This window comes from Phocoena phocoena, chromosome 1, assembly GCF_963924675.1.
Source record: "Phocoena phocoena chromosome 1, mPhoPho1.1, whole genome shotgun sequence".
Lineage (NCBI taxonomy): Eukaryota > Metazoa > Chordata > Mammalia > Artiodactyla > Phocoenidae > Phocoena > Phocoena phocoena.
Window position 1 is genome coordinate 116,239,625 of NC_089219.1, and position 70,045 is coordinate 116,309,669.

Consider the following 70,045-nt stretch of genomic DNA (forward strand, 5'->3'; position numbering starts at 1 on the left):
GATGAAGTCTACAGACATTTCCCACAAATAAATGCGCATCACCCCCCTGCGTGCACACACACGGTTTTGCGTTACAACAAAAGTTATTAGATTCCTGATTGAGAACTTCACTAGGAATGGTACTTCTGTGACATTCCACAACCCCATACACACACACACCACTAATTCCTACCCTTCTCTACCAATGACTCATCCATGCCTCTGCTGCCGGAGATACTGATAAATTGAACGTGGTTCCTCCCTTCTAGAGTTTATTCTGCTGTAGAAAAAAAAGCATGCAAAGCATCCTTAACAATTATAGGCAGTTAAACTCATGAGTCATCAGAAGCTTCCCCCTTTAGAACACTTCCCCGTGACAAACATTTTAAAATTTCCTAGATTACAGTTTATCTCACACAAGTTACATTTTAAATGCTTTCTTTCAACGAGGAGGCACTCTTGGACCCTGGCTGAGAGTAGGAAACAGCCACGTCTTAGCAGCAGCACACTTATCAAGAAGTTCTTAGATGGGTTATTTCCTGGGAAGATTACCACAGTAATTACTCTCATCCATTTTTTTTGTTGCTGTCAATTTCAGAAGGTGACATTTTTGACCTTGTTCCCAGATTCTAGGGATGTTGTCAGTTTGAAACCTGCAGCTTCTTATATAGTGACTCTACCTTCTAATCAGAAGAGAGGTCTGAAAACGTTGGACCTGAAAACGTTGGACTCTACCTTCTAATCAGAAGAGAGGTCTGAAACGTTTCTGGGTTGCCTTCTCCAAGCTAAATTAGAGTCTGCTGAGGAGACGAAAAGTTGGAAAAGAGAAGAAAGATGGAATGAAGAAAGACTGGGTGAATGCAGTAGAGAAAGAACCATAAGATCGGAGGCAGGTCAGGGACTGGGCAGAAGAGTCTTGTTTTCTCATTAGAGCCAGTAGCTCACGATTGGCTTCAAGCCCCTAAGACATCTCTTCAGCCCGGTTAGCCTCCTAGCAGATGCATTTACTTCGTTTGATTATTTGCTTTTCAGTAGAGTCAACGTGGTCTAGAGTGGGGTTTCTCAACCTCGGCTCTGTTGACATTTGGGGCCAGAAAAGTCTTTGCTGTCAACACTGTCCTGTGCATTGTAAGATGTTTAGCAGCATCACTGGCCTGTACCCAGTACAGTACCCAGTACATGCCCAGCACCCAGTAAATGCCAGTAACATCTCCCAGTTGTGGCCACCAAAAATGTCCCCAGAGTGGAGGGCAAAGCTGCCCCTGGCTGAGAATCACTCAATAGAGGACAGTTGCAGAGTCAGATTTAGGTTCCAACTCTAGCTCCATCCCTTACAAGCCTATGACCTTAAAAAAAAAAAAAAAAAAAAACTATTTATTTGAGTCTGTTTTCTTGTCCACAAATAATACTTATATAAAAAAGTTGTTTTGAGGGTTTCCCTGGTGGCACAGTGGTTGGGAGTCCACCTGCCGATGCAGGGGACATGGGTTCGTGCCCCGGTCCGGGAAGATCCCACATGCCGCGGAGCGGCTAGGCCCGTGAGCCATGGCCGCTGAGCCTGCGTGTCCGGAGCCTGTGCTCCGCAACGGGAGAGGCGACAGCAGTGAGAGGCCCGCGTACTGGAAAAAAAAAAAAAAGTTGTTTTGAGAATGGAATGAAATGTGTGAAAACCACACATTATTAAGTTCCCAACAGGTATTCAATAAACATTTGTTCCCTCCCCATTCCAGTTTCATTTATTTAACAAATATTTATTGAAAATTTATGCTGTATACTAAGGATACAAGCACAAAACAATTCTTGTCCTCCACAAGGTAACCAACTCTGAGAGAAGACAGATACGCAAACAACTATACTAGACCAAATGCATTAATAAAGTTTACCAATCTTACAACTCTGGCCCTATTTTTCTTTCTTTTCTTAATAGTTAATGTCTCTCCATAAGCTCACCTTGCATGCCTCCTGGTAGAGGAAGAGGCCTGTGAGTTGGGTCTTAAAAAATGAATGGTAGTTCATCTGAAGAACAGGAGAAGCACACATGGCAGAGAGACAGCATGGGCAAAGGCTCAATAGTGCAGTGATTTCAGGAAACTATGTGTTATCCAACGGGCTAGAGTGAGGCTGAGTAGGAGAAATTGGCACAAGATGGAGGAGGCTACAGAATTTAGACTTTTTCTCGCAGGTCACGCATGGAGTCCTCTGGGCTGCTTTTATCAGGATGCTGACAAGATCAGTCCGCTTTGGAAAGCATACTCTGGCACCAGTGGGGAGGATAAATGAGAGGCGCAGTAAAGGGTGGGAGAGATGGGAAGCATGAGGACCAGTCAGGAGCCAGATGAGAGATGATGAGGGCCTGAACTGTAGAATGGCGAGATGCCTGCAGGCTCCAGGTACATTACAAGGTAGAGCTGACAGGAATCAGTGACTGATTAGATGGGAAGGCAGGTAGCAAGGGAGGAAGAAGTAATAGGAGGTGATTATAAGATCCTAGCTTAGAAAATCAGGTGGATACCGAGGGCATTGAGAAATGACAGACACCCAGAAACTGCTCCCTTTCTTTTTCGCAGCTGCCACCATTGACACTGGGCAAAGAAGCTCACTTTCCCCAGTTCCCACTTGACAGATTCATGTACAACTCAATTCAACAAACCTAGGAAAGTATGTGGCACACCTAACAGCTTGATGACATGGGTTACTCCCATTCATCTTTGCTTGGTTCTGGGAAAGCCCGAGGAAAATAATATCAATGACTAAGAAATAATCACTATCCCTAGGGAACTCACAGTCTAGATAGCTCGGACACACAAATGGGAAATTACTGTGCAATGTTATCCACTCTATATAATAGAGGTACTAAATTAGAGAATGTTTCATTAAGGTAATCATTAAACTGAACAGGAGGGACTTCCCTGGTGGTCCAGTGGTCAAGACTCCACACTCCCAATGCAGGGGGCCCAGGTTCGATCCCTGGTCGGGGAAATAGATCCTGCATGATGCAACGAAGATCCCGCGTGCGGCAATGAAGATCCCGCAAGCCGCAACTGAGAAGAAGAGCAGACAAATAAGTAAATATCTAACAAATATATATAGCTGAATTAGGAGCTGGTAAGAGAGACAAGGGGATGAGAAGGACGTTTTAACCAAAGAAACGGCAGATGCAAAGGCATGAAGAGGTGATGTGATTTGGTATAACTGTAGGGTGGGGTGAGGTAGATGAAGCTGGAGATATAGACCAGAGCCCCAACATGAAAGGTCTTGGGAGCTAAGCTAAAGATGATCAAAAGTATAATCAATCACCTAGTGATTTAAGCAAGGGAGTTTCAAAGAAAGCCCTCAATATTTACTCAGTATACAGGAAAACAGGTAAGGTAACAAACATCTCAGTACGTAGCGTTAAAAGATAAACCAAAGCACATTAAAACTTTTAAGATTATTTGAGCAAAAATTGATTCGAATTGGGCAGCATCAAACTGGAAGTGGTTAGGAGGGCTCCACCGACAGGAGCTAGGGAAGAGACTTTTATAGGGAAGAGGTAGAAGCAAAGCAAAAATTATTTGATTGGCTATAGCCGTTGCATTATTTAGAAAACCTACTTGGTTGTTCATGACTTGTTGTCCCTAGGTTTCGGTTTCTTAACCTTTGAGAGGTTAAGGCTTTTTTAACCTTTACAAGCTTAGGTTTTGGCTTGCTTATGCAGGCTGCTAAGGTATTGGAACCATCTCAGTCTAATGGCCTCCTTGTTTAATTAATTTAACACTAGTATGCACCATGTTGTCTGCTAGCTTTGTCAAATGCATGGATTAGTGAAATGCTCCCAATTACTTTATGTATTTGCTCTAGCCATTGTCACACTGAATTATAATCACTTTTCCATCTGTGTCCTCTATTAGACACTGTGAATTCCTTGAAGCAAGGACTGTTGTCATAAACATCCTCATACCCACAGCCTAGCTGAGTGTCTGGAACAAAGTAAACCCTTAGGAAATGTTTACTAAATGAACGAATGAATGATCTGTTGGAAAACTTTTCCCCAAACTTCCTACCTTCTAGGGTCAGTCTCTAAATGACAAGGGTAGTACAGAGAATGGAGTAGTAAATTTTGCTCCAGAAGATATGGGTTCTGGTCCCGTCTCACGTACTAACTCTGACCTTGGGCAGAGTGTATATATTCTAAGCCTTAGGCTTCTCATCTGTAAAAATGGATTTAAGACAATCCTCAACATCTCAAAGTAACATGTGAATGTACCTTGTAACACTGCTCAACTTAGTTGTTTGTATATATTTCATCTTCCTTACAAATAACATGTGCTCAAACGTCAGGAAAAACAGGTTGAGCTCAAAGTTATTCTATTACAGGCCAATAAAAATACTAATGTTGATTGTATTTCTCAACTAGCATTCATGTTCTACTGGATACGGTAAATTAGATTCTGGGTGATCCTTGCTCACTCCAACCAATTATACTCCCCTTCCTGCTGTTCTTTAAACATGCCAAGCTCTTTCCTATCTCACCTTTGCACTGCCCTCTACTAAGGTATGCTCTTCCCCAGAGAGCTGCATGAATGTCATGTCTTCGTTCTTTCAGGTCTCTGCTCAAATGCCACCTCAAGATGCCGTCCCCAATGGCTTTATCTACAACGGCACCTACACCTCTCCTCACTGCCATCACTACTTCCTTAGCTTACCTTATTTTTCTTTATGGCAATCGTCACAATCATGTGTTTGCTTCTTCTTTGCCTCCCGTGGAAATGTCAGCTCCATGAAGACAGAGTCTTTGCACTCAGAGCTGCATCCGTATTGCCCAGAACAATGTCTGCCACATAGAAGATACTCGGGGCCTTTTGTTAAATGATTGACATTTGGTAAACAAATGAAGCCTTTCACTGTGATCGCCTGCATCATATGGAATTAAGGAGCACTTGCAAAATATAGAATTAGAATCAGAAGACCTACTCTTTTCTAAGAGTAGGCCTACAAGCTGTGTGGCCTTAGAAAGTCACTTGCCTTGAGCCTCGATTTTCTTATCTGTAAAACAAGAATAGTAATACCTTCTACGGCCCCATTTTACAAATCACAGGATTGTGGTGGAACTTAATGAGGTCTCATATGGAATTTTATTATATTAATGCTTCTGTCCTTACTGTCAACTCTTCAAGAGCGTGGACCTTTTCTTACTCATCTATTATAGGACTTGGCATAGGCCTGGATTTATAAATAGTCACCAAAAGAATAGAGAGCAAAGAAGGTTAAAAATTCCCTTTGTGAAATCACTGAGCTTCAAACATTCATGATCCAAATTATCTTTAAATAGTCACTATAAGTGTCATTTCATTTTATATAGCAGACGTAACAATTAGCAAAGTGTCTGAGCAGCTAGAAATATTCCCATTTAGCCTGGTTTTTTTTAGGATAATGAATATGAATGCTGTTTTGACTAAATGAATGGTTCCCCTGGATCAGCGCTGAATAAATGCTTGTGCTATTCTGATGACTCTGATCTAGGCAGAGGACATGTGCTTCCATCAACAGAGAACCAACCCTTGAATGACCCCTCAACACAATGGAAAAAAGAAGTGCTGTGTAACTTAGGGGCAAGAGCCAAACTTCCACTGCATAGAGCCAGCCAATGTATGACAGGAATGCACAAACACAAAATTGTCAAGCCAGAACTAGACATTTAAAAAACCTGTGCATACATTTTCACGTATAACTACTATCTTCTCAGAGAACCAGACCAAAGTTTAGAATAAAGTTTATATTAACAGAAGGAATAAAGTTTATATTAACAGGTAGTTAAAACAATTATTTAGAAGGAATAAAGGAATAAAGTTTAGAAGGAATGAAGTTTATATTGACAGGTAGTTAAGACAATTATTTAGCACAAATGCAGGTTCTTTTCCTAAATCCTAGTAAATTGGGAGGAAAAGGCTTAAGCCTGAATTCCAAAATGAGCTCCTTCCTTAAAGGCTTGTAAACAGATATTAAAGCTGGGGAGGTGATAGGGAACGGCTTGTCCTGGGCCAGCATGAGCACTTTGGGTTTATTAACTCATTTAATTCTTAAAAACAGTTCTATGAGTATTACATTATCATCCTCATTTCACAGATGGGATACTATTTCATCTAGATAAAAGAATTTTGTTCAAGGTTACACGCTGGGATTTGAACCTAAACTATATGAATCTGTGTTCTCTTATGCTAAACTATCAGTATAGGACATGAGTTTTAACTGTATGAATGCACACTGCAGAAGGTACATTGTAGAGCAAGAGAAATTTAACAATAATCATTTGGAAATCATGGTCACATAATTTCCATGGCTTGATTTACAAATAGATGGGCTAACATGTGGTTCAGCAAATCGGCTTCTTAGACCAGGCTATGGAGGGAAAGGGCATTGCAAAGTCAGCAGTAACAAAAAAATTATACAATTTGGTGAGAGGGTTTGGATGTGGGAGGGGGTTATTAAAGGTCTGGAAATATTAAAGAGAAAAGTTCGGGGATGACAGAAACTTGCACAACTGCAAGGGACTGCCCCTCAAGCAAATACCTAAAAGATTAAGGACAAATTGATTGGCAAGACATTTGTTAGAGTGGTGATGAGTTTCATTTATTTTGCCACAATCTTTAATCATTGCAACTGGGCACTTTAGAAAAATCCAAAACCTAATATAGTGGAAAGAGTATGACATTTAGTAAGGCAAAATTTGCTTCAAATTCTAGCCCTGTCACTTATTTGTGCCTTTGAGCCTCTTTGTTCACCTTTGAAATGGAAATACAAATATCAACTCTAAAATGTTGCTGTGAAAACAAACTGAAACCATATGTGGTAGAATAGGTACCCCAACTCATATAGTCATGAAAAGCCAGAACTTATAATCAAGATTTAAAATCAGTTAATCACCTGTTGTTGGAGGAGAGGGGTAGGCGTTAAGAATCTAAACGTGGGACTTCCCTGGTGGCGCAGTGGTTAAGAATCCGCCTGCCAAATCAGGGGACATGGGTTTGAGCCCTGGTCTGGGAAGATCCCACAGGCCACGGAGCAACTAAGCCCGTGTGCCACAACTACTGAGCCTGTGCTCTAGAGCCCGTGAGCCACAACTACTGAGCCCACGTGCCACAACTACTAAAGCCCGTGCACCCAGAGCCCATGCTCCGCAACAGAGAAGCCACAGCAATGAGAAGCCCACGCACCGCAATGAACACCGAAAACAGCCAAAAATAAATAAATAATTTTTTTAAAAAAAGAATCTAAACATGGGGAGTTCCCTGGTGGCCTAGTGGTTAGGATTCCGGGCTTTCACTCTCATGGCCAGGGTTCAATCCTTGGCCGGGAAACTGAGATCCCGCAAGCCGTGCAGTGTAGACAAAAAAAAAAAAAGAATCTAAACATATATAACCTTTTATTTGGAAAACTTATTAGGGATGATTACCACCCTGTATTTTCTTAGGAGGGAGACAGAAAGATGTGCACAAAAAAATTGTTTGTTCAACTTTGATGGAAGGTAAATCCCTTTAGTTCTCACTTTGTTTTAAAGATCAGGGAGGGCTTCCCTGGTGGCCCAGTGGTTGAGAGTCCGCCTGCCGATGCAGGGGACACGAGTTCGTGTCCCAGTCCGGGAAGATCCCATATGCCGCGGAGTGGCTGGGCCCGTGCGCCACAACTACTGAGCCTGCGCGTCCGGAGCCCGTGCTCCGCAACGGTAGAGGCCACAGCATTATACCACAAAAAAAAAAAAAAAAAAAAAAAGATCAGGGAAAGTTCCAAACTTCTTAATCATAGATTATTTATAATCTCTTTCTTTCATGGAATCTTTGAGATCCAAGAATGTCTATTCTTTAAAGTTAAACACAAAATAATTGGAGAGATTTGAAAATGGACAGGATGTTAAAATTATATAACAATATACTAGTTTTGTAAGAAAAGACTTTTTAGGAGATGCATGCTGATGTATTTAGTGCTGAAGTTCAATGTTGTTTGCAACTTTGCATGGTTCAGAAAAAAATTATATATAAATAAATAAATATTATATAAAGCAAACATGGTAAAATGTTAATTGTTGAACTTAGATAGTAGGCATATGGGTAATGTTTAAAATTGTTCATAGTAGAGCACTGGGGGGAAAAGAAACAAACAAGAGGTTGCGTTTAGGGACTGTCCCATGTGAAATTTTCCATTTTTTCCGTTTCCACTCATTGCATAGATGGTTGAGGTAAGGGTGGTTAGAATAGAAAACAGCTGGAGAAATAACAATATATTCAGCCACAAGTCAACTAACTAAAAGACAAGTCTTACAAAACTTTTGAAACAATGTTATGTCACTTACAGAGTCATTCAGCTATATAAGTCAGTAACTGAAACAACATGGTTTTAACAAAGAGATTAGCCTTTCCAATGGACCTAATCTAGGGACTTTATCTAGGGATATGTAGGGACTACATTTTGAAGACATTAAGGCAACTACAGAAGAAAATAAGTAATGCAGTCCCTCTGTTTAGAACACAGACCATCTTGAGAACCATGCTTCATATGCTAATAATTAATGCTTATCTGTAAATGGGTACATCGATCTTAAGAGGTGGCATAAGAACAAAAAGAATCATATAGGAAATAAACCAAAGTGCTATACAATTTTAAAGTGTTATTATAGGATGAATAAAGAAATCAAAGGACTGCAAGTGAAAAGAAGACAAAAAGAGATTTTACAAAACTGGAACACAAAAATAAATGAAAAAAATTAAAAAACCCAAGAGACCAAATGAAATCATTTCTTGAGTTAATTTACTAAATGTCTCACAGCATATAAGCTATAAAACACTACTCTCTGCATCGTTTTTTGTTTTTTGTTTTTTTTTTTGTAGTACGCGGGCCTCTTACTGTTGCGGTCTCTCCCGCTGCGGGGCACAGGCTCCAGACGCGCAGGCTCAGCGGCCATGGCTCACGGGCCCAGCTGCTCCACAGCATGTAGGATCTTTCCGGACCGGGGCACGAACCCGCATCCCCTACATTGGCAGGCGGACTCTCAACCACTGCGCCATCAGGGAAGCCCTCTCTGCATCTTTTAAGAAACACCTGCAGTTCTTTGGTAGAGAATTTCTTGTAAGGCAGGATCTGCAGTTCCCTCCAAATATCCCAACAGAACTCCACCGACTTCTAAGAATGTTAAGGGAGTGATCTAAAACATGCAAAATGTTTAACGTCTTATGATGCATTTACAATGTGAACATCTGTGTGACAGAATATTATTCAGCAATTTCAATGTAAGTAGGAAGAGTAAAACACAACAAAGAATGTTAAAGTAAAAAAATAATAATAATAAGGAAATGAATAAGTAAGTACACTTGTGACTATTAAAAGACTAGTCAGGGGGGCCTCCCTGGTGGCGCAGTGGTTGAGAGTCCGCCTGCCGATGCAGGAGACACGGGTTCGTGCCCCGGTCTGGCAGGATCCCACATGCCGCGGAGTGCCTGCGCCTGTGAGCCATGGCCGCTGAGGCTGCGCGTCCGGAGGCTGTGCTCCGCAACAGCAGAGGCCACAACAGTGAGAGGCCCACGTACTGCAAAAAAAAAAACAAAAAAATTAGTCAGGGATACCAAAAAGACAATTATAATGAGATGTTGGAATTCTATTTCTGTTTCCATTTTCCCACTAGTTCTACCAGAAAAAAAATTTTTTAATTATCATTATAAAGGAATGAAGGGAAAAGAACGGTAAGAATGCCTTGGCTGGAAGGCCACTAATGAACAATCACATACAAAGAGCCCTTAAGATAATACCTAATGTGGGATATGAAAAAAGATGTTATAAGCAAGGTCACCATCCTCAACAATTAATTGTCTCTGCTATTTTCACCCTAACAGCAATCCATGCAAAGCCACCCATTCATCCCTTCTTTCCAATGGTGGGTCCTAAAAGGTATCCATCTAAGAAGTGCTGCCAGTAATAGCATTCTTAATTGTGACCTGCCTACAGACATCTTATTCTCGGAGGCTTTTTAGGCCTGAACTGACATGAAATATACTACTTCTCTGGAGGTTTTTGTTATTCTGTTTAACTGTGAAAGAACAATGTTGTTAAATTACTCATCTTTTAATATCAAAATAATAAACTCAAACTCACTCATTGCTAATGCATTTTAGAGTGTTAGGGAGTCGCCACCTAGATAGGCTTTTTTTTTTTTAATTTTTTTTTAGCTTGTTTGTTTGAAACTCACAAAGCATTTTTTCCTAGAAATATTATAGTAATAAGGTAAATGGATTTGGCCACCAAAGCCTCATTTCCACAATCTCTCCCTCAATTTCCTGGTCTAAAAGACTAATGGCTATTAGAATGCTTCTTATGCTTTCCAGGAGCCTCCCATGCAGGCCTCCACTCCTATCATGGAATTTTCACAAGTAAGGTATTTGTAAGCTGGGAAATGCCTTATTAACAATTTAACATTTTACCACCTAAAACCTACTAATCATTTTTACAACACTGATAACATTTGATTAACTTAAACTCTAAATGAAAAATGTTTTTTAGCAACCAGCAAATTAAAAACAAAGGGGTAAAAGCAAGTTCTAAAATGTCCTTACAGTGTGTGACCTCAAACATATAAAGCAAGATGCTATTTTAAAATATGTTGAAAAGTTTAAAGATGGATGAATTTAAATTTAATCCTTTTTGTAAAAAACCAAACAGCAGTCTATTACCACTGGGACTAAGCACTGAAAAACTAAGTTATAAAACAAGTACATGAAACATGACTACAATTTAAATTCTTCGGATTCTTTATCTTCTAAGCCCCCACTTTTAATACAGAATTAACTTTCCCAACCTAAGCACAGCATCATTATTTAACATTTCATATCTAAAAGCTGTACTTTAGGAACATTTTATGAGTTTTCAGTTATCAAGAAAGCTTCAGAACGAAAAAGTGGGAGTTAAAAGATAAGACAGCTTCAGATAGTACCTCAGTATAAATACTGGAACAAATACTGGCTTAGAATTTTATGTTTTTTGACTTTATGTTTCCTCTATTTTCTACAAAAAACCTTTTAGCATCTGATAATTTCATCAGCCCTTGTTTTTTTTAATTGCTTTTTAATTTAGCCTAATAATTTTTTTTGGCTACATTGGGTCTTTGTTGTTGGGCGCAGGCTTTCTCTAGTTGCGGTGAGCAGGGGCTACTCTTCGTTGTGGTGCACGGGCTTCTCATTGCGGTGGCTCCTCTTGTTGCAGAGCACGGGCTTTAGGCGCATGGGCTTCGATAGTTGTGGTTCACGGGCTCTAGAGCACAGGCTCAGTAGTTGTGGCACACGGACTTAGTTGCTCCGCGGCATGTGGGATCTTCCCAGACCAGGGCTCGAACCTGTGTCGCCTGCATTGGCAGGCGGGTTCTTAACCACTGCGCCACCAGGGAAGCCCCAGCTCTTCTGTATTCAAACTAGTAACCTTTACTTCCCATCATGTCCCAGATAAATGAGTCCTGAGGATTTCCTAAAGGGTGGACCTCAGTTACTGAGTCCCCTTTATAAGGCAAATATTCATTTAAATTTGTTGGAATAGGGTTTTATGCTCTAAACTGAAGTTTCACTAGAGTGCTCAGGATGTTCAAAAAAATTCTTTCCAAAGCTCTCTTTGGTCCATTCATAACAATCAGAATGCAAGTTGCAGAAGAACTGGAGCATCTATCAGTCATATTTGGTTCTGTCTGTCAGGGGTTCCTCCTCGTAATGGGAAATGATTTGAATGAGGATGGAACAGTTGATAAGGAGGAAGAACAAACCAGCTAACCAGATAAACAGAAAGGTGTTCTTTCCTTGAAACTCAAGAACATAAGCAGGAGCCAGCCATAAGGCCTGCCCTATGAACCATAACATCAGGAGAACCACAGCTCTTCTCCAAGGCATTCTCACTAGTGGCATCACAAGAGGCAGGAGGCAGAGGTACCAAAGAAAGTACTGGGAGGTGCAGACTTTGTTAAATGTCACAAAAATAGACGTATGAAGAAAACAACAAAAGGCAAGGTCTCTGTAATAAGCGAAAGACACTGCTGAAAGCAAGATGAATTGCGGCAGGAATGCAGCAATTCCCAGGGAAAAACTCCACTTGCTCTCTGCGGTCAAATACAGCATGTAGAAGTATGGAGAGAAGTTGTGACGGATATCCCGCCTGGTCAGGTGATAAAGGTAGGTGTGCTCCAAAAACTCCCAACCATATTTATAGTAAAAACCGAAGCTCAGGGCAAAAAACGTGAGTCCAGCAATGGCTACGAAGTGTAGCACGGCCCGATTACACAGCCTCTTCAGGAATTCATACAGACGAGCCTGGGAAGAATACCGGGATTGACGGAGGCCTTCGTCACTGTCCCGTTCCGGAAGCAAGTGGAGTGCTATGGGAAGGATATAGGTCACCGGATACATCTTCAAATGCACTGCGAAACCATAGAACACAGCGGCACACGCGACGAGCCTTTTTTCTATTAGGTACAGGGTCATAAGCACCAGGGAGGAGACGATTGAGTCCGCATTGCCTCGGCTGGACACCGCCATAGGTAGGGGGTTAAGAAGCCAAAAGACACAGTAACCGCAAGCCTGGCGGCGACCCAGCCCCTTAAGAAGCAGTAGCCGGTATACGAGGTAGGCGGTGAGGAGGTCGAAGCTGACGAAGAGAAACTTTCCAAAGAGTTCATTGAGATAGATATTGGGAGTGAGGAACCACCCCAGCAGCGGAGTGTAACGGTACGTCGCCCTCAGGTAAGGGGAGCGCCCTTCCGTGACGAAACGCGCGGCGTCGGTGAAGACCTGGTAGTCGATGTCTGTATACCTCACGAGCAGGGTCCGGTCCTGGAAGAGCCCATAGAAAACCAGGGCCACTCGGGCAAGAAAGGCCACACCAAATACCCCGGCGGGGGACACCCACAGGTTCAGGAACCACTCTCCCGAGGGCGTGGTCGGGCTCATGATCTGACTGCACCACAGCAGCTCAGTCCCCAGCTCTAAACTGCCTTGGGAGGTCTAACCTTAGCGGCGGTTCCTTGCTTCAGCTCGCCGGCACTACTCCTGCCAGCTAGACTGGCAACCGAAACAACTGCGGGACGACAACTTCCGGCAGGAAGGCCCGCCCCCGTCCTGTTTCCGGTCGCACGCTAGGCACTGAGTTCTTAGTGGCCCCAGCGGGAGAATTACCTTCCTTCTGGACAGGCTATCTCGCGTCCTCTCCACCTCCGGCGGGGGCGGGGTTTCCGGTCCGGCGACTTCAGTTTGCCCGGAAGGCCGGCGCTGGCAGGTATTTTTACAGAGCCGGGCGCGTGTTATTTGTGGGTGACCCTCTACTTCCCCCGCCTCAACTCCAGTTGATGGAGACTGACCCCTGAACCGGAACGAGCTTCGAGCTTCATCCCTCAGGCCTGGGCTGGTGACCCGAGAGTGAAAAAAAATAGGAGTGAAGGAAAAATAAACCTGTGATGGTTTCTCATGCTTTACCTCGTCAGCTCGTGGGTAATACCGGGGGGGGGTTTGTGGGCTCCGGGGGCGGGGCGAGCTAGGATGAATTGAAGGGGGCCCAGAGTGTGTGCGATATTTGGGACATACTTGTATTTTGAAATTATTCGTTGTTTATCTAAATTTGAATTTAACTGGGCATCCTGTATTTTATCCCGCAAACCTTGATGGAGGGATGGGAAGGGAGAACAGGAAGCTTCGTAGGGTTCCTAAACTATATCACGCCCTCATGCCTCAGTGTCATTGTACTTGCAATTCTTTCTGTCAACGTTACCTTTCCCTCCGCAGTCACTACGTAACCCTTCAGGCCTCGGCTCAAGTGTTAACTCCTAAAAGTATATCCTGGCTCTCAGCACACTTTTTCATCATGTACTGCGATATAGATGCCTTTCCGCTAACTGAGGGTAAACGAACAGAGGCCGAAGGGCTCTAAGCTCTAGAAAATCACTCACACAGAAGCCCCTGCCTTTCTATGTAAATATAGAGTCCTGTCCATTGACTGCCCTCCCATTGCTCCAAAATTCCCTTTTGGAATGACCATCCCTATATTTGTCAGTGATAACTTTTTTGTTTCATTTTCCTAGTTTTCTGTCAGGGCATTTTGAGTTTTTTGAGAACAGAGATTATCTTGTTTTCTGTACCTCAGTATATAACACATTACCAGACACAGGAGGCATTCTGTACAAGTTGAATTGATTTTTGAGGTTCCTCTTACCAGGATACCTCTGGAGTGGCATCTTTGGGGTGCTCCCAACTCCCAGTCCTTTCCTCTTTCAAATATCCTTTATCTATTTCAAGTTCTTCCCCCTTCACCCATCCCACTCCAACCTTACTCCCATGAATTTCTCACCAAGGACTCTAACCCATTAGCTCTTTCCCTTCTGTGGTCACTTATTGAACTTACAGTCTGCAATTCAGAATTTCATAATTTATTTTAGATTGTATTCATAACCCTTTCAATGAGATTGTAGGGTTTTAGAGGTTAGGGGTTATATCTTATCCTTAATTTTTAAAAATTACTCATAATTTATTGCAGTCTTAGGCACATGGTACGTGTTCAGTAACTACTGACTGACTTGATTTTACAGATTGATCCTGCTTCCTAGGGGACGTCTTTTAAACTAGCATCTACTAGAGTAGATGGCTCCATCCAGTCTGAACATGCAGCTCCCAGGACTACCCTCCATTCATCCATCATACAATTTACATTCATCCCTTGTATGAACCAAGTTAATCTCACACATTCCATATTCATATTCTGATATCTCTTTGTCTTTATCTGTACCTTGGTATAAGTATATGCCTTATGTTGATAATTACTTTTAACCATTTTTTTTGCAGTACAGTAGCCATATATACAGTGGCAGCACATCATCATTCAAATAATGATGATGATGATTTCTTTTTTTTTAAATGCTATTCTCACATTTAGAAATCAAATCTTAAAGATTTATGAAAGCTATAGTTTTTTTTTTTTAATTTACTTATTTTATTTATTTATTTATGGCTGTGTTGCGTCTTTGTTGCGCACAGGCTTTCTCTAGTTGTGGCGAGCGGGGGCTACTCTTCATTGTGGTGCGCGGGCTTCTCACTGCGGTGGCTTCTCTTGTTGCAAAGCAGGGGCTCTAGGCACGAGGGCTTCAGTAGTTGTGACTCGCGGGCTCTAGAGCGCAGGCTCAGTAGTTGTGGCGCACGGGCTTAGTTGCTCCATGGCATGTGGGATCTTCCTGGACCAGGGCTCGAACCCAGGTCCCCTCCGTTAGCAGGCGGATTCGTAACCACTGCGCCACCAGGGAAGTCCATGATGATGATTTCTAATAGACAGCTTTGTTGAGAACTTATTTGCAGTGTGTCAGTCACTGTGCTAAATACTTAACCATGTAAGGTAGATATTCCCACCTTCACAAATGAAATCAAGGCTTATGGAGATTAAGTAATTTTCTGAAGTCATACAGTCAACTAGTGGCAGAGCTGGAACTCAAAAGCAGGTCTCTCTGGCCCAGAGTATTCTTAACTACTATGTGGCTAACCTGCAAATAAAATGTTGTTGATGAATTCTAATTTCCCTCTCTGCCTCCTCTCATTGATCTCTTGTTTGAATCTTTCTGATATTTTCTGTCACTGTGATTCTATATATTTATTCTTTTTTTCTGCCAGTGATAGATAAGTGAGGGTTAGTCCCAGAAGGTAGAGAATATGGGAGGTAGATGTCAAGAGGATTAATTAAGTGAGGGTTCCTCTGGTTGGGTTGGTTTAGGTAGTATGACAGAAAGGCCTCAGCTAATTTGTCCCTATAGAGCCTACCTAGTAAATTGGTGAGAGGCACCAAATTTGGGCAAATAAGGAAACAGTAAGCAACTCATCAAAAGAAATGAAGCTTGGATCAAAATGAGATGTAGATAGTGTTTGTGGGACTGAAGAGGGGACGGGAGTCCAGTAAAATTAACTGGACGTGGTGTGCCAACTACTGTTACTATTTCTAGGCGAGACAGAAGTATCATGGGGTCTGAGAACGCCATATTGAGCTTTTTGCATTGGGTGTAGGGGTTCTGTTTTCTCACTTCTCCCTGAAAGGGCTGCATTTTTTCAAATGCTCAACTGTTCATTACCTCTTGAATTATTACAGCCCTTCCTCATTCTCCCTTTCACTGTCTGTCTCTAGGTTTCCATTCTTTTAGAGCCAGTGGCTAGGGAAGGCACACACATGCATACCTCATCCCTAGCATCCTTAGCCAGGACCTTGGCCTTGGTCACTATGCCGTATATGCTGTCATTACCTTTTTAGATCCATTCACCATCTCTTCTGCCCTGTTCTGTGCGTCATCACGCAGTCTCCCTTGCCCTCTGGCTTCTCATTAGAACGAGCCAGTGGCAGGCACTAGCAGATCTTCGGCAGTGGCTGAGTTCCTCTACCTAAGGCCAAGGCTCCTGCTAAAGCTGTAGCCCTCTCCCTTCAGAAACTCTCACCAGGTTTCAATGATGGTCCCTTCAGCTTTAATACCGGTAAAGGCTTCCTACTGTTGCAAGTCCCAGGGTGCTTCACAAGCCCTTGTTGGTTTATTGACCCTGCCCACACCTTTGTAAATACTCCCTTCATTAAGTCCTGTCCAATTAGCCCTTTGAGTGTACCATCTGCTTCCTGCTGGCACTGTAATTCAGTCACCTTCTTTTTTCTTTTTCTAGATCTTGCTTATATTTCCTGCTTTGTAACTTCTTTTGAATCTATCCCTAATTCTTTTTGGGCTCAGCGTCCTGCACCTTAGTCCAGACTTCAGCAACTCAATTTGATAACAGTATTAACACCTGTACTCAACTAGGATCTGTGGCAATTACCTTTCCCCTAAGGTTTTGCAAGTCTCTTAACTGGTTTAGTGTCTCCTGTCTCTCAGTTCTACTGCCGGATTGTTATTCATAAACAGTACTATAATTAGATGCTTTCCTTTCTCAAACATCTTCAATAGCTCCCAAGCCTGTGGAAAAAAATAATAATTTAGACTGACATTTAATCCCTCCATGACCCTGCCTTTTCAGCCTGTTCACCTAGAAAGCCCTCTGTTCTAGGTTTTTTCAATTTAATTTTTATTTTATATTGGGGTATAGTTGATTTACAATGTTGTGTTAGTTTCAGATGTACAGCAAAGTAGTTCAGTTATACATATACATGGATCCATTCTTTTTCAGATTCTTGTCCCATATAGGTTATTACAGAATATTGAGAGAGTTCCCTGTGCTATACAGTAGGTCCTTGTTGATTATATTCTAATATAATGGTTAGATGGTTAATCTCTTAAATATGCCTTTTGCTTTCTTACTGTGGTACTTTTGCCTGTGCTGTCCCACCTACAAAGAATCCTATTTCTCATCACTTATTTGTATACTATTTGTCTCTCAATGCTAGGCTCAAACCTGAACTCTCTGGACTCTTCCTAAATCTTAACTAGTGGAAATGATCTCTCCCCAAAAACGTTGGTGTTTATTGTCTGTTCTATTTTTTTAAACAGTTAATTTTGTCATGCCTTATGAAATATGTTGTCTAAATCTTTTACGGTTATTTAACCAATATACCACCTCCACTGCATACTAGCTGTGTGAACTGTAGGCAAATTCCTTCCCTCCCTCTTTTCTTCCTTTCCTTCCTTCTACATATATTGAGCATCATACATGCAGGTGCTGTGCTAAGTGCCCAGCTGTACTGGTGACCCAACACTGACAGGAATCCCAGTTACAGCTACATGGCACTTAAACTCTAGTGAGTGAGGCAGACATTAGTCAGATAAATTCACAAGTAATATAAAATTGCATCGGTGACAAGTGTAATGAAAGAGGGGTACATGATGCAATCACAGCTTTTAACAGGGTTTGGTCTAAGATGGGCATACTGAGAGTTAACTTGGGAGTTGGCAGGCAGTACAGAGAGTTCCCCAGAAGGAATAGCAGGTATAAAGCCAAAAAAAACCTGTACGTACCTTGCTGGCATGTGTCATGTCTTCTGTGTCTTTGTCACTTGAATGGTACATTTCATGTAACTCCGTTGATTTTTCTTGAATCCTGTGTCAAATGTGTTCTAACCAGACCTCTTAGATTGATACCATCCCTTGCCTAGTGCCTATCCCTGGGGAATGTTTTCCACAGAGATCTCACTGTTTAGAACATGTTGTTAATGGCATATCTGGCCCTAATGTATGCTACTTGTTATTTTATCTTATTTTCTTCACAAGTTGGCAAGTTTCTTCATATGTTATGGGACTGTATATTTCACATATCTTATATATCTCTCATGTCTTATGACTCATCCCTAAAAAACAGTGTTTCCCAAATGTTGTAGATAAGTATTCACTGATGATGGTAAGAGACCCAGTTTTCTCCCTCTGTCCTTCCATTTCTGGGGAACAAGAGTCAGTGACCATAGGGGTCTGTTACTTCAATTCAGGGCTGGATATTGATAGCCAGGCCTTTTTCAGGCTATTGATAGATAAGAATAGAAGAGAAACCCACTTCTTTGAGAACTGGGCCAGGAAATGCCCAGTGATTAAATGAATAGGCATATAGAGCCTTGAGGATATATAAGGGACGACCTGCACTGTAGTGTGGCAGGGAAGTTGGGTGCATGATCACTGGCTGAAAGGGACAGTGCCTGGGTTCCAAAGCAACTTGACTTTCCTGGATTAACCTGAGCCAATTTTCAGATGTCTAGGTCTTAACTTTTTTTGTAATCCTTTAAAAACTGAGTTTAAAAGGTATTTGCTACAGGACCCTGAAGTTAATGAGGGGAGGTGTGGGAAGGGAGTTGGGGGAATGCATGATAGCACCAAAGGGGAAAGGCCTGGCTGTGTGGTCAGAAGCTCTTCCAGCACAGCTCAGTTCCACCCTCCTTTCCCAAAGGTAGGTCAGTGAGTTCAGGCCTTAGTAACAGGATTAGTTTTGTTTTGTTTTGTTTTGAACTTTTTTTTTTTATTATTATTTTTCTTTGGCTGTGTTGGATCTTCGTTGCTGCGCGAGGGCCTCCTCTAGTTGCGGCAGGCGGGGGCTGCTCTTCATAGCGGTGCGCGGGCTTCTCATTGCAGTGGCTTCTCGTTGCAGAGCACGGGCTCTAGGCACGCGGGCTTCAGTAGTTTGGGCACATGGGCTCAGTAGTTGTGGCTCACGGGCTCTAGAGAGCAGGCTCAGTAGTTGTGGTGCACGGGTTTAGCTGCTCCTTGGCATGTGGGATCTTCCTAGACCAGGGATCGAACCCGTGTCCCCCGCATTCGCAGGCGGATTCTCAACCACTGCGCTACCAGGGAAGTCCCCAGGATTAGTTTTCATTTCTAAAAGAAGCTAGAGTGAAGAACAGAGATTCAGCCATTTTATTTAGTAACTTGTTCTGAACAGACAAGAATAAAATAAACCAAAATAACTCACATGTCTTTTTTCCTAGGTACATTTGACCTTGTTTAGTCTTTAATGCAATGAATGGAAAAATCATCCCTAGATATTTCTCCTTCAGTAGAGTTGGCCATTACTGAGCCGGAGCCCAGGCTAACTTTACAGCAAAGGTAGTGTGTTATTTTACAAATAAGCTAGGTTAACTAGCAAGGGTAAAGGACCAGGGTAGCAGCCTTGGGAGGGGGCAGTGTCCCTGGCTTGTAGCAATAGTATAACTGGCTTCCTTTCTCTTCTCAGGCCTCAGAGAGAAATCCCTGGATGGTCTTATTAGCTGACAGGCTGGGGTAGGAGGTTGGGCAGGTAATGAGGTGAAGCACAGAGTAGGGATTTCAGAAGCCTCTCCCCATCCCCTAGGGCAGCTGGTACCCACACTCCTCATTTTCATACAGAGATACAAAGCTAAAGCACCACGCCCTCCCCCATGCTCAGATGCCAGGATTGGGACTCTCCTAGCATAGAGGGCATTCTCTTTGGGCTGCTTGCAACCATACAGAAATCTGATCCTCTGCCTTGGGAGTATCTTGGGCCCAACAGCTCTTTAGTCCTGGCATTTAGACTCTAGAGTTGAGGCTTCCCTTTCGTGCCTCCCGCACACTGAAGTGTTCAGCTTCTTAGTTGAATAGCCATCACCTCCCGGGGCTGGAGCTGCAGTTGCCCCACCCCTGTGGAAGAAGGGGAAATACAGTGTACCTTAAGAGAGGGAAACAGGATTTTATTTTTTAAGTGCTACAGTCACAGGACACTGCTGGGGATGGGAGCGCACAGCCTAAGTAGTAGATTCTCCTAGATTTCCTCAGATGGAGTGTCTCCCTCCTCATGTTCCTCTTATCTCCCCTCTTCCTGGTCCTGTCAGCAGCACAGGGTTTGTCAGAAACCTCATTGGAAGCCTCTTTATTTCTGAAGAGCAGCTTCCACCCCTCCCTTTCCCGTCATCAAACCTGAAAGCCTTAGTCAGGTATCTCACTTCCATGTTGAAACCAGGATCACTGGCTGTAAGTCTGGGAATCTGGGGAGTCCTACCTCCAAACCAGAGCAAGATATCTGCCCCCATGCTAAGCTCTCTGAATACTTTCTTTCTGTACATTCAGTATATTTGGTCCTATATACATCTATATACATCTCTCTACATATATATATATATATATATATATATATAAAATCTGTTTCTCTTTCTTAGATAAACCTTTCATTTATATATCATAGCTTAATTCCCTGAGCCTCCACCTACCTCTTACCTGCTAGCCCAAGTAACACTCAAGGGTTTCATTGATTTCACCAGATCCCGTAGCACCACCCTTCCTCATCTTCATACCCTGAGTATCCTCCCCCATCAGTTGTGTTGCCCGTCCTCTGAAATCTCCTCCCTTAAGATCTGTGCCCAGTGCTCTCCTGACATTCCAAGTCCATGGTTGGTGTGGTCAGGGATCCCATTTCTCATCAGACCTGGCTGCTTCTAAAGCTTGCCTGATAGCCTGAAAGATGATTTCAGCTCAGAGGAGAGGGGGGCTGTAGTCTAAAGAACCACTTAGAGTTGAGGGAGAGGGGCATTGCTCTCTGATGGGGCTTATGGGAGAATAAGCCAGGTTGTATTAAGAGGAGAGTATGATTTAAAGTGCAATTTAAAGGAAAGTGTGGAATCGTGCAGGAGAGTCAAAAAAGTTAAGTCAGAAAGTGTTCTCATTTTGTTATCCAAGAATCTGAGGATTCTGGAGGCTTGGAATAGACAGCAGGGGAATGGGAAGAGAGTGTTTCCCTCAGGAGGGAAGCAGCTCTGTGCAGAAGAAACTTGATGGAAGATAACTTGCTAATGGATAAGAAGATACACACACACACACACACGTTGAAAGAAATCAAGTGAGTCTAACATTTGAATAAAGTTGAGAGCCCAGAAGCTGGCTCTTTGCCTTCTGTTCTCTGTCTCAGATTTTCAAGTTGTTCCGGTTCTTGTTTTCTTGAGAGCTAGGTAGTGATGGTGGGGTTTACAGTAAGTAGGGAATGAAGGGTCTTCATCTTCAAGATATAGTTAGTTGAGTTCAAGGAGAGATCAATATAAGAGGATCTTGTGCAGTTGTAGTAAATGGTGACCATGGGCCCAGCCTCCAAATTTCGTGGGTTTCTCTGTGAGGCTCTGCACACAGATGCAGGTACTCATTCTGGATAAATGTGTAGCTTATAACAACTGGCTGGTCCACCTTAAATAAACTGCCACTTGATTCATACAGGGACTCTGTGCCAAATCATTTGGGGTGGGGGAGAGTGTCCCTTGGTACCTAAATGAGAATAGGAAGCACTCTTGGGATTTGGAGCTTTAGAGAAAGTTCTGGTGCCCATACACCCTTCCTGACCCCATACCACAGTCCCCATCAGGGAACAAGGAGTGGCCTGAGTCTGATCTCGTAAAGTATGCCTTTTAACTTGCCTGAAACTGGCTTCATAGCAGAGGAGAGGAGAGATGAGACTGATATTCATTTTATACTGTCTCAGGAATGGCTGAGGGAGACCATGGTTATTTGATCAGGAGGTATAATTTCCTTCCCTCCCAGCACTGCCTAACAAAATAGCTGGCACTTTTCAGAAGGGCACTGGGAGGGGTAACAGGGTGAATAGTATCTGCCAGCCACAGAGTCCTGCCTCTGCCCAAACCTTAACAAAGCATTGCCAATTCCCAGAAGCTCTATACAGCAGTCTGGAAATCGGAGAATGTACTCATCCCATTTGGTTGGTTTAACTTTCCTGGGGACTCTGTGCCCTGTGAGTCTAGTTTTAGTGGTAAGAGAGGAAGGCCCTTGCATTTTCTCCCCCTTCCTCCAAAGTTGGGTTTAGGTGAGAGTGGGCTGGGCAAGAAAGAATCAGAGAAGCCAGGGACAGTGTAATCTGGAACACCATTTCCAGACCTTTCTGTGGGGCCTGGGCGTTGGATTTTTTCCAGGGGAACATATTGGGGAAGGTCATTACTTTCATGGGACACAGGGAAACAGATCCCCCCAGGGCTGCCTGGAGGCCAGGTTCAAGGTTTTAGACAATAGCTCTGCATTAGTCACCCCACAATGAAGAGTTCAGTATTCAGGTCAGGAGCAGGTGTGGTGGCTGTGCCTGTGTGCTTTATATCTCCCGGGTCAACTTCAGTTCTCTGGGAGCAGAGGCATCTATGTGGGAACTGGGTATCCTAAGAAAGTGTCCACTTGAGAAACTAGAAAGAGGAGAACAATGGGGACCAAGGTCCCAGGTTATAGTCAGGAGTTGCCAACAGAAATTAACTACACCATGAAAAACCCTGGCTTCTTTCAACAGGTTTTGGTAGAGACTTCAGAATAAAATGATTCTGGACTCCTATATTTCTGAGGGCACAAACCCCAAAGGGACCATCAGAGAGAGAGTCTTGCCTTAGGGAACTTGCTAAGTGGAAAGATAGGGAGGGGACTCCAGCCTCAAAGCACCAAACTTTCTGGTGGTGGTGGTGAGAGGTGGCGGGGTGGGGGGAGCCTATCCATCCAACTGCATGGTCCTCCTAATGTGAGTCTCCAGGCATGGCTGAGGCCTTCTAAGCCACTTCAGCCTAATCTTCCCTCTCCTTCCCCCATCCTGGCTTAAGGGACGTGTGCATCTTGGGGTGGAAGTGCGGTGAGGTGAAGGGAACAACAGGAGGAAGTCCAGTTGGCCTAGACTACTACAGGCCAACTGGGTTAAAGAAGAGGGAGTGGAGAAGGGTGCTTCTGGGGCTGTCCAGTAAGCCTGGGTAATATCCCTCACCCAGGATGCCAAAAGAGGAAAAGAGACCAGAAGTACGGGGAGGTGGGGAACCAAGGCATCAGACATTGCTGATGCGTACACTAATGGCACTGCCCTCCTTCTCATCCTGCTCCCTTAATGACTCCTCCAACTTGAGCTTTTCAGGGTCTCTGTAGCGTACACTGGTGTCACGGAGGCCACTCGGAGAGGCTACTTTCACGACTTGGTCAAAAAGGCTAAAGTCTGCTATGTATTTGCCACTGGCTGACAGCGAGATGGCGGGTGTGAACTCGTAGCCCCAAAGGATCTCCTCCGGCAGATAGGAAGTGCGCACCTGGCAGGTGGCGCTGGTGGATTCCACTGTCCCACTTAGGATCAGCACCAGCTCGAAGTCACCCTCACCACTGCGGAGGGGCAGGTCTTTCAAGGGACTGGTCTCATCCACCACATGGTAGAAGGTAAGGGGCAGGATGAGGAAGGGGCTGTCAGAAGCCGTGTCCACTTGGAAAGTCACATTGACCTGGTTGAGCCGGATGTTCTCACCCTCCTTCGTCTGGTGGGTCTGAAGCAGTTTGCCTGTCACCTGGCAGCCAATGAGGAGGCTCTTACGCATGTTGGCGACTCGGATCATAAGACAGGGCTTTCCATTGTGTGCAGCTACAACCGCATGCTGGCTGAAACGGATGGTCTCCGCCCGCTTCTTGGGCCGGGCAATCTTTGCCAGGAAGGTACCCGTGATGAAGATCTCCAGGATGGTGGTGAGCACCAGCTGGGCAATAAGAAGCACGATGGCCAGTGGGCACTCCTCACTGATGTAGCGGAAGCCATAGCCAATGGTGGTCTGGGACTCAAGGGAGAAGAGGAAGGCCCCGGTGAGCGTGTGCACCTGTACCACACAGGGGGTATGGTTGGCTGGGGGTCCCAGCTCCAGCAGGTCCCCATGGGCTACAGCTACCAGATACCACACCACACCAAAGAGGAACCAGGTGCCTGCAAAGGTTGCAGAGAAAAGCAGAAGCTTGTAGCGCCACTGCATGTCAATGAAGGTTGTCCACAGGTCCTTGAGGTAGAGGAAGCGCTTGTCAGCAATGTGCTCCATTCTCACATTGCTGCGGCCATCTTTTGTCAGGACTCTCCTCCGTCGTATCCCTGGGCCCATTAGGGGCCGGCTTTCTGTCTGAGTGGTTTGGCTGTAATACACCTTGGCAACCGACGTCATCTGCAGAGAGCAAGACAGCATAATGAGCGGTATTGCAAAAATCCAGCAACTCCCAGCCACCATCCAATGGGAAGGAAGAAGAAACATTCATTTTAGTGCCACTGATTTGTCCTCTTATTAGCAAATGTTTACTGAGCACTTGCTATATGCCAGGCACTGTAGTGCAAGATGCTGGAAGGTCAAAGATGAATCTGACAGCATCGTTGCTCGCCAAGAACTCACAGCATAGTGAGAAAGATTCATGTTCTGTAAGCAAACAATTGCAGTACAGTCTGACATTTGTAATTCTTAGGAGAAGCAGAGAAGAAAGAGTAATAAGCTCACAGTTCCTTGAAGGTGGGAGTGAGACTAAAGAGGGCTCTACTGGTCTCCATTCACCACAAAACCAGTTCCGTGAAGATCTCTCATTCTGAAATAGGATCCCTCCCCACCCTCAAGAATGGCAGCAGCAAGAAAGACTATCCTGTTGAACTCCTTCCAAGCCAGTCCCCCTTAACACACACATGCCTTTAATTTCTCCATTCTCTCCCCTACCTCCACATCAGTACTCACTGGTGATACAAAGATATTTGCCTGGCTCAGAAGATAGCAGAAACTACCCATTCTTCTACCCCTTAGGATGTTCTCTAAGCACCCTGCCCATTTCGCTCTTATTATGATCATTGTCATTCTCATTATTATTGTCATCATCTATTTGCATCTTCTGGGGAAATTAGGTCCGGGTTAGGCTCTGGGGTGGTGTTGGGAAGAGCACAGACAGAACTGAGCAAAAATAAACGAGTGATGGTGGGGGGCTTCCCTGGTGGCGCAGTGGTTAAGAACCTGCCAATGCAGGGGACACGCGTTCGAGCCCTGGTCCAGGAAGATCCCACATGCCGCAGAGCAACTAAGCCCGTGCGCCACAACTACTGAAGCCCGCGCGCCTAGAGCCCGTGCTCAGCAACAAGAGAAGCCACTGCAATGAGAAGCCCGCGCACCACAGTGAAGAGTAGTCCCTGCTCTCCGCAACTAGAGAAAGCCCGTGCGCAGCAATGAAGACCCAATGCAGCCAAAAATAAATAAATAAATTTATTAAATAAATAAATAAACAAGCGATGGTGGAGGAAAAACATCAAACTGAAGCCTCCTGGCAGCATAGGAACATTTTCCCAAGGACTGGGAGAAATGCCAGGTTGTAGGTGGCAAAATTGTCTTGACTGAGTGAAGTAGAAGAGTTAGGAGTGTATGTTAGTTTGTGGCTATGTCTGCACAAGTTCAAATTCAGGATTGCTATTTACTCTGATAGTAGAAAGTGGGACAAGGCTCTGAAATAGGAGACAACTCACTTAATACAAAGTGCCTGGCACCCCTGCCCAAGGAATAACTTGTACTTTTCCATCAGAGAAAGAATTGCAATCACTTGAGCCCTTGGACTCTGGATCTGATGGCCAGACCTTCTGGGAAGGAGCAGGTGACCTCTGGGGAATTTTAGTTCTTCTTGGAGAACACAGAGTGGCTCATCACGTTCTCCATTCCGAGAAGTCTATACCACTGCATTTTATCATTCTCCTTCACCCTGCCCTTATTCTATATTCCCATAGCCTTACCCCTGGGAAACTCTAAATTATTCGCGTCTATTCATATATCCACCCAAGCAGACACTAAATTGGAAATCACCAACAGACGAGAATCCCAGAATATTCAGAGGCAACCTGAAGCCCATTTTACACCACCCACTTGGAACTTCCATACACATGAGACTCCTTGGCCAGAACTGGATGCCATCCACTTCCCAATATCCTTGGCTACTTTGGAGCAAGAGGGAGGCTTTGTAATTCTGAAGTTTGAAGAATTCTTATTTAGAGCCCAAGTGAAGCCCCATTCAGTACTCAATAGTAGTAATATTAATAAAAGAAACAACCACCACAAAGCTTGCATCTATGTACCATTCAAAGTTTACACATTAGCATGCCTTCTCATTTGACCCTCAAACTCGCGAAAAGATGTGAAACCTCTACAGGAGATTTTGAGGAACAGGGGAATCTAAAACAGATTCGAGAGAACAAAGGAAGTGCTGGAAAGTTGTGGATAAGTGAGCGTAATTTTAATTTTCAAAAAGAAAAATGAGGTACATTTCACAAACTACAGACAAACAGATAAGGTATCAACCACAGGCAAGATTCTAGAATGGAACATTAAGATAGTGAATTCTTGGGCAGAGTGGGGGAAAGGTAGTTATCAGTAGGACCCAGCCTGGGGTTACTAAGAACAGGTAACATCACATCATGCTAACTTAATTTCCTTCTATGACAAGGTTACTAAATTGGCAGATCAGAGAAAGTGCATCTAAGCAAGATTTTAACAAGATCTCAAGTTAGGTCCTTGGGGATACGACAGAGAAAAATGAACAGAATGCTTCTCTAATTAGGTGACTTAAAAAATCAGGGCTTCCCTGGTGGCGCAGTGGTTGAGAGTCCGCCTAGCGATGCAGGGGACACGGGTTCGTGCCCCGGTCCGGGAGGATCCCACAGGCCGTGGAGCGGCTGGGCCCGTGAGCCATGGCCGCTGAGCCTGCGCGTCCGGAGCCTGTGCTCCGCAACGGGAGAGGCCGCAACGGTGAGAGGCCCGCGTACCGCAAAAAAATAAATAAATAAAAATTTAAAAATCAGTGTTACTGGTGAGTGGATCATGATAGCCTGGAATCAGTTTTCTAGCGATGTACCACAGAGCATTATCTCTGGCCTTGCCCTAGTCGATGGTCTTAACACTAATTTTATTCAAAAATGTGGAACACATGGCCATCAGTTATGCAGATGACACAGAGCTGGGACGGACTGCAAATGAAAGGTCTGAGGCAGAATTAGGATCCAAAAGGGGCCAGAGGAGTGGGCCAAATCGAGCAAAAAGGATAAACGTTGGATTACATTTGGGTCCAAAAATTACCTGAGCAAGTTCTGCGTTGGAAAGATGTGATCTCGTAAGCAGAACCATGAAAATGAAATTAGGCATTTTAGCAGAAAGTAATCCAGTGTGAGTTATCTACATGTTTTGGTTGCCAAAAAAAGCAATGCAATCTTAAGCTGCTTTAGTTGAATTAAAGTATCTAGAATAAAATAAGGATTCAGTTGATTCTGCTCTGTTGATCCCACATCTGCAGTATTGAGTCTCAAGGAGCAATCAGGACATGAGAGGATTCAGAACCAAATCATATGAGACGTGTTTGAAGGAAACGGGGAACTTTACTTGGGAGGAGAGACGATCTGAGGGATATGAAGGCTATGTGAGAATATTTGGTTTGAAGGGCTGCCATGTGAACAAAGGTTTGGATTTGTTCTTTGAGCTCCAAGGGGAACAACCAGGACCAGTGAGTTCAAACCACTGAGAAAAAGATTCCAGACTGATATGAAGAACATTGTAACAAATGTAGAAAGAGCATCTCAAAAGGTAGAGAGTACCCTGCCCCCCGTGGTGTTCAAGGACAGGTTGGACGAGCGCTTTGCAGAGATTCTAGAGAGGAGATTAAAGTTTTGGGTGGGAAGGTTAAAGATTGTTTTTAAGTTTCCAACTACATTCATAGAGGATCAAGATGCCTGCCTCCTCCCCATCTCTACCCTGCCCCTTCTACCATGACATCCAGAGATCCCACATCAAAGCCCTAGCTTTGTTTGTGCCGAAGAGAGACTCTGTATATCTGGGGAAATGGAAGCTCTTGGGGCCCAAGGAAAGTCTTGCTTATCGTTCCCAAGATAATAGTCTATGATTATATATCATTTTACAGTTTATGAAACATGTAATTTGACCCCCACACCATGAGGTAAGTAGGAGAGGCATCATTAGAAACTAAGGTTCAGAGAGATTTGCTACAAGTAGTTTTGGAACCAGAACCCAGGTCTTCTGGCTTCTGATCCAGAGCTTTTAAATTGTAGCAACTGTTTCTGTGCATCCCAGGTTCATTCTCACAGTCTCTCGTTTTCAGGAGGTGCCTTTGTGGTCCCCTGTATAGAGGATCACAGCTGAGACAGAGAAGACAGAGCCCGGAGCTTCCAGAGCCCAGCGTTAAGGCTACAGATTCGGGGCACTGGAGATTTTGGTACTGGCTAGACCTCTTTGTTGTGATTGCCACCTCCAGCTGTGTGCCTGCTGTTGCCAGCCTTTGTATCTGCCTCCTCCAGCTATTATCTGCTGCTCCCAGCTGCTGTGCCACCTCCCAGAGCCAGGCAGCTTTGTTCTCCCCGGTAGTGAGAGTCAGCAGCAGATAAACAATCAGTCACACTCCACCCCCCCGGGCCCCTGGGAAGGGAGCAGGCCAGAGTTCTGGAAATGGTTTGTTGCTGCCCCACCTGAAACACACAAACTCTCTCCTCTAGAGGGTGCTGTTTCCCCCAAAACAGTCCCAGCCAGATACCAGGGACAGTAGCTGAAGAATTCTGAAAAAAAAGCAGCCTCTGAGTGGTCAGAAGAGAAACAGACACAATCACCTTCCTTCTCCTCTAAAAATTAAACTAACGAGTCCCTAAAACAAAAGCCAGTCACACCTACAGTGATGTCCAGCAGGTTCCCTCAGCAAATAACTCTCCCTCCTTCTGCTTCCTGCCTGCAGACTGACCTAGAGCTTTCTTTCTTTACCTGAGTCATTTGTTCTCCAGAATGAATGGATTTATCAGAGCCCTTCTTGAGTACAGGACTGCTCTGCAGTACAGACACTCCTCTTGTGAGTAAAACTGATCCCCGGCTCCCCACTGCTCTGAGCGTGGCACTCAAGGCCCTTCATGATTTGGTCTCTGCCTCCTTCTTGGCTTTGGTCTTGCCACTCTTCCACACGTATCGTAGACTCCAGCTCCACAAAGCACCTCGCTGTTCATCCCTTCTACCCTTGGACCCACTTTTGCACTGGACCCGCTCCGTGCCCACCTGATGACCTCCAGCTTATCTTTCAAAACTCACTCAAGTGTTAGTTGCCCCTTTGGAAGCCTCCCTGACCCTCGAAGAAATAGCTCATCTTCTCTACCTCCCCGCCCCCAGCATGGGTTTACTAAGCATGGTTTGTACACATTCCTATTTTCAAACATCATCGTGCTTTGCAATGGTTTGTTTACCACTGTTTGCCATCTGTGAGTTCTCAATTTAAGCCCACAGACTGTGAACGTCACCTATTTCCCCAGTACCAAGTGCAGTTTGTTAAGAAAGTCTGAGTAAAGGGATGACTGGAAGCCTGATTTAGAGAGACAGAGGTCCGAGTCAGAGCTGCAGCCTTGGTCTGCCTCACGGACTCTGCTCACGTGCAAATGTTGGCGATTTCTTTTTTCTAAGGATGGGAGAGAGCAAGCCCCGAGGCACTGGTCCCAGCTCCCTCTGGGTTCGCTGTCCCCTTTGCTGGAAGATGAAGGAGGAAAACAAGCCTTGTTTGGGAATAGCTGTGGGCATAGGGGCAGACTCTGTCAAATTGAGTGACCAGAAAGGAGGCTTCAGCCCCTCCGCGGGGCAGTGGTGGAGGGGGCAGGTTAGAGCTGTGCACCTTCTCCTGAAACCTGTCAGGCTGGGGTAGGGAGGGGTGGTGGGCAGGGAAGCAGCCCTGAGCAAAGAGCTTTATCTGTTCTCTCTGTGGCAAGAGCAACCTGAATGAAGAAGCTTTGGGGCACGAATCCTGAATGCATCCACCTCCACGTGTGAATGAATCCTTTCTTCTCTACCCCTGCCTCTCTTTGGTTTCCTAAATAGTTAACGGTGCCATCATCCTTTGAAAATCTGGGGATTATCTCCAACTCCCCTCCTTCCTCATCTCATCTCAATATTCATTGGATGCCACGAGCTGTGGATTTGTTACTTGTGTCTCTTCCCCTTCATTTCATTGTCTTACGTTAGGTCCTTCACACCTTTTTGCTGAATCCTCAGCCTCCTACACATCTCCTGTCTCTATTCTTTCTCTCCCCAAATCCTTCCTACGCTACTACTGGATCACTCTTCCTCAGTTACACCTCTGATCACAAATCAGTGCACATGTATCCACCACTTCACAAAGCACTTTCACATTTTATTCTCATGGAATTCCTATAAGGTATTAAGATTACAATCCTTAGTTTATGAATGAAGAAACTGAAGCTCCGAGAGACGATGTGACTTGGTAAATCGAGATCTTCGGCCTCCCAAACCTCTCTGCCTCCATACTCCACTTGTCGTTATACTGTAACTATCTCAAATCCTTCCCCAACTCAATCCCTTCTACCTTTGGGTTTAGGTTTGACAGATAATGTGTCCACTAGCTATCAAAGAGAAGCCAAACTCAGTCTGACACAGTTGCATGGTCTGCTTCTACACCTCATTCCAGCCTTATTTCCTGCCTCATCTCTCCTATGGCAAACTTCAGACAAACCAACTGTCCCCTGCGCCCTGTCGTATACACCCATGCTTTCCTGCCTTCACGTGATTGTTCACGCTCGTCTCTCTTCCCGACCTCCCTTTCTCCTTGTCTCTACATAGCCATGACATCTTTCAGAGCCCAGTTCAAATGACTCCTCTTCCAGGAAGCCTTCTCTGATCCCCACAGCCTTAAGTAAGGCCTCTCTTTTCTGAATATATGTATTATATATATATCTCCATCTATATCTCTTATGGCACATCTACTTGGTATAGCATGTGTCTTCTACTACAAAGAAGCTTACTAAAATAAGGATTTAGCCATAATATGTTTTGATGAGTCTGATATATGATTCACACAACGTATGACACATAGTAGGTGCTCAAGAAGTAGTTTATGAGTGAATAAATGAGCAGAAGGGGGATCCCAAATCACTCCAGGTGTAGGGGCCAATCTAAGAGCACTGGGAACAGACTCCATCCTCCAGGAGGACTAAGGATATGTGGAAGCTCTTGGCCTGGGTACAACAGATGGAACTTCACTCTGGTCCAGGGCCTCTCTCCCTCTGGGGCCTTCTCACTCCCCCTTCTTGTTTGTGTCTTCTCTTGATTTTTCTTATGATGCTTTCTCTTTTTCCTTGTATCCACAGAAACCCCAATAACTAATTATAGACACTAACAGATATACAAACAAACCAAATGTCCTCATCTGCAATGATGCTGCCCACCACACAGGAAGATCCATGCAGTCTCAGTTGTATTTTCATGCATTTATACAATAAACATTTACAGGGTGCCAGATTCTAAACAAGACACTTGAATTATGGAGGTGAATTAGGTGTGGATTCTGGCCTTGAGGACCTTACAGTCTATTAAGGGAGACAACCACATAACAGGCAAGAAGTGATAAGTGCCATGGAATAGGGACCCATGAAGTGCTGAGGGACTTTGCAAAGGGAAAGGTGACATCTAGCTCAAGGGGGTGGGGCTGAGAAGGTAATGAAGTGTACTGATTGAGAACCTGTTAGGTGCTAGGCACTGGGCTAAGTTGTTGGGGATATTTTAATGTTAGCTCATATAATTCCTCAAACAACCCTGTAGGAATGTTATTATCCCCACTTGTTACTAGGTTGTTGTGAGTAAGTAACAACCAGGAGTTGAGTTTTTTCCTCCATACCTGACTGTCTCACTCAGGGGAGATTATATAGAGGAAGGTGGTATTGGGACTGGGCCTGAAGGATAGGCAAGATTTGGACCCTTGGAGACTGGAGTTTGGGGGTGTCAAAGAGCAGGCACCTCCAGGGAAGGGAGCAGTACAAGCAAAAGGTATAGCATTGAGTAGATTCAGGGCCAGCAGGGGATAGGAGCCAATCATTTTGGTTGAAGTGTTGGGAGCACATGAAAGACTTAACAGGACAAATTGGGAAAACAATGATGGGCTCTGATCCCACAACACCCTCCTGCCTTGTGGCCACTAGAATGAAGGGTGAGAGCCACACGGCGTGGGTGTGGAGCCCCATGCCTCCCACAGGGATCAGATGCAGGGACTTGGCCTCCTCTTCATGGTGCTCTAGCTGCATACCCTTTCACAGAGCCACTGGGTGAGTTTTCTCTTTTGACCATGGAGTACTTCTTCCTGATGTTTTGTTCAAGGAAATGGAAGAAGAGAGAAGGAGAGCAACTATCATTTACTGAATGCCTAGTTTAGACCAGCACTTCACATTTCATCTTTGCAACAACTCTGGGGAACAGAGTTTTTATCTTCACAGTTACTTATGAAACTGGGGTTCAGAGAGCCCAGGCAATGCAACATACAAGGAGCAGAGCTGAGATTAGTACCTAGTTCTGGCTGCATTACAAAGTCCTTTCCACTATAGCTTCAGGTTAATACTATATACTGAATTTGCCTTTGATGAGCAAATTCCACACTCCACAAGCAGAGAAGATGGACACCTAGCGCATGATAGGGGTCTAGCAGGAACCAGCCAGGTGTGACGAATTCACCAGCAATGACACCCAGGGCGCATCTGATGGTTAGTGGTGATACTCTTTTGTTATGATTGTTCCATCTCAGTGCTCCTCTCCTAGGTTTGCATGGCAGGTCTTTATCCTCCCCATTTCCTTCTCTTGGGCTCTGCTCCCAAGTCTCTTCTCATCTCTTCTATCATCTACACTGCCTTGCTCGTATTTCATGCTGGCCGTTACCAAAATGTGTCTCCCTGATTCTATCCTCCTTTTCACTGTCCTCTTTGTCTTTTCACTCCCTGCACATCTGTCTGGATCATCCCTTCTTCCCCTAAGAGTTTCTTCAGCCTCCTAGAAATCTGATTTTGGAAGATGGTGATACGGAAGAATACTATGCTATCCATCAAATCGCAGCTCTGACCCTCAAATTCTGCGTCACGCTGTTTCTCCACCCATAACCCGAAGCCTAGGTGCCCACATTAGTAAAGGCATTCTAAGCCCTACAACCTTCTATTCTCCCTGCTTCTTCCCTCCAGAAAAGAGCTTCTTCATTTAGGGGTTTGGAAACAGGATCAGAAAGGGAGGCAGTTTCTAGGAAGACAGGAGGTGTTCCCACTATAGCTATGAACTAATCCGATTATTTTAGGTTTGAAGGTACAGGAATACCTGAACCAGTCACTGGGGGGTAGAGATAGAAATAGAAAGTGGTAGTACCAGCTCATTCTCTGTCCCAGTAACTTCCCGTCATGCTCAAGTGCTACGTTTTGAGAGAGCCCTGCGCACAGAGGGGTTGTGGGCACGACCAGCCCCCGGGCCTGAGGCTGGGCTGGTCTCTGAGCCCACACTCATCTTAGACAGCTGAGCTAAGTACATGTCCAAGCCTAGCATCCTGGAGATAGAACTAAGAAGGCAGCATTACCTGGTGGAAAGTGGGCTCGACTGGGAAGCAAGAGACTTAGGTGCCAGCCTCAACTCTGCCTCTGACTAAAAGTGACCTTGGGTAGGTGTCTAAACCTCTTCAGCCATTATATCTTTAATTGTGGGAAAAGGGCATTGGATTAGCTCCATACTTCTCAAAGTAGTGTGCCAGGAAGTGCTCAGAACCACAGGATTAAATTTAATGTATTTTCCTGAGCTATCAGTTTTACTCAAGGGTTTTGAGGGAAAATCTTATTTTAATATTAATCAAATGATGTCTGATAGAGTAGAATGAAAAATTTACATAATTTAAAAGACAAAACAGATTTCAAGGATGTCCAGTGTGTGGGAGCTTATGGCCCATCCCTGTGTCTTCTGGGGTAAAATTCCCTCTGCCCTTCACAACCTGTTTCTGGGTCAGGTTGGGAGGCTCTGTGCTTGAGGGTTTTCAAGGTCATTTCCTGTTTTAAATGTCCACATGCAGCCTGTGTCCCTCCCAATACAGATTCGTCTCATCCCTCCCACTGGCCTTGGTGGAGACAGGAGACTGCTACTCAGCCCCCTCTCACCAACCATATTATCTCTGTTTTGGATACCAACTCCAACTTGAATAGTGGCCTTGGAGGCCTCCAGGAGGAGATCAGCTGCACTGGGGACTGAAAAGGAGCATTTCTGGGCTTTCAAGTGTTCTTAATGAGAGAGGGGGGAAAAGAGGAGAAAGGAGACGGGTGTCAAGGAAGGCCTGGAAGAAAAGCACTGCGGGATTATGTAAGCCCTCAAGGTTGGGAGAAGAATGGAGTCGGGTTTGGGGTTCTTTTTAAACTTGATGGCTTTGTTCATTAATCTCCCTTCTGTCCTGCCCCAAAGAAAACAAACAAATAGAAACAGAGCCAGATGCACACAAATCTTGAGGTGGGGAAAAAAAGGGCCGTGTGTGTGTCGGGGGGCCCTGCCTTGCCAGCTGAGTCACTGCTGCCTCTGCCTCTCACCCTCCAGTCTCCTTCCCCTTCCCTCCCATCCTCTAGCCTCGGCCTGACACAAGGCCCTGGCCCAAGGAAGAATAGGCTTTTCTTCCCTTGTGTCAACGTTTGGAAAGTTCTCATAGACTGATCAAAAGAAAGGATAAAAGCCTTCAAAGCGTTTCCTGGGAGCCTGTGACCTCCATCTGGCCCTTCTGACCCCCCTGTGTGTTTTCCGGTCAAGAGAGGGAAGAACACAGAGATGGGGCCATGTCAGATGTTTGCCTCTGTCCGGACACCACCCGTCCTGTCAGTGTGGGCTGATTGGGACCACTGCCCCTTCTTCCGCCCCAATCCCCAGGCAGTGCCTCTGTGCCCTATGAGAAGGGAACAGTGTTCCTGCAGAGAACTGCCCAGAGTGGGGTACCTCAGGGACCCCCCGTTCCCCAGCTGGAGAGGGAGGATGACTTCCTGGCACACGCAGCCTATGGGGACTGCCTCTTTGATACACCTGCCTCCTCACCCTCCAGCCCCCCCACACCCCCAACACGCTCCCTCTCTGAGTCACCACAGCGGCCACAGCGCCTGCGCCTACCCATTGTGTAGGGCTGCAAGGCTGCACATCCTGGTCCTGTCTGAGAAGCTTGGCACTGTGCAGAGTTCAGCTGAGGACAAAGGATGCACCACTGCCTCCTCAGCCCCAGCTCCAGCCATCCCAAGAGCCCGCAGGCCTGGCCCCATCTGGGTCCTCACCCCAGAGGAACATCTCAGAGACATTAACCCATCCCTCCTCACCTTGACCGAAGAGCCAGAAAAATCAGTCCAGGTGCTAAGACACGGCTGGAAGTGATGGCATTAGTACAAATAACTTCTGTTGTCATTGTTATTCTACTGTTATCAGTAAGACCTGCGACACTGAAAGGGTTCCCAAGCATACTGGGGGAGATTTCAGAGGGGCTGGGCTGGCGATGACCAAGGGGTCTGTTGAAGACCTCTTATTCGTGTGTCAGCCTGCTCTGACTATTTAATCAGTCACCACCTGGCCTAGGCTCCTGGATTCTCCATAGGGGAGAACCCAACTGATCCCCAAAGATACTGGTTGAGAGGATCACCCTAGTTGAGACGTTAGAAGTATTCTTCCAGACAGAGCCCCCTAGGGAGAGTTCACCCCCATGCCCAGCTGGACTTAGTGGAGAGGGCGCTGGCAAGACTACAGATGGCTGGAGGGGAGCGGAGGAGATGAGAGGGACTCCTGCAAACTTCAAGCCTCACCCATCCTCAGCCTGGTGCTGAAGATTACCTCCCCGCCACCAGGGGGCAGGGCTCCCCAGCCCCATGGGACTGCCCTTGCCCTGGCGGCTTGCCTTCTTCCTGTCCTCTCCTGCCCACCGACCCCAGCCCACCCCCTCTTACTGTTAGGTTGAACCATATGAAATTACCAGTTTTAAAGAATGGGTCCCATGTCAGCAATATCAAGTGGTCCAATTTACCAATATTTGATACCAATAAAAATAACAGCATCAGCCTCCTTCAGACTACCAGGCTCTGCGTGATATGAAGCACATTAGATGCAATTCCGCTTGATCCGCACAGCCAGCTGGTGGCAGTTAGAGCCGCAAGAATCGCTCTCCAAGGTCACAGCTAACCTTCCAATCATCAAAGCCAAGGGCGTTTTCTCAGTCCTCGACCCCAGCAGTCTCTCTGCGTCATGTGAGACTGATGGCCAGCCTGTCCGTTCTGGACACTCTGTCCTTCGGTTCTTATTGAGATGTGGTGGGGATCCACTGATTTTGGAGACCTTGATTAGCTCATTAGTGGCCCTGCCACTTCTAGGCTTTGGGATTTGGAGCAAATCACTTAAACTCTTTTGAGTTTCCTTTTCCTTTACCTGCAAAAAAAGAAGGGGCCTAATGATATCTACCTCACCAGAGTGTTGGGAGAATTAGATAAGTGCACAGACGTACCAAGAGCACTCGGTGGGGTCAGCACTAACAGGGTACAGAGTCTCAGCATCACTCGCTGGCATGGTCCTCCAGGCTCTCTCCTCCCGGTCTCTTTAGGTTTGGTCCATCTCTCTTGCTGTGGTCTCTCGCGGGCCCTGAATTGTTGGCGTTTCTCAGGGATCCCCCTTGGCATCTCTAACCACTCTGCTCTCCCTTCCTCGGCTGTTTCAACCACTCCCACAGATTCCCCTCACCTCTGCCCTGTACAACCAACACTTACTGGCTCCCTCTAACTGGAGAGTCTAGTTTTAACGTGTTCAGACTGATATCCTCTCTACTCAGAAGGGAGTCTCTCCTGTGCTTCCCCTCTTGTTCCCAGCATCACCATCCATTCAGTGCCCAGGCTGGAAACCTTAGAGTCGCCCTCGGTTTCTCTCTTGCCGCTCATCCAGCGGGTCACTGGGTCTTATCAATTCTGCCTTTGTGGGCTTCTCTCCAACTCCTTTGAGGCTGCCCTAGTTCTCTTTCACCTGAAGTGCTGCAATGATCTCCTGTCTTCCCACCCCCAGCCTCGCCTCCCTCACCTCCACCCCCTCAGCTGCCACAGTGCCTTTCAACAACACAGTTACATCCCATCGCTCTGGCTTTCAATCCTTCAAGGAGTTCCACAGCTTCTGTAGTAAAACCCAAACTTCTAGACATGGCATTCAGAACCCTTCACCATCTGATGCCACCTTGATTTCCAAAGCCTCTCCTTTTGGTACTTTTCCCTATGGACCCCATCTTCTAGCCATATAGAATTGCCACTGGCTCTTCAAACGCAGTCTGCACCCCACTTGCACGGCCCCATGCTTTTACCAAGCAGGTCTCTCTGCCTAAAATGCCCTCATTACTCTCTCTACGTTCCTGGGACATTTTGCCGCATTATCGATATAGCACGCCTCTGTCCTTGAGAGATGGTGAGCTCCTTGAAGGCAGAGACTACACCTTAGTTCTCTTTTCAAGCTGGTGCCTTTGAATTTAACCTAATTGATTAGTATAGAGGAAAGACTTAGACATGAAATCCCTGGTCTGATTCCAGGCTAGAGATGCCAACCAACTGCGTCTGGGCCGTCATTTACCCCACCTCCTGCCCTTAACAGATATCACTAATTCATCACAGTACTTTTTTCCTCACTGAACCTCAGAATCTTTCCCAGCATGGTGATACAGAGAGCCATTTTCAATCCAATGCAGTTAGCCTTACAAATGAAACCTATTTGTTATCCTGGCAGGTCTGGGTCACAGCCAAAGTTCCCTATCTATCCTTCTTTCCCACTATTTGCCATCCAGATCTGTGCCATCTACTTGCTATGGGAACTTCAGTCAATCTCTTCATCTCTCTAGGGCTCAGTTTCCTCACCTAAGGAGGCAATAAAACCTTCCATTGTTTGGTTGGGATTACAGGAGATAAAAGTATGTGAAATCTGTAAGGCCTGTATGCAAATATAAGATATTATTATTAGCCTACTTTGCAGATGAAAGAAAAATATCTAGCAAATTAGAGAAACTAAGGCTCCGAGAGGTAAAGTAACTTGCTGATGTTTATTTAATGGCAAAGCCGGACCCTCTGTCTCCAAGTCCCGTGGACCTTCACTCATGCTGCCTCTCCACACCCACGTGGGCTTGGTGATGCTCCAGCTACCTCCTGCCTTATTTGTCCTTTCTCCAGGGTAACAGCGATTCATGCGGTAGGACTTACTACAGCCCTGGAATTGGAGGAGGCTTCCAGCCCACCTCCTTCATCCTACCTCCCTATAATTCCATCATAATTCCCAAGGTAAAGCTCCCTCCAAAACCCATTCAACCTGCCAAGAGGTAGGAAAGGTGTTTAGTGAGGGATGACACATAGAACTCAGTTCCTACATCATGCTTTTTGGTCCCCTGCCCTCCTGCTTCCCCTTGGTGGCTCCAGCCAGCTGGCAGGCTGCTCAAAGCCCAGGATGAGGGGTAAAACACGGAGAGGTTTGGGATCGTAACTCTGAAAAGAGAGGGCATTGGAGTTCAGTCAAGTTCCTTCTTCCCCTGAAATTGTTTCGCTCTCATAGGGGGCAAATGAAAGTACCAGGCTCTACTAAAATCTGTAAGGACTGCAAAGTGTGGCCAGGGGGAAGTCAGGCTTGGGACTGGAGAGAAACAAGAACTGAGTGTTCTCCTGGTGTGCAGCCTGCAGATGTGCAGGAAGTTGTCGAGAAAGGCGTGCTGACCCTTGTTATTGGCCAGGGGATGAGTGAGGCCTCGAAGGTACCCTCATCACCTGTGGAGTACCTCAGGAAACAAGGCATTGATGTGCGGATCCTCCAGACAGAGCAGGCACTGAAGGAGGATAATGCTTTGGTTACCCAAGGCATCAGGGGGGGAGGGGTCTTCCACTCCACCTGCTGATGGAGCCTTAAGAGAATAACTCACTAAGAAATGATAAAAAAAAAAATTTTTTTTTTAATTTTTTAAGGAGCCCAGGATGGCCAGGCCCCAGAAGATAAGGTTTTTGGGGTGGAGGCCAGGGAGCCACTGAGCTGTCACCAGATCTGCCACCAGAATCTGAGAAACCAGAGAGAGGCCAACCTGATGGGACCGGTTCCTTAGGGTCCTGGAACCAGTAGGGCTCCCCACCTGAGAGAAGAGAGGGAGGCTGACCTACCTCCCGGCTGAAGCACCCTTCTCTATACCTTTTCTCGTCTGTGATCTTAGAAGCTGTGTGGCTGTGATGAGCAAGGCCTTGGACCTAGTCGGTGGAGGGTCCGAGAGGCAGTGTAGGCGGCGGGGAGGCAGGAGAGTTACCCCCTCCTGTCAATGATTCTCCTGTCAATCAGGAGAATCACTTCTGAACTGCTTCCTAGCCTGTGTTTTGTTCATCTTTGTGACCTCCTCAGTGCCTAGTATAGAGCTTTGTCTAAGTATTTCTTGGCTTAAAAGAGCCCATAGTATTGATATTGTACATTTCTTTACCCTCCCTCAGGCTCCCTTTTTGGTATTTGACCTGCTTCATCCTTGGGAAGTCCTTCCTCCGAGCTTCCCATTAAAGCGTCAACCTTCAGACAGCTGCGCGCAGTGACTCGGTCTCTCCATCCGCCTTTACTCCAGGCTGAAGAGCTGTCTTCTCTCTAGTTTCCCTCAGTTCTCACTCCACACTGCCCTCAGCCCACTGCCATCAACACTCTCGTGTCTCTCTCTCATGAGGGGCCAGGTGGGGGAGGGCCCACAGTGGGTACTCAGTGCTTAGCACAGAGCCTCAATGCCAGAAACCCAGAGCCTTCTGCAGGGGGCAGATCCCTCTTTCATCGTGGGAAAGGAGAGAGGCGGAAAACTCCAGACCTGGACCCCAAACTGGTCCAGAGTCGGGCAACTATGGATAGAGCTTCTCCTTCTCCCTGGACCGACCAGGTCCTCCTGGGAAGCCCAGTGCTTCCTGGTGCCCACGTGACCAAAGACAAGAGGACTGAGCTTGGGAGAAAGAAAAGTAGGAAAAGAAAGATGGAGGGCAAGTGGAAGGATCCCAACTCGCAAGCCCCTAGAATGACAGGTGGGACAGAGTATGTAATAAGCTGGCCTCTCCAGCATCAGCATTCTTGGCCCTCCACCCACCCCTCACACACAGCCTCTGCCCGCCAGCTTCTCCCAGTGCTTGAACGGGCCATGCCTTCTCTTACCAACAGTTCTTGGCAAACAATGGGGCCTCTTCCGTGAAGCACTCTTCCCCTCCCCACTCCACTTGGTCGATCTCTACCCTTCCTTCAAGCCTCGCCTTAGATGTCACTTTCTCTGAGAAGCCCTTCCAGACGCCCACAGCCCCAGTGTGAGCTGCTGCCCCTCTGTGTCCCCACGTGCTACGGACTTCCCCACCTCAGCCCTTGTGCTGGGTTTCCGCGTACCGCGTCATCCTATCCTCCCTGAGAGGTGGGTAATGCCATTGCCTTCATGTGAATGTGTGGAAACCAGACTCAGAAAGGTTAGCTGACTTGTCCAGAAGGACCACTAGTAAGGAAGAGGTGACTGCAAGTCGAACCCAGGCCCACTTAAACTGCACTTTTCATCTGGCCACCATATCATCATGGCATGTCGGCGCTGGGAGGCCCGCATGGTCATCCTGTTCAACCCCTTCATTTCACTGAAGAGGAAGCCAAGGTTTAGAAAAGTTGAGTAACTTTTCCACAATCACACAGCCGGCTAATAGCACCAGAATCAGAGCAATAATCCTGACTTTCTTCTTCATCCCAAAGCTCTCTCTTCCTACCAGATCTTTTCTTAACCCTGGGGTCCTGAAGGGCCAACCTGGGAGCATTATCCACTGAGCTCTTCCCCTCCAACCAAAGCCCCAGCCTAGGGGTGTCCAGTGTGCACCTCCCATCAGCAGGCCTCAGGAATCTCCTTGCCCCACAGCAGCTGGCCCAGAAATATGACAACAAGAAGAGCTAGAAGAAACAGCAGATAGCGGGCCCACTGGGAAGGGGCAGATTCAATGATGTTCTCTGCTAGGGGCTGTGGAAATGATCAAGGGAGTTATCTGAGACAGCTGGAAGTCCATGGCCCACAGGGACCCTGAGCCCCTTTGGAAATGTCTCCTAGGCCACCCAACCTCTGTTCAGTAGGCGGCTAAGCTGGGCCTCTCTTTCTCATCAGGGGGAGTGAGTCTTCTACCTCTTCCCATCCTTCCCCTTTGCCTGCTAATCCCTTATACCCAGGAAATGCTTCCTGCTAAGTCAAAATTTACTTGCTGCTGCCTAAGGAATCTGTTCTTATTTTCACCCTTGGTGGAGATGGAGCCCCATAGGCACCCTGTGCTTCTGATACATATTCAGGGAATTGAACCTTCCCCGACAGGGGTCCTCGCCACTCCCTTTCCTTCTCAGGTTCCACATTTGAAGAGCAACCTCTGACCCTCACACAGAGAAGCCTGGCGTGGGGGGGTGGGGGGTCTACTGTCACCCTGGGAGGGAATCTCTCTGCCCTTCCCCAACTTGCCACTTATTCCTTATCCACATTTCTCCTTTGACTAGAAGGATGGGGGCAGGGGTGGCCCAACGACACTGACTAGATGCAGAACTAGATTCAGAGGTGGCTGTCTCACTGTCCCCCCCAGCCCCCCACCCCGAGCCTGAGTGCAGCTGGAGGGGCTGAAACTGTCCTTTGGCCAGGGCTTCTTCTCCAACAGGGGACATTTGGAAGGGCACTTGGAGTCAGAAGAATACACCAGAGAATAAGGGCTGGGAGAGGAGTATTCCTGCATGGAGGAAGACAGATGGGTAACGCTTCAGCAGAATCTGGCAGCCAGCGGGGGAGCACGCTAGGTGAGCAGTGGGGTTAAGGCATAGAAGGGCCCTGCAGGGGTCTTTGCAATTCTGATGTAAGGGAAACGTCGTGGAGATGGGCATTCGATAACATTTGCAGATGAGCAAACCAATATCAGCTTAGTTCTCCATCTAATGGGGTTTCTGCAACTGTGACCCCATCAACCGTCCCAGGTCCCAGCACACCATCATGCAAGCAGCCCTCAAATCCTCGGGGTCCTGGTCCTGGTAAGCCCTCCATCTCTTCCCTTTTTTTTTTTTAAATCTTTTATTATTATCCCTTCCCTTTTTAGGGTACCTGCTCCAGGCTTCCAGAAGATGCCCCAGACCAGAATAGTAGGAGAGGCATAGACATGCCCTATAGATCCTTATACAGACATAGGATATTAACAGGGAAGGTCAGAGCCAGGTGTCGTGAAGGACTTATAATCAACAGAGATCTCAAACTCCAAACCCTGGCCAAGAAGGCCAGGGGGCTCCTCTCTCCAGTGATCCATCAGCAGTGGGAATGGGGCCCATGGGAATGTAGGAAATGAAAGGAGGTAGGCTCACCCTGCCTAGAGGCAGTCAAGGGTCAAGGTGAACTTTTGAGTTTCTTTCTGGACGCAGAATCCTGTTTAAGGTCCCTGTACCCATTGTTCTCCCCCACTCCAACCCCAACATGCCCCCACTCTTCCCAAAGAAGGTGGGCAAAAGATAACTCTGTGAAAATTCCACATGGGTTGGGTCATCTGAGTGAAGCCAAGAGGCATAGTGACCCCTCCCCCGCAAAATACAACCCAGAAAAACACCCAGCAGCAAGAGACTTCCATTCGAGAATGGAGTCCCAGTCTTGCCACCTGGATATGTCATGTCACCTGTCAGAGCCCTACTATAAAACGGGGAAATGATAACGAGGCCATCTACCTCACAGGGTGGTGAGAGGCCGTGACCCTGAGTGCACTGGGCAGATGCAAGGGCTGGTGGCCCTGGGCCGGTGCTGGGGCAGGCTGGGGTTGGTCATTCCCGCATCACTCCATTCAGTGTGTTTGGCTCCGCTCTGGGGCGGGGGTCCTGGCTCACCAAACCTCTCTGTGTTCTGTGGGATGGGGGGGGAGGGGCGGGCGTGCTCACGGTTCAGCAGAGACCGTGTCCGTGGTTAACGTATAAGCAAGTGCGGTCTGGAGCAGCGGGACATTCCCCGCCCCAGGGCCACATTCTTGAGGTCACAACAAGTGCAAACTTGTTATAACCTGTGTTGGAGCAGCAGGGGGCAGCGAGGGCACGGGGTGGGGGGTGGTCGGGGGCTGGGGCGCTGGTGCTGAGCCGCTCGAGGCTGGAGGCTGGCGGAAGGGGTGCAAAGGGGATGGAGGGCGGGTGTGCTGGTGCATATGCGAGTGGCCGGTGCGGGTCTGTGTACCTGAGTCGGCCTGCTGGGTCTGGGCACATCCGCTCCGGCGTGCGTCCGGGAGCCGTGTGTGGGGCCTCATGCATGAGCGTGTGCCTGTGTGTCTCTGCATATATGAGCCTCGTGGTGGGAGGAGGAGGAGAGGCGGGAAGGCACGGGCCGCGGCGGCCGGGCATGTGGAACCGAGGAGTGGGCAGGCTGAGTGCCCCTTCCCCTTGGCCGGCCTCGCGGAACCTGCATTCCAAGTCCATCCACAGACTGCCCCATCCCCGCCCCCTGTAAGTCGGGGCCTCTCCCGGCCTTGGGCCCATCTCCCCAGCCTGCCCGGGGAGGAAGGGGGGGAGGGGTCGCCTCCTGCCCATCCCCCCTGGCTCTGGCCCCACTCCCCCAAGCTCGCTGGGCCCTCCGGACACTGGGGCGGGTGGGGGTGGGAGCGGGGGGAGGCTCTGAAAGCAGGTGACTGTTTGGGGGAACTCGGGGACAGAGCCCCCATTGTGCCCGCCCCGGAGGCGCCTCAATGGAGCTCTGGGGCACAAAGGGGCTTTGACAATGGGCAGGACATTAGTATGCAGAGCCAGCCCCTCGGCCCTCTCCCTGTCCCACAGCCCAGGGGCGGGGGCTGGGGGGGATGCTGGCCTCGCGGGTGGAGGCAGGGGGTGGGGCAAGGCTGAGACTGAAGAGATCTCAGCCCCCGGGGGCTCCCCTGGGGACACTGCCCAGGAGACAGGGGAGGGAGACTAGACCAGGGCCCCCAAACCTGCCACGAGCCAAAAAGGGCTTTCCAAATGGAAAAAACCAGGGGGACTGGGAGGGATGGGGGAGGAGGGGCTGTGGGAGGCCAGGCCCCTTCCTCCCAACTGGACTCTGGAAAGAAGCACGTGCGCAGCCTGACCCCACCCACTTTGGGCCTCAGTTTTCCCATCTATTCTAGGGAACTGTGTGGGTGGCAGAGGAAAAACTGAGCAATAGACAGCAAGGTCTCAAACCTAAGCCCGCCCCGACTCCTCAGGCTCGACTCCTCAGGCTCGGGGGCTGTTGGTGGGATCTGACCCTCCAGAATGCTTCTGCTCAGGGTGTGTGCTTGGGGTTTGGGGTATTTAGGCTTCTGACAAGGTGGTGCCTGCAGCCCAGCTCAGGGGGGTTTGGCTGACAGGCCAAAGAGCCAGGGCTGGCTCCTCCCACCCTTGCCCCTGGTGTGTTCGTCTGTCTCCCCATCTGCCTCATCCCCACCCCCACTGGCACCCTTCCCAAGGTGCATGCACTGCCCGTGGCACCACAGCACAAAGGGCAGGGTCAGGAGCCACCGGGAAAGGGACCCAGAGCCTGGAGTGCTGGGAGACTGAGAGGAGGGAATGATCCAGGAGGGGGCTGCAGGCAGTGAGCAGGAAAGAGACACCCCAGGAGAAGCAGTGTTGCCCGATCACAGATCACAGACTTCCTCTGCCCTGGGCCAGGAACCCTTAGGAGAGAGGGCTGGGGCCACTTTACAGAACTGCTCCCCACAAGGCAAGATGGAAAAACCTTCTGGGCTTAGGAATGCCTTCTCCTGACTTGCTTTCTCCTTTTTCAGTTGCCGTTGAGGTCAGGAAGTCCCTCCCTGCTACCCGCCCTCAACTCAAGGCTTCCTGCTCTACTGCTATTGGCCCTGGATGGCACACTTGGGATTGCTGGGGGAAAGGTAAGTTCTGCTCCCCTCCTCTCAGGACCTTGGGTTTTTTTCCCCCACTGAAAAAGTCTGGTGGGGAAAGTGTAGGGCTAAGAGTTAGAACTCCTGGGTTCAGGGCCCAACAACCCTGTTAACTTTTCCTGGGACCTCACACAAGTCACTTTTCCTCTCTGGTTCAAGAAGCCCACACCTGCAATTTGGGAAAGGTCACTTCTGCATCCCACTGCCTCCTGGGCCCATGGGCAGTGGATTCAGGGGCAAGGCTCTGGTATTTAATAAGAGCTCATATTATTTAGCACTATGCTAGGCCCTTTTCTAGCGTTACATCATCTAATTCTCAACAATTCTAAAAAGTAGGCACTTTTTAAGAGCTCCATTTTATAGATGAGACAACTGAAGCACAGAGATGTTAATAATCTGCCCAAAGTCACACAGCTAGTGAGTGGTAGAACTGAGATTCAGGCTCCAGTAGGTAGTCTGTCCCCAGGACCCACATGATTAACCACTACCCCATACTGCCTCCCTAGTGAAAACATTCAAAAGACCATGGGCAGCTAAGGGAGATCAACCAGGATGTTCAAATCACCTGGGGCTTTTCCAAACTGTTTTCTGACGTTCCTCTGGACTAGTAATTCTCAAAGTGTGGTCCAGGGACCCTGGGGGGGTCCTGAGACCCTTTCAGAGGCTCTATGAGGTCAAGCCTATCTTCATAATAATACTAATATGTTATTTGCTTCTTTTCACTTTCATTCTCTCATGAGTGTTCAATGGAGTTTTCCAGAAGCTACATTGCAATATGATGTTATAACATATTGAATGCAGAAGCAGATATGAAACACCAACTGTCTTCTATTAAGCCAGATATTGAAAAGATTTGTGAAAATGTGAGACAATGCCACTTACTAGACTTTTGTTTGTCTGTTTCTAAATATAGCTATTTTTTCATTAAAGATATGTCATCTAGGGCTTCCCTGGTGGCGCAGTGGTTGAGAGTCCGCCTGCTGGTGCAGGGGACACGGGCTCGTGCCCCGGTCCGGGAGGATCCCACATGCTGCAGAGCGGCTGGGCCCGTGAGCCATGGCCGCTGAGCCTGCACGTCCAGAGCCTGTGCTCCACAACAGGAGAGGCCACAACAGTGAGAGGCCCGCATACCACAAAAAAAAAAAAAGTCATCTAAATTGACATGCAAAAGGGGTTTATTGCTGTTATTTTTAAATGAATGAATGCATATTTTAAGTTTCCTCTCATTTCTAACCTATCAATGTAATCCACATGAACAAAAGCGCTTTGCAGTCTTCAATAATTTTTAAGATGTGAAGGGGTCCTGAGACTAAAATGTTTGAGAACCACTGCCCTAGACTCAGACATCCTCACCCTTTCCTCTTGCCATTGCCCATGTCTTTTTTACAGAGGGTCAACCAGGGAGATTTAGATGTGGGGAGAAGGTGTGTGCCCGGGTCTTGTGGTTGGGAAAAGGATGGGGGTGGAGCTGAGGATATATCGCTAAAAGGTCAGGCCTAACCCGACTTGAGAGCTATGCCCACATGTCTCCCAGCTTGCAGGCTCCCACCCAGAGGTATGCTGCAGACAACGGGGCTGTCCCAGACTGGACTCTGGCCTCTGCCCCTTTCCCACTCCAGACGCCCACTGACAAGTCCAGCATCAGGCAGGAGCAGACCTCCCTGGCGAGGAGAGAAAGGTTCTGTGGATACCCACGTGGATTTTTGTGTTTGGGCCAGCAGCGTTTAATCTGCCGCTTATAATCTGAGGGTAAAACTGTCTCCACAGGATGGGGAGTTTAGTAGGAGAGGAGTTTCTCTGGAGGTTCCCTAGAGAGTTGGATAATAGAGTCTTACATATACCCTAGTCTAGGACACTCCTAAACCTCTGAAGTCAGGGTCCTCCCCCAGAATTAGCAACCAGAAAGGTTTCCTACCTAGAGTCAAGCTGGTCAGTAGACAGTCTGTGCCCTGGGGGCAGAGGGGCCCAGGGAGGGAAGAGATGCCTTTGCTTCAGGGAGTCGACAATCTGACAGGGGTGTAGGCCCCACCCTAGAGGAGCTCCTGTTATGGTAGGAGACAGGATGTCCCCTCCAACATTACCACTGTCCAGGTCATCCTGGGCAAATTCATAGACACGAAGGACAAGGAACAGGCAGGATGCTGAGGAGAAGGGGTACAAGATGACAGAGCAGATAGGGAAACAGAAGGATGGAGATTTGTAGGAGGGGCAGGACTTGGAGGGGTAGGCCTGTGTGAGGGCCCAGGGTGGAAGGGGTGTGGCTCAGGGATTGCCATGGGATATGCTCCCCCAAGACAAGGTCTGAATTGATGGGGGTCCCAAAAGATAGGGGAACTGGAGGGGATGGGAGAAAGGTTGATATAAAGTATCTTGAAGACTGTGAGTGGGAGTTTTCATCTGAAAACCCACAGAGACGTCTGAGTAGCAAAGGGGCAAGATAAAACTGATGCTTCATGACAGTTCCAGGGATAATTCTGTGTGGAGTAAAGAGGGAATCAAGGAGAAAGAAAGGTGGAAGTTAGGAAGATCATTAAGGAGGCCGCTTTGGGCACCCAGGCTCACAGGACGAACAGGCTGATCAGGGGGCAGAGAAGAGATGGACTCACACACCTGAGGGGAGTTGTGGGGGAAATGCGGGCAGGGAGGAAAGAGGCAGGGCCATGGAGGGACAGGGGTGAGATGTCGGGGTAGAGAGAAGCTGGCGTCTTTGGCTGGAAGACGTAAGTCACCCAGACGGGGAAAGAGACTATTTTAGGGAAGCCCAGCAGCTCGGTTACATTTATCGAATCCAAGTTGGAGACAGCACATCTGCTTGGTGAAAACTCATGGAAAGAAGGGCCCAGGGGCGTGGAGACCCAGGCGACGCCCACCTTGTTGGAATGAAGACAGGAACCTCATCTTAAACGACTTGATAATTCTCCCACCTTCCCAAACTCTAGAAGGGCAGAGAGACAGAGACCTAGGACAGACCTCAGAAAAGCCACAGAGAAGGGCTGCAGCAGGCCCAGGAGCCAGGCAAGATGAGGGAGTAGAAAGAGTCACAGAGGTGGGAGAACCATAGCAGCCAACAACTGCACTTTTTATTTTTAACATGTTGAGCACCACTCCAAACCCTTTACAAATATCGAGTCTTTTAATACTCAACTATAATTAGCCCCATTGTAAGGCTGAGGAGACATTTGTAGCTACTAAGCAGTGAAAGCAGGATTTTAAACCCAGGAAGTCTGACTCCAAGGCTGTGCTCTTAACCACTACGCCTCTGCCTCTCAGACAACAGAAAGGAGCCCTGAGACAGACAGCACTGTGGGGTCGCACTTTCCCTCCAGAAGAAGCCTCTTGACAACTGTTGCAATAATCCGTGCGCTTCTCCGAGCTTCACCGCTCCCCCTCACAAGCCTTAAGGATGGGCTTTTTTTTTTTTTTTTTTGCGGTACGCGGGCCTCTCACTGTTGTGGCCTCTCCTGTTGCAGAGCACAGGCTCCGGACGCGCAGGCTCAACGGCCATGGCTCACGGGCCCAGCCACTCCGCGGCATGTGGAATCTTCCCGGACCGGGGCACGAACCCATGTCCCCTGCATCGGCAGGCAGACTCTCAACCACTGCGCCACCAGGGAAGCCCCCAATGATGGGCTTTTTTTGTTGGGGGTGTGTTTGTTTTAGTTTGGGTCCAGAAGGTGGTCTGCCTCTCTTTCCCAAACTCCATTTCGGATCTCTTTCCTTTTATGGACCCGCTTCCTGAAATCTAGCCTAAGTCCTTCAAGCTGCAGCCCCAATCCTTTCCCCGGGCCTTCTGCCATTGGAAGGGGAGCAGAATGGCCATATCCACTCCTTCTATGCTACACCTTTTTAGGGGCCTGAAGTGCTAATTCAGTCCTCTGAAGCCCATGCTTCTCCAGCCGCTTTCTCCAGGCCACCCAGTTCAGTTTTCGCTTCTCTCCTGCATTCCAGAGCCAGCCCCTCCCTTCTCCCCCACCTCAAATCCAGCTCCCAGCTGGCAGACACCCACGGGAGACTTTTTCCCATAATCCCTTTCTCTGTGCCCTTTCAAGCTTCTGATGTGGGGAGGGGACGAAGAGGGGCCACTCAGATGCACTGTCTCCATGAAAATGGTGGCAACGCGTATATTAAACTTGGATGAAGGGAGAAAAGCATTGAACGCAGCCTGTGGAAGAGACAGGGTGATGTGGTAAACTCAGAAAGCTCTGATTCCCAAGAGCCGCCCCTGCCAACCAGCCTTCACTGGGTGCTAAAACACTTGGATTCCAGATCTCCCATCTCTAATCTTTCTGCAGTTTCATCTTAGCAGTGTGCCTTGGACTGTCCCTTCTCTCTGCCCCTTCCAGGGCCTCACCACCATCCTGGACAGTTTGGCATTAACCCGGACAGTAGCACTGACCAGTCAGGCAAGAGAAGAATCTAGGCCGGGGAGGGGAGGGAGACTGGAGCTTTTTTCCTTCCGTCCTAAATAACCCTTGGCAGGAAAGTTGAGGGGCTCCATTGCCCAACATCTCTTTCCCTCCCCACTGATGCCAGGAGGTTCGGCCTATCTTCCATCTTGTGTGCAGAAACCAAGCATTTTGCTAAAAGATGCAGGGGGTCTTTTCTCCTTTGTAGAAGTGGGTCTTTCTGCATGACTCACCCCCCCGCCGCCCAGAGCCCTAAACCCCTTATTCCATCAATTCGGGCATGACCCCAGAGGACTTGATCTAAGCCCACCCAGATCCAAGTGTCCCAGCCTCTCTGGTCCCTAAGGAGGACCAGGGAAGGAAGCCCCTGGGTCTTCTGCCACGCCCTTCCCTTCTAGCCCAAGCCAACCAGGCTGGAATTATAGACGAGCTCGTGCACAGAGGTGCAGGTGTGGGGATGGGGCGCTGTTCCGTGGGGCACAGGGAGGAGGTGAGGGATGCCAGGAGTTGGACCACTAACCCTCCCACACAAACGTATGTGTCCACGGACCGCATGTAGGGCAGATGTTGGGCAGACAGATTTTTTTCCCTCAGGGTAGGGGGCAGCAGTGGGATTCTGCATTAGAACCTCAGGATTGGGACCCTAACCCTGCCCCCGCCAGCCCTCTCCACTCAGTGGAGTCGTTGCCATTTGATATCCACTGAGACAAGTTGGCTGCTCAGCTCGGGTGGGGGGCGGGGGGATGGCTCAGAAAACAGCAGCTTCTTTCAGGACCCAGGTTGGCAAGGGCTTTGGGAGGCTGGACTGGCCCAGATCACCCCCCAACACCCCCTCTCTCCCTCCCTCGCCACCACCACCAAAGGACTGGAGGGCGGGGAAGAGGAGTTGGCACTGCCTGGGCCATGCCTGTTGCCTCTGCAGACCAGCCCTGGCCCCTCTCCCTGGCATGATGCCTTCCCTCCCCCTCCTCCCTCGTTTCCTCCTCCCTGAAGAACTAGCTATAAGCCAGGACACTTGGCTGCTTCTACACTTGGTCCCCCGTACCAAGCCTATACCATGAGGAATTAACAAGCCCTGCACAGGATGGTACCCACCATCATGCCAGGAACACGTAACAGAACAGAAATCCTTGGAGATTAGCAACAGCGTTTCAAGATGAAACTGAATGGAATGCAGAGTAGCTTCTGGTCCCTTCTCAGACTGGTTTCCTGATACCCACTCCAGGCCCTCGTCACGCCTAAACAAGTGTCCCTCCTCACAGAAGCGCACCAAGTCTCCCAACATCATCTCCCTCCCATCCAGAAATGCCTAAAGCAGTCCTGGTGGGGAAAAAAATTTCAAGCACCATGGCCAAGGCAGATGGGCCAGAAATCTTTAGCCAGAATACGTATCAATAAGCAACGGAATCAGGCTTTAAGCCTAGGCCTCCTTTGGGGTCCAAATCTGTACTGGCTTCTTCCGCACCCCCACTTCCCCATCTGCCTCACTGTGCCTGGGGCCCTTCATTAACAAGCATGAGATCTCAAGATACAAGAGGTCCTACTCGCACTCGTCCCCAGTTTTGTCCTTCCATGCATCCTGGAGCTCAACTCTTCTCCCTCAAATCAGGAAGTTCCAACCTGTCTCTTTCCTAACGCAGGTGCCCTTGGTTAGTTCCTGATAGGGAGAAGGGATGGGATGGGGAAGGGGCATCTCACCTGGAGGGTGGATGTTATGGAACCCAATCTGCCCTTCTTACTCTAGCAGAGGTGACCCTGCTGCTCTCCTCCAGGTGATCTCAGTGTGAAACAGCTGCGGCGAGGAGAGGAGGGTTGTAATGGGGAGAGGTGTCTTGAAGTGGGAGGCAAGTTGGAATGAAGGGAAGAAACTGGGCGGGCAGGGGTCCCAGTCACACCAGGCTACTACATCTCCCTAACCTGAGCTGTAGGTGTTTTCTTCCCCTGTGTGAACTAGTGATCAGTGGGTGTCGCTATGTGAATGTCACATCATGGGGAGGGGGAAGAGGGGCTGGGCATGGGAGTGGGAGTAACCTGATGATCCCGGGAAGAGGGGGCGCTGTCTGCAGTGCCTGTGAGGATGCACGGTTATATGTGGTGGTCACTGTATTTAGCTGGAGGGCTGTGATGCAACTGAAGGTCTGCCCAGTAGGAAGGAGCATTAGGAAAGCCCCTTTCTTAGCTGAAAGTGCTGAGGTGACCAGTTTGGGAAAGTTTCCTTCTTGGTGAGCCCTTCCTATAAGGCTCCGTTTGGGGCCGCCCCGGTGGGAGGCTGGGGAATAGGACGGTACCACTGAGGCAAGTCAGGGTAGGGACCTAGGGGCTGGGGGCCCCGGTATCTCTGGAGAGTGAGGTGGACAGGACCCCGGCTGCGGCGGCAGCACTCCTTCATCAGGGCCAGGGTCTTACCTTGGGTCCAGGGTGGAGTGGCCCCTCGGATGGGCAGCGGGACAGACGGACAGACGGGGCGGGCAGGCGTGAGGAACGGAGCTGTGCGACGGGCAGGGCCAGGACTCTTAAACCCGGAGCCGGGATCAGATAAGGGCTGGTCCTGGGGCCGGGGCCGGGGTCGGGCCGGCCGGGGGCAGAGCTGGGCCGGGCCGGGCCGCCCCCTCCCTCCGCAGCGCAGAGCCAAACTTTGCGTGAACTGAGGGACCTGGAGGGGCCGGGCGGGCGGGGGCGGGGGGCTCCGGACAGGCCAATGGGAATGTGGAGCGCCAGGCCCGAGCTGCCGGGATTGGAGGGGACTGGGCAGGGGGTGGGGCGTAGGGGCAACGAAGCAGAGCCCCAGACAGCTGGAGGAGCAGGACGGAGAGCAATACCCAAAGACAGAGACCCAGACAGACTCAGGGAGAAATAGACGATAGGCGAAGCGATAGAAGCCGAGCTGGCAAGATGACAGGGGAAGAGAGAAGGAAGAAAAAGGAGGCTGTCGTGTCAGGGATGGGGAACAGAGAGCGGGAGCAGGCGGGGGCGGACCTGGGGCCGAGTTAATGAGGTGGAAATGAATTCAGGACCGGCCCAGTGGCCCGACAGGCAGCGCCGAAGGGGCGGGCTCGGGACTACGGGGTTATATCCTTCAGCACCATTTCCATGCTGTTTGCCATTTTCTAAGTGCTGGGTGAGGTCCTGGATGCGAAATGCGCAGACACCATTCCCGCTTGCAGTGGCTTGGTCTGAGAGAGGGCAGAACACGCAGCCCAAGTGCCCAGGAGGTGCTGGAGGCAGCAGAAAGGGAAAGATCACTCTACTTAGGGGGTCCTGCAGATGTGGGAGGACAGACGTGACATCCATCCGATAAGGCCCCTAAAGAATGCAGAGGATTCAGGTACGGGGAGACGGCGGGGAGGGCATTTAAGGCAGAGGTGACTGCATTCACAAAGTCCTGGGAGGACAGGAAAAATACAAGTCTGCTTGGGAAACAGCAGCAAAGTGGTCCACTGGACCAGAATACGGAGTGGTGGTTCTCAACCTTTTCATCACGAAGGACTTCTTTCATTATCGGAATCCATGTTTTGAGAGGTTTTTATCCACAATCTCCCACTCTTGGCATGTATTAAGGAAGAAAACATTTATTTCCCCATTTTTGCTCATCGTAGATATTTAACTACTAATCAGTAACCAGTATTACCATATTGAGTTGATATACATAGTGGGGGGAAAAGAGGAAAGGCACTTGACATTTTAGTTCAGTTCAGCCTCTAGACGCCCTATGACGGGTCAATGTCCATTTCAAATAGCCCCCATGGCGGGGGTGGGGGGCCACTGGGCTGAAGGTAAGCGTAGCGTTTGTGGTGGGGGAAGACCTCTAGTAAATATAGAGCTGTGCCCATTCATGGTCAGCTCTGAAGGCAATGGAGAGTAAATGAAGTTTTCTCGAGCAGAGGGGAGACAAAGGTAGAGCAGAATTTTAGGATCACTAATCAGCAGGTGAACAAAGTGGTTTGACTCAAGAGGAAACATGGCAGCAATCCTAGACTTCATTCTTCCTCACCCCATCTCCCTTATCTAATCAACGCATCTACCTTCTAAATCACATAAATCCCACTCCCTTCCTCTCCATCTCATCATCATGCCAGTGGTCCAGGACCCCATCACCTCTCACCAGGATTACTACAGCAGCCTTCTAATGCCTACCTCTAGTCTTTCTCCACTCTAATAATCTGTCAGATCATGAAATCCTTCATTTAAGAAGAAACACCAATCTCTCTGAAACACCAATCTGACGGTGTCACTTCCCGATTTAAGCTTTCCATAGACTGCCCATTGTCTATAAGTAAAGTCCAAATTCCTAACCGTGGAACAGAAGGCCTCTTATGACCTGGACCTGGTGCCATTCCAGCCTCATCTTCTTCCACTGCCCCTACGCACCCCGACCTACAGCTGTTTCCTCCTCCAATACCCAAGGTTCAGTCTTACGTTCTCTTTCCGTGTCCTGCTCCTGGACCCTTCGTCACTTACATGGCTCCAACTATCGTTCCTGAGTTACACCCAAATCTCTACCTTCAGCCTTAGGCTCTCTTTAGAGCATTACCTCCACAGTTCCAGTGGCTGGCAGGGGATTTCCACTCCCACCTGGACAGGCTCCAAACTGAACTCATCCTCTTCCTCCTCAAGGCTGGGAGTTCTCATGACTTCCTTCCTTACTTCTGTGTTCCTCCCAGTTGATCAGATTAAAAAACTAAAAATCATCTTCACTCTTCACCCTTACCCTATGTTCCATCCATTGACATGTCAACAAAACCACCAAATTCTGTCAAGTCTCCCTTTGTTCTATGTCTCTAGGATATCCTTTCTCATTTCACGGCTACTGTCAGGATCAGGAAGGTCACTAGCAGCCCAGGACCTTGACCCACCCTTCACCCTTCTCTCTAGTCTCAAAGGAAGAGGTAACCTGTATTCACAATGTCAGTCCCTGTGCCCTTGGATCAAAACCCCAAACTGGTGGCCCTTGCTTGCAGGTCGCAGTCCAAACTCCTCAGCTCGACATTTGGAGTACTCCTCTGAGAGAGGAGGGAAGAAAGAATCAAAGGGCAGGAGCAGAAAGAGATACCTGGTGGTCAAGGAGTCTCTGCAGAAGTTCCTTCCAAATGGTTTTCACTCTTCTGTAGTTCAAAAAAGCCATTTACTGAAACTCAGGGTGGCGGTGGGACTGAGCAATTAGAAAGCATTTAGAAGTTCCATAACAGCAGGTGTGCAGAGGTTGTGGAAAAAGACACAGATAGCTTGAACGGCGCTGTAAGTTTCTAATTTTACAAGAGTGATTTAAATCGAGCTTTTGTTCTTAAATTACGTTTTATAGCATATACACAGATATCCATCATGTATACATTCCTCTGTACGTATCAAATGTCAGTTTTTAATTTCGAAGTCTTTTTACAAAAGAAAGAAGTCCTAGAACAGTCACTAGGAGCCCAATAGGAAATCAATAATAAACGGCATAGGGCATTCATATTTGTGAGTGTTTACTACGCAAGATATACATGTTACTTGAGATGGAAAAACTGTGGTTCAGAGAGTTTCAGCAGCTCGCCTATGGTAACATAGCTAGAAAGCGTTCGATTTGGAATTTGAATCCACGCACGTTGAACTCCAAAGCTTGTCTCGAGGTAATCCTAGAGTGATTTTGCATAGTTGAAACATAAACGTGTCCATATGAGCACACATCGGTATGAAAAATTTGCCAGGGTTGCAATGTCCAGTGTTCCCACACAAAATGGCAGTTAGGGGAACCATCTCTTTTTAAGGACACCCCTCTGTTTCCTCACTTCAGCAAGTTCTGTCTTTCTTATTCTCACTTGCTCCTTTCTAACTCCCTCCTCCCAACTTTGGCCTCATCTCTTCTTTTACCTCATTTGTCATAGGGCAGGGGCTCCTTCAGAGCACAGAGGACAGTAAGGGGTGAGTAACTTGTTTGGGAAGAAGAATCCACAAGTGGGCAGCAGTATGAGGGGCTTCTGCTGGGAAAAGCCAGTGCGGACGGAAGGGATGAGGGAAGCTTTGGGTCAGGAGGCATGAGGAGGCTCAGAACAGGCAACATTTCACAGTCAGAGGGATCGGCTGGAAATGGAGATACTGACAACGCCCCCCACAGGATTCCGAGGGGCATTTTAGTGTTCGGGCCCCACAAGGCTGAGCAATTTCCATTAGTAGTGGGGCACCTAATAGCTGGATAATCCTGACCACAGAGGAGAAATCCAAGAGAGGGCCTGAGCTACACCCCCTACCAAGGCATGAATGGATCATTATTTAGGTATACCACCTCCTTTCAGTAAATGCAATTTACAAGAACTCGCATTTATAAGACATAAGTTAGGGGATGCTTAATCACATTACCAAAGGGTTCTATCCAGAATTTCTTTAACTAGGTGGTTTCTCTAGTACCTTTCTAATTGGGTCCAATGGACAGAAATTCTATTAAAACACCCAATATACTGTGGTAGGAGGGAGGCGACAGGGAATAAAGAAACAACCAGGGACCAGGAGCCAGGAGGCCTGGGTCTTAGTTCTGTCTATGCTCTTGGGGCCCATCCCTTACCTGTAAATTACTTGGGACCCATCCTTGTCTGTAAATTGCCTGGGACCCATCCCTTACCTGTAAAGTGAGGATTAATTCTGGACTACCTCTAACGTCCGTGACTTTTAAATCCTGGTCTACTTCCTCCAGTCCTATAAAGCAAGATAGACCTGTGTATGAGAAGGTTCTGATCCTTTTGCTCTCCTGAACTCAGCCAGAAGACCAGCAAAGCCCTCAGCCTCAGAAGCCCAGTGGGGCTCCATGTGTCCTGGGTCTGTGCTCTGCTTCTCCCAATTTCACTCTAATATCCAGCCACATTTCACTCCTGCAAACCTACGCTCCCTCTGCTCTGAGTTTTCTAGGGCCCCATCTCCCTTGAATTTATAGAAATTGTTATAATCTATCTGATTGGCCGCCCTGCTCCATTAAGTTCATATCCTCAGCCATCTCCTGTATTCCCCATCATGCTTCCTCTCCCACCTCCAACCTTTTACCTAAGAAGTCTCATGATACTGCTCAAGGAAATCTTCCCAGATTGGTTGATCCCAAGGCTGCCACATACAGTTGTACGGGTTGTGCACTGCATTAAGGCACCCACTGAGGGGGCAAACTGAGGACTGAACCACGTTCAGTTTGCCATTCCTTGCATCATGGCTTGGAGCCGTGTCTACTGGAGGGATTCCCCTTTTTATTTTTTTTTTATGCCGAAGTACCACCTGCTACATGCCATAAGGAGTGCATATGCCCAGAGGGGGGTTCCTTTTTTCTACTTTGTACCAAGGTTCTTTATAGACCAGCAGTGTGGCCCCAGCTGTGCCCCTCCCGCCCTCAGCATTCTCCAGTTCCAAACCCAATCTCCCATCGTCACAACTGTACTGACATATTTCATTGACTCCTCGTAAAGTTGCTTTCTTTACTTCATAATACCTGAAAGCTAGGATCCTGCTTATTTTTCTGTATCCTGGTACCTAAGAAAACATTTTTTTTTTCCCTCACTCTGTTCAAGTTCAATGATAAACAAAGAATTGAGGTTAGATACCAGGCAAAGTCCAGGACCTGCCAGATCCATAAAGCAGCGGAGGGGGTGGTGTTCTCCTTTGTCAGGAAGGCCGCGCTCAAGGCAGCCTGCACTGAGGCAGGGGGCTGGCTGATACATCTTCCGGAGGACGCTGCCAGCCCTGTGATTTCCCCCTCCAGGAAATGGGGCCAGTTCTATGCAAATACGTTCTTGCCCAGGAGTTTGGTTTCTTCTCTCTGAGCTCCTGGCACAGTGGAACCAACGTGAGCAGCTGCTTGGCAGGACAGAGAAGGGCAGGCTAGCAGTCCCAAGGCTCAGGTGACAGGGCCAGGCCCAGGAGACGGGGATGTTGACTGGGGCTTTAACAGCCCTCCTGATGCCAATCTCGGGCTGAAAACTCGATATTTCCACTTGGAACAAGAAACACAGGCGAGAGGGCTGGGAGAGGAGGGCGGTGTACCAGGAGTGCCCCCTGCAGGTCTCACTGGGTGGCACCAGCACAGAAGAAGGCGGCACAGGGTAGGTGGAGATTTCAGGAGATGCCTGGGATGAAGACGACGAGGAGGAGAAGAAGGAAGACCATAGCTAGCATCTACTGAGTACTTACAGTGTGCCCCCACTGCCTCATATAATCCTCATGACAATCCCCCAGAGATGGATAATACAGCTGTTCTCAGTTCTTAGATGAAGAAACTGGTCAGAGAGGTTAAGTAACTTGCTCAAAGTCACCCAGCCAATAGGGGACAGAGTTGGCGGTTGAATCCAGGACACTGCCTCCTGAGACTATATTACTCAACACCACCTTTTCCACCTTGCCAGGCCATTCCAGGGACTTTTTACCTGCTGGTATCCATTTCTATATCGTCCTGCTTCTCTAGCTCACATCTTCCTGTTCCAACTTTAAGGCAGCTGGAGAACTGATCAATATCTCGGGTATAATAATGCTGATACTAGCAACGCCTGGCATTTGTCTACCACTCTCTGCTTTTAATTATTTCCCTGGGGAAAATAAACATGGAAGTATTTCCATTTCTCCAATTTTTTTTCCCTGATTTTTATCAGTATTCCTAAAGCTATTTCTATACAGTTATGATCAGTTTATAAGAATACTTTGGGGAATTCCCTGGCGGTCCAGTGGTTAGGACTCCACGCTTCCACTGCAGGGGGCACAGGTTTGGGGAACTGGGATCCTGCAAGACGTGTGGTGCTGCGGGCAAAAATAAAAAAGAATGCTCTCGTGTCCTGGTTTTTATGTAACAGCGTACCTGCATGCACATTTACATATACGAACATCGTAACTGATTAGACTGCTTTGCCACAAATATTGCATTACCAAGGGAGCGGAGCATGGAGGTGTGACACAGGTGTATGAGTGTGACTACTTCTCTGCCGATATCCGACTCTGTGACATTTGGTAAATCACTTAACCTTTTTCAGTTTTAATTTTCTCATCTATAAATAGAGAAAATAATACCTGTCTCATAGGGTATCGCCCAGGGTTGTTGAATAAGGTGCGTGTCTAGCTCAGAGCTGATGCTCAATCAATTCTCAGGAGTAGTGTTAGTATTCTGTGCTTATGGATCTTTCTCCCCCACTGGACCATGAGCTCCTGGTGGCCAGGGACTTATCCACTTCTGTAACCAGCCCCACCTAGCACATTACCTGGCACGTGGGCTCCACAAAAATTTGTTGAATGAAGAGTTAGTAAGCCCTAAACTAGCCTTTTCTCTCTGTTGGACATTTGGGTTGTTTCTAGACCTTTTGCTGTTAAGAAACTACTCCTCAAAGCCCTTGTATTTATATTCCCTCATTCCATCTGCACGCCCTGTAAAGTAGGCAGAAGGGGCTATTTGCACATATCCACGTCTTGTGAAAGATGGAGCGACTGTGGCTGAAGGAAGGGAAGTGATTCCTATGGGTCACATCGCAAATCAGTGACAAAGATTAGAACCTCTGACCCTACCTCCCTTCCTTGGGTGGATCTCTTTTCCCTCTAGCTACCTTCTTCTGGATCAGGGTGACCTCTCCAAAAACGGAGACTGTGATGGCAGGCCTGACCCGAGAGCAGCACATGCACCCAGAAGCCCGGCTGGAGGTGAATCCCTAGGAAACCAAATGCCTTATTCCCAAACACATCAAGGCCTGTATTTTCCCAGAGCAAGGAGCTTCTTGGGAAAGAGTCAGCATGCTAGCTTTTCTTTTTTGTTTTGTCTTGTTTTCCTGAGGGGGTGAGGAGGCGAGCTCTGAGTTGTCCAAGAGGAGGAACTTTGGCTAAAAATAGCTATGGCGTATGGATCAGCCTCTAGTGGTACCCAGGACTGGGGAGGGGAGGGGGATGCTCTAGAGCTGTCGCCAGACTGGTTGCTGTGGAAACAGGAGAGGAGCAGGGGAGCCTGGGAAGTGCGGATGACACAGATAGCAAGTCCTAGTCAGAGCTGCCGCTACATTTAGGAGAAACAGCGGTGCCTGCGGCTCCCACCCTCCAAGGGGGCTGGGGTGGGGGGGGAGGCGGTGTCAGGGGCATGGACGCTACACCCCCAGGGGTCTCTGCTGCCGGCTACTCTCCTCTCCACACGCTGTGAGTTGAGTTCCAGGGGACTTGGGTTTGGGCCCCTATTTCCAAGGCAAGTGGGGGTTTGGGAAGAGCTGGTTCCTGAGGGAGTTTTCGCCCGATCCCCTTCCAAAAAATAAGCCCCCTTGCTGGCCAGCACTCTCTAGCCAGAGAAAGGGAGATCCAGGAAAATGCAGCACTGGGGTCTTCTGGAAAGGGGACACAGCATGCACATGAAATAAGGAGGAATAGGCTGGAGGAACAGGACTCTTTGGAGGGAAGGTGTAGAAATCGAGTCTTTGCTCTTGAGGTAGAGGCAACAGTTTCACACCTTTCCTTACCCATTGAGAAAGTGCAGCCCGAAGACAGGAGATAAAACACCATCAAAGTGAGGCTCACCTAGATTCCCAGGGCAATGGCGGGTGAGAGAGTTCTGGGGGCCATCAGACTCTGGCGTTTCTTCCCCACACCTGGGCAGAGAAATCTGTCTCAGCAGGCAGATTGGGGGTCAGATTACCTAAGACCCTGAGAGAACATCCGAAAGCCCACCTTGGCAGAAGCTGGAATAAGTGGGCCCAGGTACTTCTCTGAATGACCTGTGATCTCTAAGCCAATCGAGGACATCGTGGGCTGCAGGAAGAGAAAAAGCAAGCTCATGGTTGGGGGAGGGGAAGACCCTAATCTGCCATTGCATTGGGGTTCCTGGATCCTGTGTCCCCTGATTCCTCCTGGAAATGTAAGGGATGCCCCTAAGCTCCAAGCCATCTCATTTTGTTTTTTCCTCCTGCCCTCTACCCAGCACACACACACACACACACACACACACACACACACACACACACACACACCAGAGCCTCCAAAGGTCTGGCTGCAGAACACCTCACTCCAGAATTTAAATTCGAGAGTGCTGGGTTTGGAGTTACATACCCAGGCAGTTTCTCCCCAGGACCTGGTCAAACGTCCAGGCCATCTGTGGTCCTTATGTCACACTCTTCCCCTCCATCACCCCACCCGAGCCAGCCCAGGTTTCCTTGGAGTGGGGAAAGAGGATGATTCCCAAGAAGAAGGGAAAGTTGAAAAGTCCTGAATTCTTAACCTTTCCTCATACGAGCCATACCTCCTAGGGGCCCCTGGGTGCCTAGGGAAGGGCTCTGGGTCTCTCTCTCTCGGGGCAGCCTGCAGCTCAGAGAGCTCCTCACGGGGAAGAACTTAAAGCAAAATCAGGTAGGCTTCCCTTGGAATGTGAGCTTTGCGGCATATGGAGGGGGGCTGTTTAAGGATAGTCAAGGGAGGTGGGAGGCTGGGGAGGGAGGGGCGAACTGAAGGGAGGAAGGAGGTAAAGGTGTGTGCTTAAATCACTTATCTGATTTAATAGCTCATGAAGAATAGGATACTAGAGGGCTGCAAGCCTACCTTGAACTTTGTGCTTCCTTTACCCCCGCTGTCCGTGTTGATCTCATATTCTCCCGTCCTCCTGCCCATTTGCAGGCTGTCTCCACTGTGGAAATAACCTAGGGGAAATGGGGCTGACGCTACAGCCGCAATGATCATGGTCAGTCCTCAGGGAGGATTTCCAGTAGGAATTTCCTAAGGTGGGAATGTTCAACCCTTGCCCACTGGAGATTTTTTCACTCGTTTTCCACCACTTCCATTTCTCCTTCGTAAGCTTGTTGAGAGGAAGAAGATGTGGGAGAGGGTAGAGTAAGCGAGGTCCAAGGAGGGAGGAATGGGAAAGACTTTCTGTGTCAGTCTCCAGGTGAACTTCCAAAGAGCCTGGTTAGACAGCAGGTTGAACTGCGGAGACAGGGATTAGCGGACTGCCTGATATCAGCCAGGGCGGAGTGGGGCGGGGGTGGCCTTCGGGCAGGGAGGGCTCTGCACGGGAGAGGAAGATTAAGCACCTGCCTCGAAGGAACCCACAGTCTAAGCGTTTCAGGAAACTCCCTCCTGGCCTGGGCCTCTCGCCTGGGGGTGGCCGTGAGGTGCTGCACAGCCCAGTTAGAGCAGTGGGACCAAGACCTCTGGTACCCCGTTTCCCTGAAAATACTCAGTCGTGCAGAGTGCGATCCAGTTCATACACACTATCCCATTTGATCTTCACGGTGTTGTGAGCTGGGGGTGGGGACGGCTAGGGTTGTGTGTATTGCGCCCATTCTACCGATGCGGAAAGCTGAGGCTGACACAGCAAGGGACTCGCTCTGGGCCACCCGGCCCCTGGGCGCAGGCCCGGACGTCTCGGCCTCTCCCGCGGCTCGGCTAATCTGGCCCACCTCTCAGCCCCTCCAGGCCCCGCGCCGCCGCCGCCCGGGCCGTGACCTCCCCGCCGCGGCCACGGCCATGGCGCAGGAGAACGCCGCCTTCTCGCCGGGGCCTGAGGAGCAGCCGCGGCGTCGCGGCCGCCAGCGCTACGTGGAGAAGGACGGCCGCTGCAATGTGCAGCAGGGCAACGTGCGCGAGACGTACCGCTACCTGACCGACCTGTTCACCACGCTCGTGGACCTGCAGTGGCGCCTGAGCCTGCTCTTCTTCGTGCTGGCCTACGCGCTCACCTGGCTCTTCTTCGGCGCCATCTGGTGGCTGATCGCCTACGGCCGCGGCGACCTGGAGCACCTGGAGGACACGGCGTGGACGCCGTGCGTCAACAACCTCAACGGCTTCGTGGCCGCCTTCCTCTTCTCCATCGAGACGGAGACCACCATCGGCTACGGGCACCGCGTCATCACCGACCAGTGCCCCGAGGGCATCGTGCTGCTGCTGCTGCAGGCCATCCTGGGCTCCATGGTGAACGCCTTCATGGTGGGCTGCATGTTCGTCAAGATCTCGCAGCCCAACAAGCGCGCCGCCACGCTCGTCTTCTCCTCGCACGCCGTGGTGTCGCTGCGCGACGGGCGCCTCTGCCTCATGTTCCGCGTGGGCGACCTGCGCTCGTCGCACATAGTCGAGGCTTCCATCCGCGCCAAGCTCATCCGCTCGCGCCAGACGCTCGAGGGCGAGTTCATCCCGCTGCACCAGACCGACCTCAGCGTGGGCTTTGACACGGGCGACGACCGCCTCTTCCTCGTCTCACCGCTCGTCATCAGCCACGAGATCGACGCCGCCAGCCCCTTCTGGGAGGCGTCGCGCCGCGCCCTCGAGAGGGACGACTTCGAGATCGTCGTCATCCTCGAGGGCATGGTGGAAGCCACGGGTGCGGGCGGGCTGAAAGAGAAGGGAGAGGAGGAAGTGCAGGGGGAGGAGGGGAGCGGGTGGGCGGGGAATTGGACCCAGAGGGGCCAGGGCGGAGGAAGCGGGGTGGGGGGTGTGTGGGGTGGATGGAGAGGCTGGTGGAGGATGAGAGCTGAGATGAGATGGGTTGGGAGGGGTGTATGAAAAGAGTGACCCCCCCACCCACCCACCCAGAGAGGCGAGAGAAAGCTGGGAGGAATCCTCCGAAGTGGCCCTGGCCTGGGGCCCTGGGCTGAGAGGTCTGTGTCACTGGGAATAGGAGACAGTAATGGTAATAGACAACACCCAGTGCTTACTCTGTGCCCTGCACGGCTCCAAAGCACTTTACACCTCCTGGTTTATTTAATCGGAGCCCCATGAAGGTAATTTCTTGTTACTGTGCTCATTTTTCAGGGAGGAAATTGCCCCAGCGAAAGGTTAAGTTGTCCACAGTCATAGGCTAAATAAGTGGCCACGTCTGGATTGGACCCAGGCAGTCTGGCTTCAGCATTTAGGGTGCAGAGTAGGAAGGAAGGCTTAGGTTCCGGGTTTTTCTCGGTACTGAGAGGTCCAGGCCCCTGGAATGTGATGGTGCAGGTTTTCCATGGCCTGAGTTATTCCTAGGCTGGACCTTAGGGAGAGGTTGATAGCTGGGCTCACTTCTGCCTCAGTTTCTCCACGTCGGTTTCCACTGACAAAGGATAGATGATCTACACATTTCAAACCCCTTTCCAGAAGGAACTAGCAATGTACCTGTGATGTGAGAACCTCCAACTCAGGCTTACACAGTGAAAGGTTTGGGAGCAGGTAGGATAAGACCAGTGCAGGGGCAGGAAATGAGTCCTTTGGGACTTGAGATCCAGAAGTGGAGAAGAAAAGTGCGAGTGGGATAACCAAAGGCCCGGCAGGGGGCCCCGCAGTTCCTGCCACTGTTGCCAGTGTTGCCCTCTGCTGACTTCTCCCAGACTGGTGCCATCAAACCCTTTTCCTGGCCCTTCAGGCTGAGCCTCTACTTCACCGCTCTCTGCCTCAGTGTTCCCCACTCCTTCTCCCCACCCCCATACTCCCCTAACTCCTTCCCCCTCCCCCATGCACCCTGCTTCCTTTCCTCTCATCTCACCGGCTGGCACATTTTTGCTGGTACCTGAGAAGTCCCTGCCCAACCCTCTTCTCCCTTTGTACCTCCAGCCCTTCCCTTTCTTCCTCGCAGCCCCTCTCCCCAGTGTCCCTTTTGCCTCTTCTTCCCCTCCTCTACCGGACATTTCCTACGCCAGTCTTCACCAAAGGAACAAAGGAATGTCCCCAAGTTTGCTCAGGGCAGGGCTTTCAATGTTGAGAGCCAGTCTCTGCTTAGCTAATGTTCACTCTTCCGTTCTCCCTTGTTCGGAGGTGCATATGAGCTGAGGGGAATATGAGAGATCTCAGGGTAGAAGGAAAATCACTTGCCCCGGTGGGTGTGCCCACCCCACAGAGAAAACAGGACACAGGCCCACAGCAAGGAGGACAGGGGAGGGTGAGGTGGAGGAGATATGGGGAGGGTGGGGTGGAGGAGATAGGGAGGGGAGCTTGTTGGATTTTTCTAGAGAGACAAAGCTGGAAAGGATGGTAATATTTTGGGTGAGAGAGTCAGTATCCAAAATGCTTCTGAAAAGCAAGTAAAATGAGCCAAAATCCAACAAGATGACATTTAAAACGAATAAATATAAAGTTCTACATTTAGGCTTTAAAAAATCACTTATGTAAGCACAGCATGGAAGAGCTCTGGTGAAAAAAGAATTGGGGGTTTTAGTTGGCCACAGGCAATGTGATACAGCTTCCAAAAATGTTTATGTAATGTAATCTTGGGCCCTATTAGCTAAAGCATCATGGCCAGAAGAGAGAAGTGGCGAGCCCTCTCTTATGCATGGATCAGGCCACAGTCGGAGTATTTATCACACTCAGAGTGCTTAAAGGATCCTCCTTGGCCACTCTGGTTTGCAGTCAAGAAAGTAAAATTTTTGGAAGCCAGGTCACATCAGGAATGGTGGAGGGAGACAGGGATGTTCAGCCTGAAGGAGAGAAGACATGATGAAAACTGAGACTCCTGCTTTCAGATACTTGAAGGGGTGTCATATAGCAGGAGAGTGAAAATAAGGGTGGCAGATTTTAGCTCTGTATAAAGAACAACCCAAATATTAGAGCCGTCACACAAAGGAGTGGGCTCCTTGTGAGGTAGTGAGCTCTCAATCCTGAGATGTAATCAAGAGCAAGCTAGTTGCCCATTATTGGGAATGCTCCAGTGGGGAGCCCTGTATGGAGAGGAAAATTGGGCTAGACGATCCCCAAGGTCAGTTTCAAGGTTAAGCTTCTCTGACTGGCATCTCCAGTGGAGAGGAGGGGAGAATGTGGGCTGGAGGTTAAGAGGAGTTGGGGCAAATGGAGAGGAGGAGGGGGAACTGGATAAGTACAAGAGTTGGGAAGGAAGAGAAAGCAGGCTGGACCAAAGTGGGTGGGTGGGGGTCCTTGAGGAGGGCTCCAGGGAAGGGTTCTAGGAATAGGGTTGTGGAATGAAGCAGGGGAGGGAAGGCTGGGGCCGGGATCCCCCTTGACCCATGCCCTTACCCCCAGGAATGACATGCCAAGCTCGGAGCTCCTACCTGGTGGATGAGGTGCTGTGGGGTCACCGCTTCACGTCAGTGCTGACCCTGGAGGATGGTTTCTACGAGGTAGACTATGCCAGCTTCCACCAGACCTTTGAGGTGCCCACACCCTCATGCAGCGCCCGGGAGCTGGCCGAGGCTGCAGCCCGCCTTGACGCCCATCTCTACTGGTCCATCCCCAGCCGGCTGGACGAGAAGGTGGAGGAGGAGGGGCTGGGGGAGGGGGCGGGCGAAGAGGCTGGGGCTGACAAAGAGCAGAATGGCTGCCTGCCGCCCCCGGAGAGTGAGTCCAAGGTGTGACCAGTTTCCTCCAGATCCCTGTGGCAGGGCCAGACACAGGTACCTGGGGAGCTGGTTACGGAAGGTGGAGGAGGGCGCAGGCAAGGTCCCTGGGAATGCACTAAAGCTGGGGAGCCTCCTCAGAATCTCAGGTCTGGGATCCAACATGGATGGGAGAGATCCTGATTTCAGGAGAATGGAGGGTGGGGAATGGGTAAACTTGCCAGCCTGTCTGTGTTTGACCTTCACTTCTGTTCACGCGTGGATGGATGGACAGAAGGATGGACCTATGCGGGTTGGATGAGAAGGTGGAAACAGAGAGAGACAGCCAGCCAGTGGATAGGTGAATGGGCCAACAGACCAACAGACAGGTGGTGTGCTCAGGGCTGCTGCTAACTCATAGAGCATCTTGGTGCAAATTCTAAAAAGGCGGCTTTTTCCTCCAGACTGACACTACCCCAAACTAGGGTGCGTGGCTTGGGGAGCAGAGTGTGGGCTGGATTTTAGTCCCCACTCACCTCCTCAGCCAGCTTCCCTGAGTCTGGCGCACCTGTCTCACTGGACACAGTAGCCCAAGCTGACCCAGAGGTGAGAAAGCTGGACGGAGGCGGGCAGAGATGAGGAGGGTGCCCTCCCAGCTCCACCCCTGCCACTGTGACAGGCTGAGAGGGAGGGTGAAAGGCTGCAGGGCGGCTCAGCAGGGTGTGAATGACCTTGTCCATGTGTGCAGGGAAACCAGCGATGGGGGAGATGCCAGAGCTGGGGCCCTGGGGCAGGGCCTAGGAAAGGCGAACAAGGGATGGCTATTTTCTGACAGTGAAGTGAGGTCTCGTGAGTACCACTGCAGGGGTGGGAGGGGATAGAGAGGTTCTGAGGAGGAAGAAGGGCCGGGGAGAGATGGAGAAACATGAGTTCACTAGAGCTGGGACACGGGGTCCTCAGGAAAGCAGAATCAGTCTTAGGGCACAGTGAGAGGGAGTCATTCACGTGGTTCACTGGGTGCCCGTTGGGTCCAGAGCACTGACCCAGGCATGTGTGGGGAGGACAGTCAGAGACCCGATTCCTATTCTAGGAATATAGTACACGTGGGGAAAACAGAAATATGCCTGTGGCAGCTGTTTCAAACTGAGAACCTGGGCGATCTTTCCGAGCACGGGGTGGAAGGGCTTGGTAATCAGAAAGCTAGGCATTGCGTCAGGCCTGGAGAGTGACCTGAGCCAGCAGTCACGAACTTGGGTAGGCATCAGGGTCCCTTGGAGGGCTTGGGAACACATATGGCCGAGTCCCACTCCCAGAGTTTCTGACTTAATGGGTCTGCGGTAGAGACCAAAACTTTGCATTTCTAACAAGTCCCAGGTCCTGCTGACGCTGCTGGAACGGGGACCACGCTCCAAGAAGCCCTTCCCTAAGCAGACTTGGGGGTCCTGTCAGGAGGTGGGCATCAAGCTGAGGGTCCTTGGGGAGGAGACTGAAATATAATGGGTATGGAGAACTGCGGTGGGGGGAAAGGAGACCGTGAAACCAAGGCTGAAGAGTCTGACTCTGGGCCTAGGGACTCACCCGTCAGTGGAAATCGGGCTGTGACAAGCTAGAGATGGTGTTTGGGCAAGATGAGTAGGCAAGATAGATGGTACAGAGCAGTCGGGAAGGCTTCAGGAGACGTGCTGCCAAGGTGGTGGCGAGCTGAGGTAGGAAGGGCATCTGTGGCAAAGGAGAGAATCCCACGTAGGACTTAAGAGGCAGGATTAAATGTGGGAGAAGATGTGAGAGAGAAGCGAGAGTCCAAATGTCTGGATGTGACTGTGACCTGCTGTCTGCCCAGCTGGGGCAGGAGCCCCTGGAGAGGTGTTCCCATGCCACGTGCACCCCCTTCCTGGTGTCATCGCGGTCACCAGGGACACCCCCCACCCCAGGATTGTGAAGGAGGAGCAATGGCGAGTCGAGAAGGGGCAGAGGTAGGGGGACCTGCCTCTGGGAGAGACGTGTACACACAGGCAGACACACCCTCCCACCACACGGGCCCAGCAGTGACCTCCAGCCCTTGGCCCTGGCTGTACCCCGTTTCCTGTTCTTTAACAAAAGTCTGAGCCCCTTGTGGGGAAGCACCCCAGTGTGCTGCATTCCAGGCTGGGAAGCTGGGGTCCTGGGGGATGCTGTGCCTCCTGGAAGCAGGAAAGGGGGCTGCGGAGGGAGCCCACGCCAGCTTGGGTCTGCTCGGAGAGAACAGCTTTGCCTCAGGTCACATGGTGACTTGGGTCACTATCACCCAAAGATGAGGTCCCTGAACACTGGTGCTGGCTGTTCCCAAAGAACAAATGTTGGGGCATGGGGTAAGAAACAGTTCTGGTTTAATTTGCTGAAACATCTGGAGTCTGGACAGGAGGGAGCGGGCTCTGGGTGTCCACACTCACTCACGCAGTAGTTCACCCATTGCAAGTGAACCCACCGTAGAGGAACTGAGGCTGGATGGAAGGCTTTGAGACCCCGCCACCCCTCTCCTTGCCACTCAGCGACCACTCAGGGCCCCACTGTGTGCAGTGCAAGGAGTCTGGGGACCTGGGTTCTAGGCCTGACACTGTCACGAATTGGTTCTATGACTCTGGGCAAGTCGCATCACTTCTCTGGGCCTCAGTTTCCCTATCTGTAAAAACAACACTTGGTAAACTGGTAATGCTCAATAAATGTTTAAATCACTGAGTTGAAAGAGGTAGACTGCGTGCCTCTCGAGGTGCAGTGTAGCTAAGAATTCTAGGATCCGAGAATCCTTAGGCGGAGACAAATGCGGGGAGCCCCGGGGGCACGGGAGGATGGGTGAAGCAAGGGGGCTTGCGCGCAGGTGGTGGGGCGGGTGTATGCAGGGGCCCCTCTGACTGCTGGCGTCCCCGTCGCCTAGGTGGCTGTGTTCCGGGCCTTCCATTCTGCTGCCGTCAGGCAGAATAATGGAGATCAGGAGGAGAAAGGCTGAGGCCCCAGGGCCTGGGGGGAGGAGTCAGGTCCAAGATTAGCCTGACGGAGAGAATGAGACTGCAGAATAGCGTGAGGACTCAGAAACGGGCACCGGGCCCTGGAAGACCCTGCCCTGCAACCTAGGAGACGTCTGGGGGCAGAGGCCGTGCTCAACTGGAACTCATCCCCCTTTCTTTCTCCCCACCCCAAGGAGGAATCCCAACAGGAACTGGCTCTGCACTGACAGCTCAGACAGCAGATGGGACCCAGGTTTCCCCTCCCGGGGTAGGTGGCACGGCCCACGGTGGCCAGATGGTGTTTCTTGGGGGGAAGAGAGGTGCGGGTCGTCCAGAAGAGGCTGTCAGCCCCCAGTAGCCCACCTGCCACGCGCCCCTGCCTCTTAGAGCCTCATAGCAGGGAAGACACAGCCAGCCCTGGATTTTATAAAACAAGTTTATTCACATTTTAGAAAAACTAATTCTAGGACAGGGAACGGCCTCCCGTTGGGCTATGTATGAGATCATGAACAGAAGGCCAGAGGGAGGAGCTTGGGAAGGAAGGAGTGGGGCATGGGGGCCGTGTCCCCCACTCTGGGTGGGAGTAGGTCAAATAAATTAAAGGAAGGGCAGGCAGAGGGAGAGGGTATTCAGACACCAGAGGCGGGCTTGCGGCTGGGCTGGAAGATAGTCACACCTGCAGGAACGGGAGAACGCACGTGGAGGGGGCTAAGGAGAGTGTGAATTCCTCCTGGCCCTGGCCCGCAGAGCTGAGAGGGGCTTCTCCTTCTCCAGCTGGGACCAGGGAGGGAGCTGCTCATCTCAGGACTAGGGAAGACAGGGGTGGGGATGGGGGTCCTTGCCCCTCACCTGGGGTGTGAGGGATCACCGTTTCTGCAGCCTCTTCATGAAGCAGCAGGTGATGGAGCCCAGGATGGTGGCTCCGATGGCTAGGGCAAGCCCTGCACCCACCAGCAGGGGCACAAACAGGGTGTCCAGGGCTGGGCGAGAGAGGATGGCTGTGTTCAGTCTGGGGTGTCACTGCCCTCCACCCACGTGCCAGTACCTTCTCGGTCAGGCTGTCCACACCACCTCCTCCCGTTCCCACACAGCTTTCCCCCACCTGCTCCCTGCCCGCTCTGCGCTCAAGCCAGCCCCTACCACCAGGACACCGGGGCAGCCGGGCACTGAAGGGCTGAAAGCTGGACTTTCAGACTTTCCGTGTGAAGCAAAGAGGAAGAGAAAGAGGAACCAGAGGGACCACTAGCAGGAGGATGAGATGCAGAGAGGAGAACAAGAGCATGGGGCTGAGGGAGGCGGGGGGCGCATGAGCAAGGGATTGCACCACTCACCATGTGTGTACGGGTAGACCGTGACAGGCCCTGAGCGGGCACTGCCTGCCTGGTACCAGCTGTAGTCGGCGTGCTGCACCCAGGCGCTGGGGGCACAGTGGTACACGCCTTCGTCCTCGGGCCCCAAGCCGTGCAGTCTCAGCCGATGGCTTCGGGGCCCCACCAGCTCCACGCTGACGGGGCCTCCTCCGGGCCGGACCCCCAGCTCTGCCACACCGTCCTGGCCCACGCCACCCACCAGCTGGGCAGGGGCAGAGCTCAGCTCCCCGTCCTCCAGCCTCT

The 70,045-nt window shown here is 49.2% G+C and overlaps 4 protein-coding genes and 1 pseudogene across 5 annotated transcripts in view; 2 read left to right on the forward strand and 3 right to left on the reverse strand.

The window, feature by feature from the left end:
• Window positions 1-11,588: 11,588 nt before the first annotated feature.
• On the reverse strand, window positions 11,589-13,002 carry PIGM (phosphatidylinositol glycan anchor biosynthesis class M). The gene has a single exon (XM_065894445.1). It carries the CDS (start codon window positions 12,924-12,926, stop codon window positions 11,655-11,657), a length of 1,272 nt encoding a protein of 423 aa, XP_065750517.1. The 5' UTR covers window positions 12,927-13,002; the 3' UTR covers window positions 11,589-11,654.
• A 10,197-nt stretch (window positions 13,003-23,199) lies between these two features.
• On the reverse strand, window positions 23,200-51,794 carry KCNJ10 (potassium inwardly rectifying channel subfamily J member 10). Of its 2 annotated transcripts, XM_065889694.1 has the most exons (3): window positions 32,484-32,527; window positions 28,439-28,458; window positions 23,200-24,269 (listed from the first exon to the last, which is right to left on the reverse strand). In XM_065889694.1, exons 1-3 carry the CDS (start codon window positions 32,525-32,527, stop codon window positions 23,200-23,202), a joined length of 1,134 nt encoding a protein of 377 aa, XP_065745766.1. The 2 variants fall into 2 exon arrangements, with proteins under 2 accessions (XP_065745766.1, XP_065745775.1); XM_065889703.1 differs by lacking the exons at window positions 28,439-28,458; window positions 32,484-32,527 and adding an exon at window positions 51,671-51,794 and having other exon boundaries at window positions 23,200-24,339.
• Window positions 33,509-38,881, forward strand: LOC136140494 (mth938 domain-containing protein pseudogene; annotated as a pseudogene).
• Window positions 51,795-61,684: 9,890 nt separating the features above from the next.
• KCNJ9 (potassium inwardly rectifying channel subfamily J member 9) lies at window positions 61,685-65,490 on the forward strand. Its single transcript, XM_065882273.1, has 2 exons — window positions 61,685-62,534; window positions 65,159-65,490. Exons 1-2 carry the CDS (start codon window positions 61,685-61,687, stop codon window positions 65,488-65,490), a joined length of 1,182 nt encoding a protein of 393 aa, XP_065738345.1.
• Window positions 65,491-68,854: 3,364 nt separating this feature from the next.
• The window catches only part of IGSF8 (immunoglobulin superfamily member 8), a 7,086-nt gene continuing 5,895 nt past the window's right edge, over window positions 68,855-70,045 (reverse strand). The window contains exons 5-7 of the mRNA XM_065886056.1: window positions 69,764-70,045; window positions 69,282-69,412; window positions 68,855-69,108 (exon numbers count right to left, since the gene is read on the reverse strand). The exon at window positions 69,764-70,045 is cut by the window's right edge and continues 132 nt beyond it. Coding sequence (XP_065742128.1) covers window positions 69,297-69,412; window positions 69,764-70,045 — 398 coding nt within the window. The 3' untranslated portion in view covers window positions 68,855-69,108; window positions 69,282-69,296. The remainder of the gene's footprint in view (window positions 69,109-69,281; window positions 69,413-69,763) is intronic.

What these genes read in the sequence shown, in the direction of transcription:
- PIGM (XM_065894445.1), bottom strand. Translation starts at nt 12,926, where the DNA reads ATGAGCCCGACCACGCCCTCGGGAGAGTGGTTCCTGAACCTGTGGGTG.
- KCNJ10 (XM_065889703.1), bottom strand. Translation starts at nt 24,339, where the DNA reads ATGACGTCGGTTGCCAAGGTGTATTACAGCCAAACCACTCAGACAGAA.
- KCNJ9 (XM_065882273.1), top strand. Translation starts at nt 61,685, where the DNA reads ATGGCGCAGGAGAACGCCGCCTTCTCGCCGGGGCCTGAGGAGCAGCCG. An exon ending in GGGCATGGTGGAAGCCACGG is followed by an intron (nt 62,535 to 65,158) that starts GTGCGGGCGGGC and finishes CCTTACCCCCAG; the next exon opens with GAATGACATGCCAAGCTCGG.